Consider the following 72,089-nt stretch of genomic DNA (forward strand, 5'->3'; position numbering starts at 1 on the left):
GAGATAGGGCACAAGGTAAGAGCTCACATGGCCAGGTTGAGGGTTTACATCAAGTCAGTAGTGATGAAGCTCATATACAACACAGAGGAGGCAGTGCATGCAGCGAATAAGCGGCTGCTGACAGGGCGCGAGGTGAGCACAAGTGAAGGAGACTCACACGCAGCACCTCAGCACTAAAGGTCTGCATGAACCTAAAAGGCGATATTTTAAGTCAAGCCGCTACAGTCAAACTCAAGGCTCCACTCCTGTACATTTGTTGAAGGCCGCATGAGGTGTGATAGGAAGTTCTAGACCACAGTGATAAAAAGCCACACAGTGCCATTTAAATGTGCTGTCTGGAGATCCAATATATACCAAATTATGTTGGGTTCTTCTGAGCAGCAAAAACAGGAGGAGACATTGTGATGTAGCAGAAGAAGCTTTATTCCATAATATCCAAGACATCACGATGACAATCCCACCAGCAGCTCCAGGTGTCAGCTAGTAACTGACTCTCCTGGAACTCCCCGTCTAGAATGTCCTCACACACACATTCCAAAACAACATTCTGCCTGCATGAAACCCATAAAACACAAGGGGGCAGATTTATGAAGGCCTTGCGACGCCAGTGCGTCACTTTTTCCCATGTTAAAAATGACGCACCGGCGGCGCAAGACCTTCATAAATCTGCCCCAAGCTGTTTAGAACTGCTTTTCAAGCTCAGTTCTCAAAAGCCGACTTTAGTTTGCTTGTGAGTTTATTTCAGCCTCCTATCTCTGATTTGACCCGTTCTTACCAGGCTGACAGATGGTGAGAGTAGCCAGTCCACTATTGGACTGGCCATTGTGCCACTTAGGCATTTTTAAGGTGGTTGCAGGCTTGAACTTGATTTCAGAAGAGGGTGAGCTGCATAACCCCACCATGCCTGATAGCCCCACTTAAGTCTTGGCTGCCTGCATTGTGGAGATGTTTTGAGCATTTTGCCAGGACTTTGCAACCCCGAGCCAACCCTTTCCTCAATCCACTAACCAACGATCTACTGCCTTAAAGGCTTTGTTCAACTGAGGAATATGTTACACTATTTTCTGTTCTCAGTAATTTTGCTAGGAGTTATTGACTTTGGTGTAGTTAAAGTCAAGGTTCACTTGCACATTGCGAAAAAAGAATATAAACACTAAATAGACATTGCAAACTTTCGGTGCTTAAATGTCTTCAGCAGTGATGAGCCCCGTTGGTTATCATGTGTGGAGATGTAGATTCTGATGCCCCCAATATGAGTTGTGGTATTTCACCCAAACAATACTAAAAGTGAATGTCCACATCTCAAAATTGTGAAACTTTCCAAACCAGAAATTATGAAGTCTGCAAACTCCAGACCAGATAATTCTGGGCTCAGAATAACTGGACCTGCCTGTATCACTGCAGTTGTAGAGACTGTGGGCTGCATCAAAGCCCAACCCTGCCCCTGCTTGACAATGTTCCCCATGGACAAGCCCACTCTGCACCACTCCTTATACACCACCACATCACCTACCCAAATGGGGGTGGGGTCGCACACTACTCACACACCGGCATGCATCGCGAACACTTTACATTTATTTTGAAAAAGGAAACAGTAGTGAATTATATTAAATCAATAACCGAGGCCTAGGAGAACAACCTAATTAACAGGTAGAGCGACACATGATCATGATTATATAAAATTAAACACGACCAACTTGATATATATAGAAAAATATTTTTTATAGATTCTTTTATCTTTTTATCTTCATATTCATTCAGTTATTTTAAAAATTACAATACAAAATTTTTTTGGTCGGTGCAACACAATAAATCATTACAATACAGGGAAAATAAACACACCCAATTAATAGAAAAAATAAAATCAAAAACACAGGAATGAATCAATGATAATTAATGGGCAAATGAAGTAAGCAAAGCGGTAGATGTGAACTCAACGCGCGTTTCGGCTATTGCCTTCTTTAGGAGTCCGTCATTTGCAGTCAAGAAAAGGGAATTTGTTTATAATTTGATCACTAAAAAAACATAAAGAAATCAGTGTCACATTACAAGTATCAATAAATGTCTTGTGAGAATCTTTTACACATTGTACTGGCCTAGGCTAAGGTTAAGTTGACTGAAATTATTTTATTTTAAATTAAAATACATTGATACAATAACTGATGCAGCAGCTGGAATTCATGGATATATCTGAGTTTGCATAGTGGACACCTGTTATATTGTATACATTCTTATACATTTGATATTGTCACAGGCATTGAGGCATACATCTACAGCAAAAAGAGAATAATACTGATACAAAACATTGTATATATAGATGCACCATACATGGCAAAGTAAAAAAAGGGCGGGGGGGGTTTGGGAGAGAGGAGTCGATAATTACTAGAAAAAGAATGATCTGACAACATTAATGTAAATTTGAATGTCGCTTAAAAACAGAAAACTAATTAAGGTAATAGAATGGCTTCACTTCATGGCGAACAAATTTGTTTCACATATAGTACTAAATGGTGTTGAGTAATTTCTCAACAAGGAAACTTTAGATATATGTTTCCCTATTTTAACATTCAGAGTAATGGATAGCTATAAAACCGACACTTACATGGTACCTGACCACCGTTTTTTCTTAACTATGTTGTTGCATAATGGCAACTCTGTATTAAAAGCTAAAAAAAAAAAAAAAAAAAAAGGGGAACAACTAATCAAGAAGCTGACGATCTCAGCCGAATGTTACCTAATATATATATCTGTTTCAACATTAGATAGAGAAAAGTTACTAGGATTACCGTGAAAGTTGTGGTCACTGTCGTTAACGGGATGTAGAATGCAAATTAACACGGCGAGGACCAGGTACTGTTAAACAAATCCAAGTTGCAGATACCGAAAATATAAGCCAGCTGTCGAAAGATTTTAAGTATATATTTTATTAGTGAGACTGGTGCTCGGTAATTGCAAATATGCTTTACGATATATTTTTAGGTGTTGGTTGCATACCTTGAGGCTTCATGTTATATAGTCTTGGTGAGAATCACACGGTGGTGCTGCCATATAGGCTATTCTTTTTCCTGAGCAGTCCAACCCCAAAGTTCTAGTTACGTACGGGAAAAGCACATCTGATGCTCTAAAATTAGGGAAAGCGAAATAATTACATATCAACCAATAGCGAGGTTGGAATAAACGCTTAAGGGAGGCGTAAGAATTTATGTCGCCTGATGTCTTACCTGATATAACGCGAAGCTATTTCCGATAATGGGGGTCTCACACACCAAAGCCGCGAGCAGGATATTATTTGAATTCAGTGCGATTCTACATCTGTTTATATAAAGAACTAACCAGCTAGATTTAGTACAGGTGTGGTGTTCTATGACAGGATTCGGCGCATATGAAGGACGCGCCGGATAGAGCTCCTAGTTCAGATTAGAGAGCCAATCAAACCGCGAAAGCGAGATTGGTAAAAACAAATGCTGGGCGCATTTTAATGACGTCAGTCGGGACGATCGTGGTTATATACCTCGAAACAGAATTGAATGATTAACGATGCAAAACAAAAAACAAAATTGAGAATCAACTAAGTTGTATTTATATTATGCCCCAATTTAGTTACAAGTCTTAACTCTGTATAGCTACAAAGTGAGTAGCTTGAAAACGATTAAAGTTTGAACTACAATAGACATTAAAGTAGGACTATTTGGTCGCTGCCATTTTGGGTGTAGAGAATTACTGAACAGTCAAATGGCATGACACATATTTTCACTTTAGAATCATATGTGATACCGTAAATGTATTATTCCCACCTTAGGTTATTGCCTGTTCCCAAGGGATTTCAAGGTTCAATCCTTCAGTGACTGTATTAAGCAGGAAAATCCAATAAACCTCTCTTTTTTTACGGATTTTTTCGGGACATAGTCCAGGCCTAGTCACTATGTTTTCTATGATGAACCATTGTTAATCTTCAGGTGAATGTCCATACTCTATACAGTGCGATACCAATGGTGCATTTATTTTTTAGTGAGCACTGCAGATTTATGTTCAGCAACAACATAGTTAAGAAAAAACGGTGGTCAGGTACCATGTAAATGTCGGTTTTATAGCTATCCATTACTCTGAATGTTAAAATAGGGAAACATATATCTAAAGTTTCCTTGTTGAGAAATTACTCAACACCATTTAGTACTTGGGGGCCGATTAGGATGGCGGACGGACTTGCGTCCGTCCGCCACCCCTGAGTAGGAGGGACCGTCCGCATGGGCAGCGGCGGTCCCTCCATGGCAATTAGGATGTGACCGCCAGGGTGGCGGTCACATCCTCTATTTTTAACATTGCGGTGGGTGCAGCTTCAAGCTGCACCCGCCGCAATGTTAAAAATGCATGTGTTGCATTTACATGCACAAAGCGGCAGGCACCGCACGGTGCCTGCTGCTTTGTGTACGCAAATGCAGGGGGGTACCATAGGTACCCCCCATGTGCACCCCCCACCCCCCATTCACCCAGGGGGCCCGCAACGGGCCCCCAAAGTGAATGTCCGTATGCTTTTCCATGGCGGAAAAGCCGCCGTGGAAAAGCATATTTACACCAACATCATAATATGGCGGACGGTGTCTCATAGACACCGCCTGCCATGTTATAGCTTTTCCGCCGCGGTCGGAAGCCGACCGCGGCGGAAAAGCGGCGGACGGAATTCCAGACCCACCAGCCATCCTAATTTGGCGGTGGGTCTTTGGAGTCTCCGCCGCGGTTTTTCCGCATCCTCTAGGCCGGCGGACACTTCCGCTGGCCTGGAAGATGCGGAAAAACCGCCATCCTAATCTGCCCCTATATGTGAAACAAATTTGTTCGCCATGAAGTGAAGCCATTCTATTACCTTAATTAGTTTTCTGTTTTTAAGCGACATTCAAATTTACATTAATGTTGTCAGATCATTCTTTTTCTAGTAATTATCGACTCCTCTCTCCCAAACCCCCCCCCCCTTTTTTTACTTTGCCATGTATGGTGCATCTAATACAATGTTTTGTATCAGTATTATTCTCTTTTTGCTGTAGATGTATGCCTCAATGCCTGTGACAATATCAAATGTATAAGAATGTATACAATATAACAAGTGTCCACTATGCGAACTCAGATATATCCATGAATTCCAGCTGCTGCATCTGTTATTGTATCAATGTATTTTAATTTAAAATAAAATAATTTCAGTCAACTTAACCTTAGCCTAGGCCAGTACAATGTGTAAAAGATTCTCACAAGACATTTATTGATACTTGTAATGTGACACTGATTTCTTTATGTTATTTTAGTGATCAAATTATAAACAAATTCCCTTTTCTTGACTGCAAATGACGGACTCCTGAAGAAGGCAATAGCCGAAACGCGCGTTGAGTTCACATCTACCGCTTTGCTTACTTCATTTGCCCATTAATTATCATTGATTCATTCCTGTGTTTTTGATTTCATTTTTTATATTAATTGGGTGTGTTTATTTTCCCTGTATTGTAATGATTTATTGTGTTGCACCGACCAAAAAAATGTTGTATTGTAATTTTTAAAATAACTGAATGAATATGAAGATAAAAAGATAAAAGAATCTATAAAAAATATTTTTCTATATATATCAAGTTGGTCGTGTTTAATTTTATATAATCATGATCATGTGTCGCTCTACCTGTTAATTATGTTGTTCTCCTAGGCCTCGGTTATTGATTTAATATAATTCTCTACTGTTTCCTTTTTCAAAATAATTGTTGTTAGTCCCTACCAGTAGTGACCTTATTATTAGTAGGGGTCCCCTCTTTTTTCAAAATTTCGCGAACACTTTACTACATTGACCAGAGTCCTTAGGGGCGACACCGCCGGTGTGTGAGTAGTGTGCGACCCCACCCCCATTTGTAACTTTAAAGCTCCCTTGAGCAGCGGGCTGACGATCCTGGGATCCCGCACCTACGCGTCTGAGTGGTACTATACCTGGCGGATATTGGCAGCCATCGGCAACCCCCGTACACGGCCTATCCCTGCTGATGAGGGTAATACCCCGAAACACGTGTCCAGGGATGGCGAAGACAGCGAAGATAGCAGAAGATCGAAAGATGATGCATCGCGAACAATTTACTACATTGACCAGAGTCCTTAGGGGCGACACCGCCGGTGTGTGAGTAGTGTGCGACCCCACCCCCATTTGTAACATTAAAGCTCCCTTGAGCAGCGGGCTGACGAGCCTGGGATCCCGCACCTACGCGCCTGAGTGGTACTATACCTGGTGGATATTGGCAGCCATCGGCAGCCCCAGTACACGGCCTATCCCTGCTGATGAGGGGTAATACCCCGAAACACGTGTCCAGGGATGGCGAAGACAGCGAAGATAGCAGAAGATCGAAAGATGATGCATCGCGAACACTTTACTACATTGACCAGAGTCCTTAGGGGCGACACCGCCGGTGTGTGAGTAGTGTGCGACCCCACCCCCATTCGTAACTTTAAAGCTCCCTTGAGCAGCGGGCTGACGAGCCTGGGATCCCGCACCTACGCGCCTTGAGGGGTACTATACCTGGCGGATATTGGCAGCCATCGGCAACCCCAGTACACGGCCAATCCCTGCTGATGAGGGGTAATACCCCGAAACACGTGTCCAGGGATGGCGAAGACAGCGAAGATAGCAGAAGATCGAATGATGATGCATCGCGAACACTTTACTACATTGACCAGAGTCCTTAGGGGCGACACCGCCGGTGTGTGAGTAGTGTGCGACCCCACCCCCATTTGTAACTTTAAAGCTCCCTTGAGCAGCGGGCTGACGAGCCTGGGATCCCGCACCTACGCGCCTGAGTGATACTATACCTGGCGGATATTGGCAGCCATCGGCAACCCCAGTACACGGCCTATCCCTGCTGATGAGGGGTAATACCCCGAAACACGTGTCCAGGGATGGCGAAGACAGCGAAGATAGCAGAAGATCGAAAGATGATGCATCGCGAACACTTTACTACATTGACCAGAGTCTTTAGGGGCGACACCGCCGGTGTGTGAGTAGTGTGCGACCCCACCCCCATTTGTAACTTTAAAGCTCCCTTGAGCAGCGGGCTGACGAGCCTGGGATCCCGCACCTACGCGCCTGAGAGGTACTATACCTGACGGATATTGGCAGCCATCGGCAACCCAGTACACAGCCTATCCCTGCTGATGAGGGGTAATACCCCGAAACACGTGTCCAGGGATGGCGAAGACAGCGAAGATAGCAGAAGATCGAAAGATGAGGCATCGCAAACACTTTACTACATTGACCAGAGTCCTTAGGGGCGACACCGCCGGTGTGTGAGTAGTGTGCGACCCCACCCCCATTTGTAACTTTAAAGCTCCCTTGAGCAGCGGGCTGACGAGCCTGGGATCCCGCACCTACGCGCCTTAGTGGTACTATACCTGGCGGATATTGGCAGCCATCGGCAACCCCAGTACACGGCCTATCCCTGCTGATGAGGGGTAATACCCCGAAACACGTGTCCAGGGATGGCGAAGACAGCGAAGATAGCAGAAGATCGAAAGATGATGCATCGCGAACACTTTACTACATTGACCAGAGTCCTTAGGGGCGACACCGCCGGTGTGTGAGTAGTGTGCGACCCCACCCCCATTTGTAACTTTAAAGCTCCCTTGAGCAGCGGGCTGACGAGCCTGGGATCCCGCAACTACGCGCCTGAGTGGTACTATACCTGGCGGATATTGGCAGCCATCGGCAACCCCAGTACACGGCCTATCCCTGCTGATGAGGGGTAATACCCCGAAACACTTGTCCAGGGATGGCGAAGACAGCGAAGATAGCAGAAGATCGAAAGATGATGCATCGCGAACACTTTACTACATTGACCAGAGTCCTTAGGGGCGACACCGCCGGTGTGTGAGTAGTGTGCGACCCCACCCCCATTTGTAACTTTAAAGCTCCCTTGAGCAGCGGGCTGACGAGCCTGGGATCCCGCACCTACGCGCCTTGAGTGGTACTATACCTGGCGGATATTGGCAGCCATCGGCAACCCCAGTACACAGCCAATCCCTGCTGATGAGGGGTAATACCCCGAAACACGTGTCCAGGGATGGAGAAGACAGCGAAGATAGCAGAAGATCGAAAGATGATGCATCGCGAACACTTTAATACATTGACCAGAGTCCTTAGGGGCGACACCGCCGGTGTGTGAGTAGTGTGCGACCTCACCCCCATTTGTAACATCACCTACCCACATCGGCCCACTCGGGGACACTTTCTTTCTGAAGTGAGGCAACAAAATGCATCCTGTGTCCAGAGCAATAATGTTTTTGAAAGAAATGTGACTGTGTGTATTTTTCAGCCCGAGCAAATAACATAAGGACATCAAATATTATATGCTTCTTACTAAAGGGGATGAGGAGTCATGTGTAGTCAAGCATCTTTATGTGATAATGACATCAATCCTCCAGAATGCCCATTTTTTTTAGTACACTATAGAGGAGGTGAACAATGAGACCTGAGTCTCTTAGCTCTGATTTTACCAGTCCTCTCCTGGTTGACAGATTGTGAGCGCAGCCTAGCCACTGCCGGACTGGTCATTTTGCTACACTGACATACACTGAGGTTAGAGTTGTACCAAATTAGGGAGGTTCTGTAAATTAATAAAGCATGATTATAATGGTTTCAATCTTTGGAAAATCCACAAAGTTTCATAAGAATTAATGAATACAAAATATCGTTAAACATGTCAAATAAATGCATGTTTTAGCACAGAAAACCTGAGAAGTCCTTTCAGGGACCCTAATTATGAGTTGCCTTGAGCAGCATTCCCAGGGATACCACTCTGGGTGACCACTAGTTTTCCAGTATCTCTTGAGCTAGAATATAGAGGTCCCTAAACTCCAGAATCAATAATTCAGTGCCCAGAGCCAGAGGACCCAGAGGCTTAAAAGAAGCTAGTTGGCTCCCTCTTGATCTCATACTTTAGCTGATGGGAGCAGGAAAAAATCCTACCCAGCTGAAGTGAAAAAATCTCTAACCTCCCACTGCTCCTGCTCCCAGACCACCCGATCAGATAAGGAACAAATCCATCCATCCTTTAACATTGGTTCAAAGCAGGTGGTAAATAATTGTGGATTTACACCCAGTATTTCACCCTGGAAGGGGGAAAACATGCCAAAGTGGACCTGGTATTACCCAGCCCACATGTTATTCACTTGTAATCTCTCTTAATAGACTAGGAGATACTCATCTGTATTGTTAAATGGCACCTGTTTCTTTCAACAGAGACAATGTAGAATTTAGAAAAAGGCCCATAGTGGTGGAATTATTGCTGAAAATACTATTTTCCAGTTAAAGTCTTATCCACATATTTGTTTTGCTGGAATTGTTAACCAAATGGTGGTTTTGCACAACTGAGAAAGTAAATTAACCATGGCAGGTGACATTTAAATTTTGTTGAACCCTGCAAAAAGTCAACTTGTAAAAAATAACTGTCCTCCCACTATAAATCCCTTCAAAAGCCCTCATTACAAGTGTGGTGCTTCTTTACAATATCTTCACAAAATGTTTGTGCAGTGATTAGAACCACAATTGTTTTGGTTATCGCTGCATCCCTACATCCCTGGCCAGGCCACTTGTACAAGGGCCAATGCTTTTTCAGTTTACTTGGGACAATCATCAGAAACAGAAGCCTCATCCTGTCTGTCGTGTCCCGTGTTTACGCTTATGGGGACTCCAGAGTTCATTGGTAGACCCCTCACAAGTTTGACATAATCTGATGTGTGTGGCTGGCTGTGGTTAATTAAGTTTGTGATGCAGTGTGTTCACCTAGCCGTTGCTTGCTGGAGAATAAAGACACGCAAACAAGAGCTCCATAGGTGATAATTATCCAAAAGAAACAACGGCAGACCTCCTATGCCACACCTCGTTACAGTTCCTATATGTGAGTTCACTGTGAAAACTACACCTACGCCAGCCGTTGAATGACGGCACTGTGCTCCAGATCAGAAAATATTATGACAAATGGGGGTGCGCAGCTCAAGAAGTCCAATAGGCCAAGATTGATAGAAAAACAACTTCTTTATTCCCAATTTATTTTTTTAAGATCATCTTGTCGGGTAGCATATATGCACCGAATACTGAACAGGACAGGTTCTGGGAATCCCTTACAGGAATTTTAGCCCAATTTGCATTTCTTCCATGGGTCTTAGGGGGCGACTATAACTGCGCGCTCAATATTGCACTGGATAGATCTCACCCCCCACGGCCACACTCTCCCGCCCTAAAACAGACGGAACGCTTCCAACGTTTGGTCAGTCACTGGGGATTATTTGATGCGTGGAGAGCGCATCACCCTCTAACAAGGCTCTGCTCGTTCCACTCCATGCCCCATAATTTGCGGATCTGACTGGACAGGTTTTTATGCTCCCTATCACCGATTCCCCAAGTCCAACACACGGATTACTTAGGCCATGTAGTTTCCGACCACAACGCACATACCTTGAGCATCCGATGGAGACCCCCTCATCCCACAGTGCCCACGTGGTGCCTCCCACAGGACTGTCTGATGGACCAAGTGTTCAAACACGACCATAAGCAAAGCATTCAAGACTACTCTACTCACAACGCGGGGACTGCCACCTCCAGACTAGTGGAATGGTATGCATTCAAAATAGTGGCCCGGGAAGCATGCATCAAACAAATAGTGATTGTGAAATGAACACTAGAGCAAACACTCAGCGCCACTGAACGGAAGCTAGCAACAATCATGATACAGGAAGATGCTAATGCTGCAACAGCAGCTCAAGTAGCAGAGGCCAAAACACAGTTCTCCACTGCCATTGCAGATTTGCGTAAATATAACATTCGGGCCTACGACACTCGGATGCACAAGGAAAGGGATAAAATGGACACACTCCTAGCATGGCTAGCAAAACAGGACACAGACAGAAAACCCATTACTGAGATCATAGGTACCTCAGGTAATCTGGTGCACTCCCAAATGGACATTCTAAGCGCTTTTCAGCAAAACTATACCATGATTTATCGCACCCCGACACATCTCAGACAGGAGGCGATAAGCCACTTTCTAGACCCTCTGCCGATCCCACACATCCTGGAAGCAGCAAAAACCACACTAGATGCCAAAATATCATCAACAGACATCACCTGCACGATCCATGCACTCGCTAGAAATAAGGCACCGGCCGGTTTGCCTCTTGAATATTACAGCACCTTTTCCACCCTGTTGGACCCTCGTCTAGCGGAAATGCTGGCAAGTGTGCTCCAAAAGAGGGAGCTGCCAAGCTCTCTTTGTGAGTCGGTCATTGCGATGTTTCTCAAACCACATCGAGATCCACAAATATCGTCCTACTGCCCCATCACACTTCTATCTGCCGACTGTAAAATATTGGGGAAAATTCTGGCAGATAGGTATGAATAAATTCTATGACCCCTAGTCCATCCGGATCAGTGTGGGTTTGTCCCCGGCAGGAATACGTCCCAAAACATACGGCGGTTGTTTCACTTTCAAGATCAGGTCAGAAACGCGCACCCTAAAGTGGCTTGTCTATTTCTAGATCTTGAAAAGACCTTTGATACTCTCACGTGGCCATACCTTTTTGCGGTCCAGCGATGGGCAGGAATAGGTCCAACTCTCTTACAGTACACACTGCTCCTCTACACCAAACTCACATCTCGTATCAGAATAGGCCGATACATCTCGTCCCCATTCAAGGTGGAGAGGGGTACGAGGCAGGGATGCCCCCTATCACCCCTGATCTTTGCCCTTAAGTAGAACCCCATGCGATATGATTCCATCAGGAGGGGACTGCATGGGACATTCACATAGCAGACACCGTCCACTGCATCTCCCTGTATGCGGATGACCTCCTCCTGTACATGCAAGACATTACCGCGGACCTCACACCCATCTGGATAACGTTGATGGAGTTTGCGGAGGTGTTCGTGCTCAGGGTAAACTTGGACAAATCCACAATTTACCCGTTACACCCATCCCCGGAACCACGGGATGTGCGAGTGGGTGCACATAACTTTCCCTGGAGCATGAGCGCCCCCGATACCTCGGTGTCCGCCTGTACCACTCCCCTGCTGACATTTATGAGGGCAATCATCGCAAAGTGTTGGCGGGCATAAGATCATTGGTAGGATTCTGGAAGGGCCTCCCGTTGACCCCGATAGGCCGGGTAGCTATACCCAAGATGATCATTGTTCTCCGGCTGTTATACTACTTCACGAATTTGCCAGTAATTCCACCCAAGGCTTTCTTTCGGGACCTAGACTCGATCCTCCTCTCACTTATCTGGGGAGCTAGCCGACACCGGATAGCTCTCACTAAACTGCAATTGCCCACCACGCAGGGGGTCTCAGTGCCCCTGCCTTCGAATCGTATTTCCTGGCGGCGCAGCTCCAGTGGCTGTTGTACTGGACAGTGGGTAGGCATTCCAGTGAAACATATACGGCACAGGGCCCGGTCCCCACCCCAGAACTCTGTCGTCTGCTGCTACCAGGTACCAAACCATGGCGGACGTATCAGCTGCAAGTGTCGGTGGCCCGAAGGTGGATGCAAAGAGTGCACCGCATGTCGGCAGGGACCCCATTCTACTCACCCCAGCTGCTGCTGGTCGGCTGGCCCAAACGGGAGACATGCTTCATATCCTTCACGCTCCGTGCATGGACGGAATGTGAGATTACCGAGGTGGAGGCACTGTTCACAGATGGGCAGCTCCATCCCTACGAGTGGCTCAATGAGGAATATGATCTCCCCCGGGGCAGTTTTTAACCCACCGATAGCTCATAGAAAATTACCGCCCACACTCTGACCTTGCTACTGGTGAGCCGACAACACACTTGTCATTCACACCATCCTGTAAATGGGTATAGGCCGACACCTGGTTACATGGCTGTATAAGTCCATTAGAAAACTAGCTAAACACACAAAGTGCAAGTCCGCTTCCCGGCACTAGCCACGCTCTTAGCCAAAAGATGCATCTCCATGAACTGGCGAGCCGCAATGGGCCCCCCGATTGAGGCATGGGTGGGAGCGGTGCAGAAATGGGCAAAAGCAAAGGAGGAGACCCTGAGGGAGGAGGAAGCAAAGGGTCTGTGAAAACACCCCATATAATTGGAGTGGGCCATGTTTTCCCACCAGTTTAAACAATCGCACACGCACGCAGATCCAGATGCCTCTCACTACGACCCTACCAACCTAGCAGCACAAACCTCGCAACTGAGCACGCATAACACAGCCCCCATACCCCTACCGTCACGCGATGTATGAGTATTCCGCTACACACCGTCTACTGCACCTAGCGACGTTGTCCAACTGATAACCAACTGATAACCCTTAAATAATACTATGCTACACCTACAGACTATAGCTGACAGGACCCAGACGCCCTTCATGATGCCTACTCCCAGATTCCCCCCCTGCAATACATCCCCAGTTCATTCTCCCTGGTTCCCTTTGATATCACGTTACAGAACAGACAAGCAGACTACAACTTCCGGTATCCCTGCCATAGGTAGGGTATATGTCCGTTGGTTGAAAAACAGCATCACTGTCGCCAATTTTGTGCATAACATAATGTAATGTGCTTTTCTTGCAAAAATATTAATGAAAATATATAAAACCAAAAAAAAATAGCAGAGCTCCATATGTAGCCTGGACAGTTGCATGCTTTCGGGCTGGGGAAGATGCTACACTGTCAACTGGCAATGCTTAAAGGATCAATATGGTGAAAATTAATGTGTTTGCTACAATTTCATAAGCAGCTCAAGAAGAAGCAGTACAGCATTCTGAGGTACTTCCTATTCTGCAGTAAAATAACTCATAAGAGTGGCGCATAGTCCAATAAATGCTTTTCAATGTTATTATACTCGTGAGCTTCGATTGTCAATAACAATGAATGAAATCAAATGAAAAATGAATTAATAAAGTATATTAAACCCTAGTGTTTCTAAGTGATATTCCTTGAAAATAAGAGCTCCTAAGCACAGAAAATCCAGAGAGCCTATAATGAGAAAAGCCATGTTTTAACGATTTCTTGAATAAGGCAAAGGAGTCAAGTCTAGAATGTGGGTGGGCAGGGAATTCCATAATTTGGCAGCAGCCCCATGATGGACCGACCACCCCATCTCACTTTCTAGAACCTGGAAAAGAAGACTTTTGGAGCTAAAGAGGAACTGAGTGATCTGCCAGGAGTGTATCGGTTGAAGAGGGAGGAGAGAAGATTGTAACATTTGTGATGGAGAGCGAGTAAGACTTGGCAAATAGCCTTAAAAACAATGTCCTCACTGGAATCAAATGCAGAGCTCTATTGCCATCTCTGACAGACACTAATTTAGGAGTGTTAAGAATAAGGCACACAGCAGCATTTTGCACCACTCTTAGCTTGTTAAGTGAGGAGGCATTATTATTCTGATACAGCGCATTGCAGTAACCAAGTCTGATGGAGGCTAAAGCAATAGTCAGCGAGTGGTGCAAATCAACTGAAATAAAAGGAAAGACCTTCATAAGAATCCCGATTAATCACATCAGAAGATCAAGTACTTCTGATGCGATTGACCTGTGAGTTACCGTTCAGGGAAGCATCAAAGATAACTCCAAGATTTTTGGCCAGTTTGACTGGCATACGTAATTGGCCACATTCCTTATGCCACCAACAGCAGGACTAGATGGATTCTTCTGCACCAAACACCAGCACATTAGTTTTTTTCATTTTAAATTTAATAAAGTTTTCTTCCACCCAGATGTTAATCTTGGTAATGCACCAATGAAACTTGTTAGCTACTGAAGGTAAGTTGTCAAAGATGGATACAATAATCTGCGTGTCACGGGCTTGTGGGAGTGCTTGAATAATGCATGAACAACTTAGTTCAGTGAGAGGAGCGATGTACTAATGAAAAAGAGTGGAGCTCAATGAAGACCCCTGAGGGACCCAGCAGGGAAGACTAAACCTCTTAGGTTTAAAGCCCCTAAAACTGACAACCTGCACCCTATTGGTGGGAAAGAATAGCAAATATTGAGGGCTCCCCCTCTGACACCTGCCTGATCAAAGTGTTAAACCAGGCACATGGGTGAGACAGTGTTAAAGGATGCTGACAAAGCAAGCAGCCACAATATAGTATACCTACCCTTCATTCACCTGCAGTTTCAATGCTCTGACTACTTCTGAAGCCATTTTGTGAAGGGTCCAGTATGTCGCATGTCTCAATGAGCTTTAATAATTCCTGAATAAGGTATTTATCCAGGATTTGGGTAGGTGCAGGCAGAAGAGAGATAGAACGAAAGTTCTTCATATCATCAGGACCAATGTTTTTTTTTGTCCTCATGTCAGCACCTCTTGTTGTTATTTATGATATAGGCTCAGCCTTGCTGATTAGAGCCAGCCCCATTTTGTTCTTACCTCATGTCAGCATGGCATCTTACAGGTCAAGGACCATTTCCTGGCGCCCTTATGTTGTATGGACCCTTGCCTTTTCTCAGCCAGACCCTTAAAGGAGGTTCTTTCATCCTGAAGGATAGACATCTCCCCCAAATTCTGCTGTAAAGATAGGACTCTGGAAAAAAAGAAGAGAAAGCATCTCAGCTAACTTAACCAGTCTACAAAAAATTCCACAAGTCCCTTGTTCATGGTTCATTTCTATCTGTTGCTGTTTTGCACGTACACCGGGGCGCTGCCAACCATGCATTGGGTTGTGGTGGTGCCACATCTGTCCAGTGTTTACAGATCCTTCATCTGGTCAGCAGTAACAGGTAGAAAAGCAACCCCATAGATTTACTATCTAACGTTTCCAAATCATGATTCACCCCGAAGAGCACAAGAGCCGCTGTCAATGTTAGTGGTGCCTTCAAGATGTCACAGATAGTTGATTTAACCACTTTCCAATATTGCTCTATTTCGGCGCATGTAAACAAATATATGTATATAATTAGCTTTTGGTGTTTTACATCTGTTATAGCTAGGGCTCGGTTAAAATACAAACTTGTCTATTTTCTGTGGTGTCCAGTACAGACTATTTATTGTAAAAAAGTGGTGCCATTTGAAATTTGTTGGTGTAACTAAAGAGTATAGCATTTTTTGAGAGGTATTCCAAATTATTTGCAGATCTTCTTCCTGAAGTGCATTCTGCCAGATGGAATATGGGGGGTCTAATTTTCTTTCTTCCGCTTCCATCAGTTGCATGTACCACTTGGAGACTTCTATATTCTTTGCCCTTGTGTCTTGGATATCATTCTCGAAGTCCCATTGTAACCCTATCTCTCGAGGTATTGTAGAGAGCCAGGAAGTTAACTGAATACATTTAAATTTTGATAATCTATTTTCGGTTTTGGCTTTCAGTACTTCCCAGGGGACCAGTTTGCCTTCAAATATGATTTCAGCCTACTTAGTCATCCCGGCTTGCTTCAATGGTAATGCTAAGCCATTTTTAGGCATTCCAATGTACCCGGAGATTCCCAGATAGGGGCAAATTCCGAGTAGTATCATATATTTAGCATCTTCCTCATTGTAAACCATAAATGTAAGGATGCTGTTAGAACATTTAATCTTACTTTCTTAAAAAACTTCTGAGCCCCAAACGTATACAAAAATGCTGTCCTGAACTAATTTGTCATTTCCGGCAATATTAAGCCCCAGGTGGTTGAGTCGGGCCCCCTACAAGCATTCAAAAGTTTTAAAATTGGAATTCCATACAGTATATCTTGAGATCAAGCGGAGCTAAACCTCCCCCACTGAGCCGTCTTCTTAGCTTCTTCCATGAGAGACGTATTCCTCGAGAGGCCCAGATAAAGCCTCAATTTTTGGGAGGAAGGACATTTTTAATAAGTTCACCCTCCCATGGCTAGTAAGTGGGAGGTTTTTCCAACTAGCAAGGGTTCTGTTTATTTCTTTTCCCGCTCTAATTAAATTCCTGGCCGGGATTTCACTGATCTATTTAACTATATCAATCTCTAAATATTTCACCTCCACGCACCCTCTATCTTTGGACCCATCTAAGTTCCAAGCCATCACCTCGGTTTTGGTAGTGTTTACTAAATAACCAGAGATTTCCCCAAATTCCTTAGTTAATTGCTCCATTGTTGGTATCGTTCTATCTGAGTTGGAAGTATCGTTTATAAGATCATCTGCAAATAGGGCTATTTTGCTATTGAAGCATAGCAAATGAATAACAATATTCTGCTCATCCTTCCGCAGGAGCTGGGCTAGGGGTTCAATATAAATATCAAAGAGGAGGGGTACAATGGACAGCCCTGCCTCGTACCTCTAATGATCTTAAAAAGCTCAGTCAAGGCTCCATTTACCAAAATCTTGGCTGTAGGTCCTTGATATAGATTTTTTAAAGCCTTAACATAGCCCTTACTAATGCCCATTGATTCCAAAACCTCCCACAAAAATACCCAACACACACGATCAAATGCCTTGGCGGCATCTATTGTAATTACCACAAAGGGAAACGATCGCGTGGTTGCTAAATCGATAATCCCAATCAAGGACAAGGTCAGTTCCTGGATTTGTCTCTTGGGAACAAATCCCTTCTGGTCTGCATGGATTAGGTGGGGAGCTACCTAGGCACATCTCCCCACCATAATACCGGCATAGATTTTATAGTCGACATTTAGCAGGGAGATTGGCCTTGACAAAGCCGCACTCTTCAGATCTTTTGTAGGCTTGAGAATCAGCGTGATTATGGCTTTCTTCTATGAAGCTGGGATTTCTTCCTCCCCCTTATAAATCGAGTTGAACAGTACTACCATATATGGAGATATTTAATCTACAATTATCTTATACAGTTTACCTGGCAATGGGTCGGGCCTCCTGCTTTTCCACTTTTTAGGTATTTAATTTGTTCTCTAATTTCGCCTCTGGGATATTATCTCCCTGCCATCGCCTGAGAGGACTGGAAGGTCCAATTTATCCAGCCAATTTTTAATGTCCCCTCTTCTGGCCTAATTTCTTCAGATTGTAATTCCGAGAAAAGGGAGACCAGGCGAGCCTTGATCTTGTCTTCCTTATTTGAAATATCCCCCTTGGCATTAATAATTAGCTCTCGAATATGATTACGGTACCTATCAGCCCTAGACTTCCAGGCTAGCAGTGTGCTGGCTTTCTCCCCATACTCAAATAATTCCATATTACCAGTCACCCACTTCTCACGGCACTTGGTCTCAAGGGTAATCCTATAATTTAGTCTTGCCTCTTCCAATTGTTTGATTAAGGGCTCCATGTTTTGGGAGGTTTGAGAGATTGCACCTTTAATTCCAACTCCCCAACTCTCCCTTCCCGACACTTCAGTTCAGCTTTATCACATTTATTTAAATATGCTGCTTAATTGCATATTTAAATTTTTATATTTAAATATGCTGCTTGAGGCATATGCCCCTCGCATATATGCTTTAAAGGCGTCCCATATTATATTTAAAGGAGCGGACCTGGGATTCTCAAAAAAGAACTCCTTAGTCCTTTCCCTCACAATAGCGGCCACCTCTGCCTTTAATAGAATTGATCTTTTTAAGGTCCATCTTGTGCTAAAGCCTACTCTTACTCCGACTAGTGTAACACTTACTGGGGCATGATCTTAGACATGAGATGGTGAAATATGTATATCTTTTAGTTTCCCTGCCCACAATCGGTCTACTAATAGGTAATCTAGTATGGACAAATGGGAGTATGTTTTTTACTATGGAAGGTGTATCCACGTTTTTGTCCTTTTAGCTGCCTCCATAAGTCCATCACCCCATTTTGTAAATCATATGCTTCAGGTCCGGCCTTGTCTTAGGTGCCCGAGCCTGCGCTCTAGCCCTGTAGGTGGATCTATCTAGTAATATATCTAATAGGGTGTTAAAATCTCCCCCGATAATAATGGGAGTGGTGACTCCAGCTAATGGCAGGTATAATTTGATTATATATTGAGGCTCATCATAGGCCACCCATGTAAATTCTGTAAGAGCACACCTTAGAGTCGCTATAACCCACCGTTCTAAACTGTGGTTTTAGAGGCAATTAAATCACATCCGGAGCCCCCTGATCAATATCGCCATCCCCTTACAATACTCTATTTGATCTGAGACGGCATAGCCCTCTATCCACTTTATCTATGCATAAACTTCCCTACTTTTGCTTGCAGGTAAATGGGTTTCTTGAGCATAATGACTTGTGCTTTAGACTCCTCCAAATATTCCAGTACTAACCTCCGCCTAGGCTTGGATCTGAGACCATTTATATTCCAAGTTAACACCTGGAGAGTGCTCTCACACCCGCTCATCTCTGTATGGATTTTGGGATATGTCCTTGTTTAAATTTAGAAAAACTGTCATGAGGATCTAATTTTTAGTTTTTTCCCGCTGCTCCCCACCCTGTGCCTCCCAATACCCCCCCCCCCTTTCCTACCCTTGGGAACCCTCCTTTGCTCTTCAGGAATACAAATGCCTACTTGAACCCCCGGAGTGAGGAATTTGGTCCAAATACGGGGTGTGGCAATAATACGGGGAAAGAGAAAAAGAAAAATCAAAAGAAAATAAAAATGCCCCTCTTTATCCCCGCCCTATCTTTTTTTCCCTTTTTTTTCAATCCCAAACAATGTGAGGTGTTCTTCAACTTATACAGTCCTCTATGCAATTCATATAGTTGGCACAGAGTTTAGTCAATTATGCAAAATATCCTGCCTTACTTCCATAGATTTTCAGAGAGTGCCCCACTTCTTTATAGTGGCTTGGGTCATCTGCCTTACTTTCAGGGATTTTCAGAAAGTGCCCCGCTTCTTTATAGTGGCTATTAGGTCATCTGCCTCTCCCACTGACCTCACATTTGATTGTCCCGCATTACTCAAAGCTTTGCTGGGAACTTTAATTGTGCCTTAGCCCCAAGCTTATTTAGTAAGTCTATCCTTTTGCCAAGTTCCCATTGTTTCAAATCCGTGGCTCGACAAACGTCTGACCTGATACTAAAAAGAAAAATATTGAAATGAATATGCATCACTTCAAAGGGCTGCCGACAGTATTAGTTCTTTAACAGAGTAAGAAAGACAATTTATAAGAATTTTCCTTGGCTTCTGCCTCTGAGGATTCTGTCTGAAGGGGTCAAGATGAACAGGTTGCACTTCGCAATCTAGATCGATCTCTGGCCTATATTTTAGGGCCGTTTCGCAGAGTATTTTAATTACAAACGCCTTAATATCTGTCCCTTCTTCCGCTTCAGGGGATGTTTAAAAGCTTCAGGTTGTTCCTTCGGGTGTGATTCTCTATTCTCTCCAAATCTGCCCTGAGTCCCATGTTTCCCTGACTAGCTCTCCTACCCCCCATAGTTTTAGCAATGTTGTGTCTCCAGATCTCTACCTCCTCCTCCAGCGCTTTGGTGCCTACTACAACTTCATCCAGTTTCTGTGCCAAAGAAGTACAGGAAGCTTGTATATCGGCTTGGTTTGCTTCAGACTTTTTAAAATCGGGAGCTAATCTCTTCATTTAATGCTAGTAGTGTGGTCGTCAAGTGGGTCTCACTGTGTAGGTTTAAATCCCCAGACCCAGCTTCAATCCAAGGCTCAGTGACTGGTGCAACTGGTGCTACTTCAGTATAGCCCTCTTGGGTAGGGCTCTCTCCATCTACATCCACATTTCCATCTTCAACTTTAACTTCCCCCCAATTTCGAGGGCAGTAAACCTATTCTGAGATAACAGCTGGAAGGTACCTCCAACAGGCCCCTCAGGGACATTTCTTGCCTCTACACCACCTCTGTCTACTGGTGCTGAGATCGGCTTTTCACCAAAACTGACTTGCAAATGGCTGGGTCAAAACTGGGGTGTTGTGGTGAGCAAAAGAATGATGGATTAAACCCAGATCCTTGTGACAGGGGGTGAATATTTGCATTGTCCAGCATTCCATCCATCAATTATTTCTTTTGCTTATGTCACCCTAAGTGGGAAGGGTATGCCCAGATGTGGGTCCCGTGCTCATTACACCACTGAATTCAAACTAGCCTGGCTGATGAAGGATGATGCCCTGAAGCCGGTCCCAGTATGATTGTTTCCGATCCAGGGAGGACCTGGCTTGGCCATTCGGGCTGGACTGTTCCCACAAGGAACAGGGTCAAGACTGATTTGTATATGGCTGGGTCCAAACTGGGGTGTTGTGGTGATCAAAAGAATGATGGATTAAACCAAAATCCTTGTGACTGGGGGAGAATGTTTGCATTGTTCAGCATTCCATCCATCAATTGTTTCTTTTGCATATGTCGCCCTAAGTGGGAGAGTATGCCCTGACTAAACATAAATTCCGATATAAAACTTTCGCATTCACATTTTTTATTTTAAGTATCAATATCTTGAATTATTGTATTCCAGATGTAGCTTGAGGGGAATATTGAGTACACTACATTGCAATTTACAAGGAAGTTGAATAACGTTCCTGATTAAGGAATATATTTAAAATATTGTATTTGATAGAAAAGAGTCTCAGACAATGTTCGAAAATGTAAATTATGAAATTCAGAAATCTCCGTCTGTGTAGACAGAGATTTCTGAATCTCGATTTCCGGGAGAAACGTAAAACGACCTTGGATACATAAATATTCACATATACCGATATGTGGCAGTAAAACTGACCCCATCTTAACAAGAAATAGGAGCCTGCGAATATATTATTAAGGTGTGATATTGTTTATTTCTAGAACACCACCGGTGGTTGACTGATGAACGTGCCTTCTGACTGCCATTTTGGAGGTTTTTCCACGCATGATTTAAGAATCATAGGAAGGTTGAATAACATACAGTGACATCATATGTATTGTCTCTACAATTGATCATTATAGAGCGGACACTTGTCCCCTCTACACTCTTAAAAGCTATATCAATTTGAAAAACAGCGTCAGGAGAAGAAAATATTTTCCTCTGGAGAAAGCCTAGCTGTCCCAAATATGAAAAAATTGCTGGGAGCGAATAGTAGTAAAGCCTGAAGAAGGAGATACCTCCGGACAAGTCGCCTCTTGGTCTACTTGTAACAAATATGTTTGTGTATTATATGTACCACTGTTGACCAGTCGAAGTGGATTAAATTAAATGGTGAACTGCTGTTCATGATTGTTTTTTTAATTTTGCATCTATTGTGTTTTTTACCCATATACATGTTTTTAGATTGTGAATCCAGTTGGATAGGTTTTGAAAACAAATATTTTTTATTAGAACATAAACAACAAAGAAGATAGTTTTTAATCAAATAAATAAAGATCTTCATATTGGATTTTTGGGATACTGTGACATTAACCCGGTGATAGTTGAGTGTACTGTGTGGTGTGATATTGTAATGGTATGCAACTAAATTATCCCAAAGGGAATTTATTTTAGACTTGTAGTCTCTCTAAGAGCCAATGGTGTCAGACTGATCATATATTTAGACAATATTCTCTTTTTGTTTTTTATTTAGCTCAATCCATAACATGATTACAAACAAAAGTTTCATTAAGAAGAGCCAATCACAAAATGCATCCATTATTAAATGCTACATATTATTCAAATCATGCAAAAAAGCAAGAGACAGAGATGTAAGGGTGCCTAATAAATAGGAAATGCTTAAGATGAAATGGGGGTATGTTACCAAAATGTAAATTCTAATTTATTGTGTGCTCAATCATTGGACCCCAAATCTGTAAGTTTCTGTGGCCCTTTAAGAGAATAAAGACTGAATGTGAGGTTAAAAATAGCATAAAATATTGCTCTCCACATTTCAAACATGGGGGGCTCTTTCTAAAGCCACGCAGAAGCTATACATAAGCAAGCCACTGCTGTGGCCATGATTATGAGATAACGATATTTATGAGCAGCATATCCATATGTTAGCCCATCCCCTATGCTTAATACCATTATTATCGGCGTAATGTTAAAATCCACCCCAGCAATCTTTGACAAAAAGTTTTCCATTAGCTCTATTAAATAAGTTAGATGAGGGCTCGTGCAGAAAATGTGCAAAATATTTATCCTGCTCCCCCCCACAACTAAAGCATTTCCCATCATTCGTCCCACCCCATTTGAGCATTTTTGCTGGAGTATAATAAAGATCAAATATAATCTTAAAGCCAAGTCCTCCCTTGACGGGAAACAAGCATCCTGGGGCCGATTTTAGACTAGCAGAAATCAAAATCTTCTCTGCTATCGCAATAGAATCCTCCAACAGAACCCCCTCCATCCCCAGACAAGTCTTCCATTTATGATTTTGAGCATATAGGTCATCCTGCTGAGAATCCAACAAACAATTATGTAGGTAGACAATCCGATCTTTACATCTAATGGCCTCAAACAGGGGGTTTTGTTTAATCATACTCTGTCTCTGGCTCCTACATAAAAAATCCCAAACCTACAGAAATAAACAAAAATCTGTTTCTGGTAAAGAAAAATTTTCAGCCAGTTTTGCAAATATAAGAATGCCATCACCATTATAAAAATCACCAATCTGCTTTATCCCTTTATATCTCCATTTGGACTTTGTCACGTCCAAAAAACTAGCAGGCAGGAATGTTGAGGCGGCCGTGGGCATATAATAACAAAGCCCTTCAATCTGAAAACACCACTGTGCCGCTTTCCAAAGTTTGAAAACAGCTAGCAAAACCTTTAAACAAGTTTTCTTGTAATAACTGGGCTCCAGCACCTTAAATAAGCAATTCTCAAGCCTCTGAGCCAAGCAGCATCTGCTAAAAAGTAAAGTGTAAATTTAGGCACTGCCCACCCAACTCGGTTACGGGATAGCGTCATGAAATTTATAGCTCTGCGTGGTTTCCCATTACCCGATAGAGAAATCAACCAAATAGTGATTGTAGGATCTGAAGCTGTCTACAGGTAAATTCAAGTGGTATTGATCTAAAATAATAAAGAACTTTAGGTATGATATTTATTTTGAGCACACTATACACCTACACACCAATGAGAGGTAGAGGCATTCGATCCCATCCAATTGTTTTTTAATTACCGTTAACATAGAAACCCAGTTAGCATCAACCCATTTTCCCCAGCATGCCCTAATCTTAACCACTTGGATGCTATGACATGATCAGATATTTAATGTAATTTCCATTGAAATGAATGGGCACTCCATGACGAGTTGAGCTCGTCATCAGCGTGGAAGGGGTTTATTGAGGTATCTGACCTCATCTGTAATTTTAGAGTCACCCTTACAAACTTGATTTGAGCAGATGACCTGTGTTTTGGATGTGTTGAGTTTGTAGCTAGATACCATCGCAAAGGTTTGCACCAGTTGTACAATCTCAAGGATAGCTGTCGCCGGGTTGGATATTCCAACCGCTATGTCATCTGCATAAGCAAGCACCCAAAGGTATTCATGTCCACATATCATGGATTTTGATCGTCTTACATCCTACCAGCATAGTTAATAATGGGTTAATATATATAGCAAATAAAAGTGGGGAGCAAGGACATCCCTGCCTAGTGCCTATGGAGATAAAAAACAGATCTTTTTTTTGGATGGGGTTATTTTTTTATTGAACAAGGCAGTAGGAAGACATTGGTACAGAATTAGTACTAAAAAAAAAAAACATTAAATTCTTCATCATTAGACAACATTTCTAAACAATATACAAGAGACAAACCTAGAATATACAATACCGCAGCGAAAGTGCAAAAACTGCAATAGCATTCGACTGTGCGTACCGATATTAAAGTGCTAGTGCAAGATAGTGCAAAAAAAACACCTGATATAAAACATCAAAATTACTATTACGATACATACAAAAACAGCCGATATAAAGCAGCGAGGATATCATTGCCATTCTTGAAGTGCTAGTGCTGTAACGTGCAAAGTTGGATAATATAAAAAACAGCTGATACATAGCATCAAGATTACTATTATGAATCCTATAGCACTAGTACAATAAAGTGCAGCTGATATAAAGCAGTGAGGATATTGTTGCAATTCTTGAAGTGCTAGTGCAGTAACGTGCAAAGTTGGCTAATATAATAAAACGCTGATATAAAACAGCAAGACACCTATTACAGTTCATAAGGTGCTAATACGATAAAGTGCAAAAACAGCCGATATAAAACAGCAAATATATACTTGCAATTCTTAAAGTGCCAATGCAGTATCGGGCAAAGTTGACTAAAATAAAGCAATAGTAAAGCATCAACTTCCTTTTATCCATTCCAGATTCTCAAAATATTTCCAGTTCCTTTCAAATCTTGCAATCGCTCCCACCCTACCTGCATAAGCTCTCTCAAAATGACATGTTCTTCTCATTTTATTAACCCATTTTAATTGACATGGAATCACCACGGATTTCCAATCTAGTAAAATCAAGGACCGTGCTACAACACTAGAAATAAAAATAAATACTTCTGGTTTATTAAACCTATTCCTTTCTTTACAAATACCAAAAAGGGCCACCTCTGCTTCTGGTAATAGTATTTTCCCAATTGCCAGCTCCATATCTGCGAAAATCCCCTTCCAAAAAGATTCTAACTTTGGGCAGGAAAAAAAAATGTGATACCAGCCACCCTGACCCCTAGTTTTGCATCTAAAACATTTATTCTCACATTCAGGGAACATTCTCTGCATGGCCTCCGGGGTATAATACGCCAGCCAGCGAGTAAGAAAGGACATACGCTTATAATTAGCTGCCCGGAGTGCTTTGTTTCCTAAATGACATACTACCTCCCAGTCTTTATCTGTAAAAACGCACTGTGACGTGAGGCTTATTTTTTCTAGATGACTAACAATTACAGGAGAAGATCCAGAAACGGATAACTTTTTATACCAAAATCTGATACCCTTATGTTTCTCCCCATATAGAGCTGTTAACAACACATTGGGGGAGGTATCTAAACCCCCTATCTCTTTTCTAATAAAATAGACCAGCTGTAGGTATTCAAAAAACATAAGCCGCCTAGGATACGCTCTGTCTATAACAGTTTGCCAGCTAATTACTTTGTTTTGAACAAGTAGGTGTCTTATTTCGCAAAATCCGGTGGATTCCCATTCTATCAGATGATTCAAGGATATCTTGAGACCCATTTTAACACATTCTAGCAATTTCAAATAAATAGAACCATCTGAACCATGGTTTTTATATAAAAGCTGTAATCTTGATGAGTACCCTATCAATGTCTTATATCTTGCTTTCTTAGGAAGCTTTGCAGTTTTTAAAAAGAAAAACATTTGAGAGCCTGATTCCTCTAGCATTCTATCTAAAAAAAAATTGTCTCTTGTCTGTCTAATCCTTAGTAATCCTGCCACTATGTCGAAAAATTCTGCCTAATAGTATGTCTTAAAATGGGGAAGAGCCAGCCCACCTTGATTCACGGAAAGTTGTACCACCGAGAGCTTGACTCTTGAGGCCTTTTTATTCCAAATAAATCTTCTCATCATGGATTCAAGTTCATTAAAAAAAACATATTAACTTTAATTGGGATATTACTAAAAAAGAATAAAAGCAGAGGCAATACGTTAATCTTTATCAATGCCACTCTACCAATCAATGACAAGGGAAATATGTCCCATTGTTCAAGCAGGCTCTTTATTTTGTTCTTCATTTTTATATAATTCAAACGAAAAAGTTCTTGATACTCTCTGGTCACGTAAATCCATAAGTATCTAATTGGATCCCGTTTTTCTGCTTGAGACTGAAGATCTAACGGAAGAAAATCTGGATTAGAATTTAAAATAAGAACTTCCGTTTTTTTTTCATTGATCTTATACCCCCCAATCTTCTCATATTCCTTAAGCTCCTTCATGAGATGTAAAATATTTTCTTTTTCGGGAGCCAGATACAGGACAATATCGTCGGCAAACAATTTTAACTTTGACATCCCAGCAATGGGGGGTAGTATTGCGTCATTGTTCCTTATTCTTATAACCAAAGGTTCGATAAAAAAAGGTAAAAAGCAAGGGAGATAAGGGGCAGCCTTGCCTAGTAGCGCGATTTATTTTAATCTTCCCTGCTTGCCTAGCATTGACTATTACCTGGGCCGATGCCCCTTCATAAATATTCTGTAGCATACGAATAATTGGGGCAGGGAATCCAAAATAACCCAAGGAAAAAAATAACGCTGACCAGTTAACTAAATCAAAAGCTTTTTATGCATCAATCACTAAAATGCATGCAGAAATTGAATTAATATTAATAATCTAACGCCTGTATCAAATATTCTGTATTAGCTGCCATATACCGACCGGCTATAAAACCCGTCTGGTCTTGATGGATTACTTCCTGAGCCGCAAACACAAATCTTTGAGCCCAAATTTTCATAAGAATCTTATAATCTGAGTTCAATAGACTAATCGGTCTGTAGGAATTCACATCCTCCGGATTCTTATCTTTCTTGACAAAGCTAATAATTGTGGATTCTTTAAACTCAGAAGGGACCTTACCGCCTACTCTAATATAATTAAATACATTTTTCAAGGGATCTTCTAGTTCCTTCAAAAACACAATATAAAATTCAATCGGGAACCCGTCCTGACCTGAAGCTTTTGCTCCCGCTGTTGCTTTTATGCTATTTTGAATTTCCAGGGACCTTATTTTGCAACCTATTTGATTGCTCCGAGAAACGGAGATTTTGGGAATATCCAGATTATCAAAATATTCCTTAATCAATATTCCCTCCACTTGAAAATCTGTGGAGTAAATTCTTTCATAATGATCCAGGAATATTTTTGCAATTCCATCGCTCCGAGTATCTATTCCACCTAGAGGATCTTGAATTTTCAAAATGATGGAAGACTCTTGTTTTTTTCTAATTGAATTAGCCATAAAGCTTCCCCATCAGTTGACTATCTTCGTAGAGCCTTTGCTGAAAGGCCTTCGAACTGTTTATCTCTTCCAAAGTGAAAAAATCCCTGAGCGATACTTTAGCTTGTTCCCATTTATTAGGCAGTTGATTGAGTTTTAAAGCATACTCCTTCTCAGCAGCACACTGGAGGGCAGATATTTTTACCTTGCGAACATTTGCCTTATTAATGGAAAATACAATAATCTGCCCCCGGGCTGCTGCTTTAAATGCGCCCCATACAGCAAAAGGCTCTGCTGAATCCTTATTTACTAAAAAAAAATTCCTTCATCCACTCTTCGAAGCCCTCTACCCAAACCATATTCTGCAAAAGGGTGCGATCCATCTGCCTCCTAGGACGCTCCCCTTTGATGCCTTCTAGCATCAGTTCCACTACAACCCTCCCATTATCTGAGATGGGGTTACAACCTATCAGTGCGCTGGAAATTTGAAGTGATCTAGAAGATAAAAAAAATCTATTCTAGAGGCTGTATGAAACCTGTTAGAATAACATGTGTAGGACTCCGTATTGGGATTCAGGGAGCGCCAAGAGTCCCGCAGATGTTATTCTGTCATAAAAGCTTCCAGCACACCTTTCGTCTTTGGTTTTAGGTGCCTCTTATTCTTGTTAGATGTATCCCTCCTTAAATCCTAAATATAATTAAAATCACCTCCTACTATGATTTGCCCTGGAGTGCCCCTCAAGATTTCACTAATTTCCGTCAAGGCCGAGGTGTCATCAAAAATTGGGCCATAGAAATTCACGAAATTAAATACCTTTCCCAACAATTTTAGTACAACCCAAAGCCATCTACCTTGAGAATCTCTTCGCACGTGCACAATTTCCCAGGGTAGATTCCTTGAGAAATAAATAGCGACTCCCCTCTGAGCAACCCCAGCTGAGGAAAAATGCCCATGAGAGAAATACCTTGGCAAAAACAACTTTGGATAATTTGTCTTCAGGTGTGTCTCCTGAAGGAAGACCACCTGGGGATTAAGGGCAATTGCCCATTTCAAAAGGGCTCCGTACTTCTGTTTGTTGAGCAACCCATTCGCATTAATGGACAGGACGCTACAAATCTCATATACAAATCTGTAAAATCTTATACATATTCCATACCAACCAATATTGAAAATCAAAATGACAGACCTACTGTACTTGTACTTTTTTACTGCCTTTACCCCCCCATCCTGAAACCCCCAAGAATGCGGGACCTCCCTCCCCGTCCACACAACCCACATTCCTCCCTCTACTTTCTTCTTCGGGTGTCCTCTTGTTACACCCTAATGTGACCCATTAACCCAGGAGCACCCACCTCATTAAGTTATTCCTATTTGCTAGAGAAAGGAAAAGAAAAACCATACATAGCACATCACTTTCAAACTATAAATCCAGATTCCTTTCTCTTTTTCTCCTTCAAGCCTGAGCCCTTGCGGATATCTCATTGAGAAGAGATTGAGCCTCCTCTATATCAGTGAACAGAAAAAAACTTTCCTTTAACAAGAACCTTCAGCTTTGATTGCTGCGCAATCGAAGCCTGGGCACCATTAGCTTTAAACAGCTGCAACAATTTTACAAATTCTTTTCTTCTTTTGGCCGCTGCCGCAGTCATATCTGTAAAGATCCTACATTTTGCAGTTTCAGAAACAGCGAACTGACGTTGTTGATATGCTCTAGAGAGAATCCGTTCCTTAATCCTGAAGTCAGCAAAGTTCAATAGGATAGTTCTTGGGAAAGGAGAATTCACAAAACGCTGCGCTGGTACTCTATGGGCCCTTGTTATCGTCAAGTCCCCCTCGAACTCTGGTAGGACTACTTTCTAGATGAAGGAGTTAACCCACTGTACTGTGTCGAAGCCTTCTGTTCCTTCCTGGACCCCCACAATCCTCAGATTAGATCTATGAGAGTGGTTTTCCAACTCCTCGAGTTTATTTTCCATGGAGATCCTCTTCTTTGTAGCCTCCTTAGCTGCCGCTGATACCAGATTCATTTGATCTTCCAAGACTGAGATCTTAGACTCAGCATCCAATACCCTATTAGTGAGTGCCAATGTTAACTCCTCCAATTTATCCATTCTGGCGCGAAGGGCCGCTAGCTCCGCTTGCTGGTTGTTTTTAATTTCGCGGATCTCGTCGAGAATTAGATTAAGCATTTCACGAATGTCCAACTGATATCTCGCTTCAGATCCCAATAGACTAGAGTCAGCTCCTGCTACCCCTTCATTCCCGGGAATTACATCTTGCAAGATTCCCCCATCGCTTGCTACCTCATTTGCTGTAAGAAGTGGAGTTTGAGGTAAAGTTACTGTCATGCCAGGGTCTTTAGATGAAACACTATCGGCCGATGTATCTAAAGTGATAGAGACTGAAGGAGGCTGTGAAGGATGAGGGGGGAGAGATTTCGGAGTTGTTCTTTTTGCGAAAAGTGGAAAGTCTTTCAATTCCTTGCCTCCGGCACCACTCTTTCTCTTCTCCTCCTCTGCCTGAGCTGCTACCATGACCAATACCAGAGAAGGATTAGGAGTTTGAGGTTGAACTTCCACCTCAGATTGAGGTAAAGAATCTACGATATTGATATTGTCCAAATTGTTCCCCTCTATTACTACCTTTTGCTGTTCTTCGTGCTGCAGGGAGGTAGAGGGGGGGAGCGGTTCATCATCTGAAGATTCCGGTGTAGTATCTTCGACTGCAGAGTTCTCCTCCCTGTTACCATCTTTATTTTTGTCTTTGGCTGTCTTACGTGCAGCTTTTCTAGCTAAGGCAAGATGAGTCCTAGCCTTCTGTCGGGCAGCCTATCCACTTTGCTGAACATCTGAGGAAATAAAAAGGGCTAGCTCATTGTGGATTTTCTGTAGCGTTGCAGGATTTAGAAGAAACAGACTGGTCCTCAACCTGCCAAAACACTGCCACATCTCCCAGCACCTGCGCACACTCCACTGGCTCCCCGTCAAGGCAAGAATCACCTTTAAGATGCTCACCCATGCACACAAGGCCCTCCACGGCAACGGACCAGCATACCTGAACAGTCGACTCAAATTCCACGCACCCCAATGGACCCTACGATCAGCCGTGGTCCCCCGCACCAGAAAGACCAGATCGGGAGGCCGCTCCTTCTCCTTCCTCGCCGCCAAAGCATGGAACGCCCTTCCGCTCCACCTCAGACAGACAACATCGCTCCCCATCTTCGCAAGAAACCTCAAAACCTGGCTCTTCGACAGACCCCCTCCTTGATGGAATGGAACCTGCACCCCCCCCACCCCTAGTGCCTTGAGACCCTTACGGGTGAGTAGTCGCACTTTAACAAACCCCTGATTGATTGATTGATTGTACCTATTCCCTGGAATAGGGAAATAAGCTGCCGGAGCTGCCAACGTTTTCAACCATCTGGTGGCAAAAATCGGGCCTAACAAAAAGCTCACTGCCCTTGCCTAGCCTCTTCATATCTGGTCATGTCAATTTATACACCGTCTGGTGACTCAGGAAATTATTTAGACATATCAAAATTACCCTGGGTCTAGGAGTGGTAGTTTGCCCCACTCCTTTTGTTATTGTGAAAAGGGGAAACAATGCACCCTATCTATTTCTAAATTCCAATTCCACATCGACAATTCAGGGAAAGCTTAAGCAAAGAGTTCAGCAATGAACTTTCGAGCGTCCTGTCCTTACATGCCCTCTTGGATACCTAAGACTCTAAGGTTGTTTTGTCGCAGATGGTTTTCAAGATCAGATAGTTTCCATTGTGTGTCATCTTTTTGTTAGCGTGTTGCCTCATTTATAGATTTCTGAGCCAGAAGTTCATCCTCCAAAGTTGAAATCCGGTCCACGGCTTCGTTCATCCTTTCTACAAACTCCGAACAAGATTTGGCGATACGCCTTACAGAGTTCTGGAATTTAAACATGATCCATGCATTCTTTGACTTTCTGTGCGTGTCTCCTCTCTGTGCCCATTATACTTTGATAGATCACAGCCAAAGTTATCTCCTCATGTTTTTCTACCAAGGCCTCCCCAATATGTTTAGGTGTGGGCCCCCCATCAGCCCCAAGACCCGTCAAAAATGAGTAATCCCAAAGGAGTGTACCTGAATCAACAGACTGTGCGGCGCCCTCAAACGACTCTTGCCTCTTACGTACTGTCAGCGAGACAGGTTCCAACTTGCCTATAGCTTCTTCCTCAGGATGCACACTACTTTCTTCACTCCAGCAACTACCAGGTAACTCTTCTCCAGTGCATATTGCCTGAGGATAGATGATGTCTCATCTCCTGATGAGACAGAGGGGTCCAACAAGGAAAATACGTTTTCACCAGAATCAATGTCTTTGCACAGTCCAGATTGTTGCTAATGTCCACTACCCCCTGTCCATCAGGCACCGGAATGTTGTCCACCTTTGGTTTCCTTGTGGCAGATTTACGTAGTGTTGTACTATTAACCCAGCTAGACTCATTTTGAGCATTGGGGATCGGGGTCGAGAGAGGTACTGAGGCATGTCCATCAGTCCCCCAACCGCCCTATCAGTAGTGAAGCCAACCCCTACTTTTTCGGGCATATCACATTTGCCTTCCAGCTCATTGAGTTGATGGGCAGCATCAGCACTCGAGTGAGACTGACCAGCCCCTACAGTCAACTGCGCCTGTCCTCCTGGCTCACCTTCATGGAGTATTGCAGCTTTGCCAGGCTCAGCACCTTCACTTTGGGATAGCTGAAGCTTCTTATTATTCCCTGCCAAAAATAATAAAGGTATTGTTTTCTTACCCCCAGGCACACCTCCATCGATTTTGTCCAGTTTCTCCGCCACACCTTCAGAGGTGCCAACACCGCACTGTAATCCACATCCACCCGTAGCCGTCTAGGAAGCATCAGCAGACACACAAGTTTTTCCGCTTCTAGTAGCCTTTAGAGGCATAGCAGCTTAGATTATGTCTGCAACAGCACTGCCATCAAGAATAGCGCTGTGGCAGAGGCGCTGGTCCAGAGGTAGGCAGTGGGAGAAGCATAAGGCTGAAGGGGAGTGTAGCCAAAGGACACCGCAGGTGATCCAAATCAATTCAGCGATGAAGCTCCCTAAAACATGTAGAATTAAAGACGTATAATTGAAGCCTGGTCAGCACCATCCACTCTGTTTACATTTACAAATGAGAGGGGGGTCTGAGAGCTGCTGCTTACACACCCAACACAGCGGGCGCCATATTGCCTCGGAGCTGATAGGTTCAATGAGCTTAAGGCACACTTGCTTGGTGACAGATAAAGCTAAACGATATTCTCTGGATGAGCCAAAGCCTTCTCTACTTACAGACTCAAGAGCATCTAACTTGCTCCCTTTTGTCAGACCTGGGTTTTCTGATCAATCTAGATAAGTCTTTGCTAACACCAACAAAACATAGAATAATAAACTCCACTGTCACCCTCCTGCTGAAAACAATAAAATCTGAGATTTGTCAGACTCTTTTGAGTCTGGCAATCTCCCTCAGAACAATAGCAAGAACTGTAGGTTTCCTTTCTTCTTCCATACAGGCCATCTTTCCAGTCCCTTTTCATTACTAGGCCCTTCAAAGGTAAAAAATTCATGATTTTCAAAGAGGCCTCGCTTAGTCCTATACTATCTCCCTAGATTAAGAGTCTCAGCTGGAGCTTCAGTGGTGGATAGACTATTTAGAAGCCTAGAATGGCTAGACCATGTTTGCATCAGCCCCGAATCTTGTGTTAGAGTCCAATGCAAGTGGAATGGGTTGGATCAATCTCGACTGAGGCAACATGGTCTTTAGAGGAGTCCAGATTAAATAACAACTGTTGAGAGATGCTTTCAGTCTCCTTTGCAATCAAAAGCCTATCCTACAGCGGGGTTTGTTGCTACTTTCTTCTTCAGATGGACAACATTTCAGCTGTTTGTTGCGTCAGTTATCCAGAAGGTACCAAATCAAAACCCGTGGCAGAACTGGCAAAGAAATTTGGGGAATTTTGCCTCCTAAACATAATTTCTGTACATGCAGAATACTTGACAGGAAATCTCAACACTGTAGCAGATTGGCATTCCTGTTGTCTTTAAGATTCCAGCAATTGGAAACTTCATCTTGCAGTGTTTGATTCTTTACGTCTCAAATGGGGTCCCATTCAAATAGACCTATTCACTTCTCATCTGCATTGCCAACTTCCTCAATTCTTCAGTTGGCCCCCAGATCCTTTGGCCTTAGCTTCAGATGCTTTTCTTCAAGACTGGTCTGTTTTGACCAATTGCACTTTTCCACCTTTCCTCATGATAAACAGGGTCATAGCCCAAGTCAGACATCAGCAGGCAGCTCACGTTTTTCTAGCTCCCTTCTGGCAATCAGAGATGTGGTTCCCCCCCTTCTGGAATTCGTGGTAGATCTTCCAGGTCTTCTCCCGTTCTTTCCCGATCTCCTCTTAGACCCTTCAGGTATTCCACACAACCTTGTCATAGACAACTCCCTCACTCTTTCAGCCGGGAGGATGACAGGATCACCCAATTTTCCCTTTCATCTCGACATAAGCTTCAAAGTACATTAATAAAACAGGGGCATCAGGAACTACAAAATCTTACCAATCAGCTTAGTCTTTAAAGGCAAGCTGGGACGTGGGAAAGAAATATCAATCCCTCTTCAGCAGATATAACTTAGAGTGTTAACTTCTTGGCAGCAGAAACCACAGTTGATAAACTTACTGTACTATCAACTTGCACAGATCCTCTACTAATTATCCATATGTCAACAGAAATCAAGTGGGAAATCATCTGCTCATTTGTCGACTTTTAAAGTTAGTAAAATTGTGCATCCTGTTACTAAGTACAGTATGTTGTGGAATGTGAATGTGGTTTTGAATTTGTTTTTTTCTTGACCTAATGATGCTTTTATTTCACTAAAAATGTTATCAGCTAAATTTACCATGTTATTATGTCTTATTTCCATCAAATGTTTGGCTGATGGTAAACTATTAGATATTTTCTCTTGTCAATTCACACTCACTGGTTTTCTGTTTACAAGTAGTAGACACACTGCGACAAATGTAACCCCTGTATTTTATCCTTACTTTCCTGATCAACCTAAACTATGTGTTGGACAATGCTTGAAAATATATGAGCAAAATACAATTGATCTCAGAACCTCATTGGATATTCAACTCCTCATTTCCTTAACACCTTCGCTGCGGTGGCAATTCTGCCGCAGCGCTAGGGGGGAGGGGGGGCTGCGCGGCGCTCTCATGCTCGTGACAGAACCGCTACGTCAAGAGACTTGGGCGCGCTGTGCTTGTGACGGAGCGGTTCCGTCACGACCCCGCACGCTTAATAGAACGCGCCGCGCAGGCCCGAAATCAGCGCCGAGCGGGCCGTGACGGAACCGCTCCATCACCAGCACAGCGCGACTGAGGCTGGTGACGGAGCGGTTCCGTCACCAGCATGGGAGGGGTTAAGGAAACCCAACAAACCGGTTTCTTCCCCTACGCTTGCCCGTTGGGTGACGTGGGTTATGTCTTTGGTGGGTATTGATACTTTTGCTTTTGGTGCCCATTCTTCCAGAGGAGGCATGGCTTCCCAAGCTTTTGCGGCTGGCTCTTGTCTCGAGAACATTCGGAGATCAGCTGATTGGACAAATGACAATGTATTCAGAACGTTCTTTTGTTACACACAGCTTCTCCTGTTGTTGTTAATATACTTTAAAGAAGTATGATAGGAACCTCTAGTCTTGGAATAAAATGTGGATTTTCGTAGTAATTTATGAAGGAAACTCTTAATTGTATGAAAGACACAGAGGCAAGTGTTAGGTTTCTTTCCATTCCTGACAGTATTTTCAGCACTTCTGCCTTCTTCCTCGTAAGGCTCTCACATCTCATCCTAGTGCACCCTGCAGACTTCTTCAACTCCGAACCTCCATAGTGTTACTGTATCTTCTGTGTTACCTTCTGTGTACATGGGACCTGGCTTGATGAACTTTTGCCCTTTTTCTTCCCTATGTCACTAGCTAGTTGGTTTTCTCTTATTTCGTTATTCAATGCTTATTAACTTCTCATATATGAAAAGAGAGCAGTTCGCAGTTGAGCTAAGAATTATAGGTGTTTCTTGATTGCCATTGGCTGTTAATATGTACTATGTTTTTTCCTTTTGGTTGTGTTTCCAAAGCCTTATGGGGTTTGTACTTTTTTTCTGGTATATCTTCACTGCTACTCTTAAATATACAGGTAGAATTTAAAGCATAATACTCGCCTCTGTGTCTTTAATAAATTTAAAACTTTCCTTCATAAATTACCAGAAAAATCTACATTTTGTGGATCTAAATCAGGTGCATACTTTTTTTGCTATTTGTAACTCCAAACAGTGGATTGATAAAGCAGGTCACCTTCATATGGAAAATTATCATGCACTGTACAAGTGCCCTAGGAAACAAGCATTTGCAGTGTAATCGGTCTCACCTTTGAGACTTTATATGTATTTAGCTGTGCACCACATTAGCGTGGGTGCTGAAACATCTACTGTTCTTTAACATGGATGGAAAGTAAGCACTAAACTGCATGACACGCCAGGTATGGTAACACATGGAGAGAAATATTGCCTTTCAGTGGGAAATGGTATAGTCTAAAGCTCTGTTTTTAATATAAAATAAGGGCCTTCAGTGGGCATATCACGGAAAATACAAGATTTGAAAAAAATATTATTGTCTACGGGTGCTCATGGAAGACAATTTCTATGGACTGGAATCTAGAGAATGCTAAAGTGATTCTGGTATTCTACTGACCTCTGCTGATCGTTTACTATCAAGAAAGTTAAATAGAGGAAGTTGAACAGAAAAAAAAATCCCTAAGCTGAAACAGACAAGTCCTAAGGCTGATCTCCAGAATCCACAAAGTACATACACATATAAGTATATACTAACGTATATAAGTTTATACTAAAGAATATACAAGAGGTCTCGAATGCTCGACCCAAATATGGCTATTTAAAGACGCTTTCAATTTGTCTCATTAGAATGCCTGCACTAGTGGATTGGCCTTGTTTTCCATTAGTGAGAACCTAGAGACGAAACTGGTGATGGTGTTCTGTATAGGTTTTAAAATTCAGAGCGCAAGCTGCCAATTGTGAGATTATTGCTGGAAATACAGTGATAATCCCACAAGGTTTGGCGATACCTTGCTGACAGGGAAGACATACTTAGCCATGATCTCCAACTTACTTAGGATATCATGGCTAAGTCAGAAAAATACCAGACGTAAAAAAGTAGCGTTAAGCGCAGTTAGCGCTGCTTTTTTATCGCTAATATCCTTGATAATAGGAGAAATGTCGTTTAGCGACATTTCTTCTATTATTTTACTCTGGAACGCCCCCTTTGCATCTCATTAGAGATGCAAGGAGAAGCGTAGAGTAAAAGGGTGCTAGCATGCGAATTTGAGTGTTAGCATCCTGTTGCTGATAGGGCGCTAGTTTTATTTCTGCTTTTTTGGCTTTTAAAGCCAAAAAGGCAGAGATAAAGCCCTTGTTAATATGCCCCCAAATGCTTCATAGTATATGTATATTTGTTGTTAATTAAGAATGTTTTATTACATCCATATTTTGCTTGCTATAATAAAGTGATTTAAGTACGATCTGACAAGTCTGGTGGCATCACAGTGTGCCAAGTTTTAAAAGTGTCTCATCTTTCCAAATGACAACTCGTGCACACTTTCAAACGTCATATTCATTTGCATCCTCTCCATGTGCATTCAACTGATCTGAGCATTGGGCGAGGAAGACACGACCAGAAATTCACAATAATTTAAGGAAATGGACAACATTTGAAAAATGCGGGTAGGAAGATTGAGGAGAAAGTAGTAAAGATTTAACAAGGAATACAAGGAAAGTGAATGAGTAAAGATTTGAGTAGGATTAAAGATTGTTCGTGAAATATAGAACATAGCAAGCAAGAACAGTGCGAAATCGGCTTAGGCAAAAGAAACTATCATGGTATACGAGTGCCCTCTACTGGCCTTAAGTAGTCTTTCATTTCTTTAGTCTGCCGCAGCCGGTTGACATGGAACAAGAAAGTGGAAAAAGATAAATTATGTAAATCTCGTGTTTGCCCAATTTCCTTCTCAATTCCTCTAGTTGAATTTGGAAAGCATCTGGGAATGCAAAAATAACGCGAGGTATGCTGTCCGATCACTTGCTCTGGAAATATTGGAAAGGCACATATTTATTGTTATTGTTATTGTTAATTGTTATTTATTAAGCGCGTTATCACCAACAGGTCTCTAAGCGCTGATTTACAGCATTCACGAATGCCATAGTGTATTTCAGAGGAGCTGTTTAAAGAACTGTACTGCAGTTATATTTTAAACTAGATAACCTATTTCAGGGATTCCTTTTTCAGTATTCCTAATAATTGTAGGATCTGTTCTGTGAGAAAATCTGGAATTTGTTTTTTCTATAGTGATTCACTGTTATAAATAGGGTTTAAACCCTGCTTGTATTGTAAACTAATCTTCTTCACCAGGGAGATATACAGCCCTTTAAAATGTCACTTCCTTTTGTCTTCATTTTACCAGGAGCTGTAAAAATGGAAAAAAGAACTGACAAAGAGAATCGAGCTGCTTTTGAGTGGTACTGGAACTATTGGTAAGGGTTGGGAGAATTTTCCTGTTTTGATCCCACTTGTGTAGGAAAGAAAATCCCATAATAAAGAACCTTCCTGGGCTGTAACAATATGGAATCAGGGAGTTGAACCCCTTTGGTAAGCAGACACATCAGCAAGGATAAACTGTTATCTATAAGAAGACTGTTATGAAAATAAACCTAGAAGATGATGGTTGCTTTGGAAGTGGTGCTCTTAAAATGCATACATAGCAAAACAGTTGTAAACCCAAAATCATGTAATCATGAAGGAAAAGTAAAATATATGAATGTGCGTGGGCAATTAGGGAATAGCATGCTGTTTAATGAATAAGGCATTAAAAGAGCAAGCACTTCCTTCACCAGAAAATACATTCATCAGCAATTAAAAGTTTCCGGCCACCAAGGTAAATACATCATATATAACACATACAGCAATCAGCCTAAAATATGACTACCTGATGCCCCATCATTGACTTCTTGATGACCCATCCTCAAAACCTAATGGGAAACCAAATGATAACATTTGACCCCAAGGAATTCAGTGGCTCATGCAAGCAAAGGTAAGCCATGAAGAACAAATTAAAGAAATGACTAAATGGTGGGAAGGGAGGGAAAAGAAGGACAGCTCACACATAATTAATGATTGAATCGGGCCGACCCTATTCTCACATTCTCTCTGTATGTCTCATTGTACTTGATGAATTGATGACCTGATACCCTCCAGACAGATAAAGGGGCAGATTAACAAGCCCCTCATGCCACCAGAGCTAAGCCTCTTTGTGTTGCTTAAACCAGCCTTTTAAATATGGCCCTCTACAACACAGTTTTCTACAGCAAAGGGGCATGCAATGGGTGTTGGTATGGGTGTTCCCAGCAACACCCATGGCTTTTTGACACTAATCGAGATATACAACGATCTGTAAATCTGAGGCAGTGCCAAAAAGTAACGCCTTTCACAAGGAGGCGCTAATGTGGTGCAACTACTTTTATTTCTCTTTGTTTTTTGTTCTTTCTATGTGTGCTGCATTTTGCAGCACACACAGAAGGAGTAAAACGTCATTAATGATTGTTTTTGTGCTGGAAGGTGTACCTACCTCAAAAATACAATCACCCCTGATTGCATGGTACAAGGGTGCCTGTATTAGCGCTTGGCAGGTTTTTTAGCACTGGTACAGGGTTGAGTACATCCTGCAATTTGAAAATGACCCAGCTCGGTGCAGCAAAAGTTGCTTACAGCACCACTCTGCACAATTTTCATATAAATATGCCCCAAAGTGTCAGTAGGTAGGCTTAGAAATTAGGCTGAAAGCAGACTGGATTAGATATTTAAATACACCACAACAGAACAGAGGAAGATTATTCTATGTCTTAGAATCAAGGAAGTTGGTGCTCCTGAAACAAAACAATGACAAACATTTTGCAATGTGTATAGGAGAAAATGAATGCTGCAGAGTAGGCGTTCCCTTGTAAAAAACAGCGACAACACCACACCTCAACACTCACAATGACCAAACAGATCAGTGATAAGAACACAAAACACGCGATAAGGCGCGTTAGCAGCAGGAAATTTACACCTGCTCTGACCTGGTGTAAAGTCGGACGACAGCCTGCACCACAATAGAGAGCCCTGCCCAGGGCGTCATCGGAAGGGCAACAGATACCATGCAGCAACTAATTATGGCCACTGGACAACCGAGAGGGCCACAACACCCACCGCCACCACACCCAGGAACCCCCGGGTCCCCCTCGGCAAAAACATGCCACATTAGCTAAACATGATGAAAAGGAGTGTCCTGCGCACATCAAAGGACAGAGGGAGAGCGAAGGAGAGAGAGAGAAGAAGAGCGGGGGAGAGAGAGAGAGAGAAGATGAGATGGGGAGAGAGAGAGAGTAGAAGAGAGGGGGAGCGAGAGAGAGCTGACCCTGTGCACCCAGCTCACACTGTTGACCTGCTGCCACCGGTGTGTCTCCAACCACTTGCCGGTACGTAGAGCAGCACACCAGGTCCCACATCTAAGACACAGCCAGCATCTGAAACAGAGTCCAGAGACATGACTGGCACTGTACACACACTTGCACAAGACAACATCGCCCGCCCGCTTGTGCACACCCAGTCAGAGGCATCCCAGCCCCTCCCACCACCCATCTGAGCATGCCCGCCCATGCACACCCTCGCCACACTGCTCATCTTCCGCCACTGGCGTGTAGACTGCAGGCCCCACCACATGCCGCTACAAGCCACAAGCCCGGGGCCCGCGGACATGGCACCCTCCACACCATGCAGCCATGCTGGTTGGATCTTGATTATTCCATGGCATAGGACATGCCAGGGCACCCGGCACCATTGCAGGCTGAAAACCCGCTCAGCCCAATGGGTGCCACTAACTCTGTGATCCCAGAAGTGAGGCCATGTGGCAGTAGGCCCGTGCAGCCCGCTGGCTCAGCCTACACTGCAGTCCAGCAAGGTACACAAATCCTGAGCAGTCCGGACCGCCGGAATGGGGCATCATCACAGGCTGTACACCAGCTCAGCAACTAAAGGAGCCAATGACTCAGTGAACCCAAAGTCACCGTCCCTTGGCAGGGTGCCTGTGCTGGCTGCAATGCAGTGTGTGCCACAAACCCTATTCAACCCCAGTCAGCATCCCGTGGAATGGTGACTGTGCCAGCCGCAATGCACAGTGTGCCACAAACCCTGTTCAACCCCAGTCAGCGCCACATGGTGGTAGGCCCATGTCGGCCTCAAAGCCTCGGGTCCATCATCCAGTCACCACCGGCATAGGGGTATGTGACGTTGTCCCCCCCTTATATTTGCGAGGTCAAATGGCCTGTGACGCCTGTGCCGGATGGGTGTGGTGTGTGTGCAAACCTGCCCTCAGGGAGTGGCCGTGACATGCTGACAACTAGACCAGTGACCTGCACAACACCAGTGAGTACGCCTGCGATCGGTAGAAATGAGGCCCCTCTCTCGGAGTGTTAGCAGAGTGGTCTGGCCTGCCATACGTCAGAACAGTGCAGGGCTTGCAAAAATGACTCATGTGCACTAGGCGTGGTTCAATCCATGTCCAGACAAGGAAGTGGCTCATGTGTGTGCCCCTGTTGTGGTGTTCATGGGACCCATAACACAAATTGCTATGTACCACCCTCTGACTGGCATTCCACAGGATGAGCATCATTGACGCAAGGGAAATCACTGTCCCTACATTCATCCACACATACATACATAGATGATGAAAGACATGACACAGCAGTGTGTCACTGGATGTTCATGGCACATCCGCTGCAGTTCTGCAGCTGGAGCGGTAGAGGGCAATGCCAAGCACACTAAACAATATTGGCCCATGGAGGCCCAGCCAGAGTCCATCCGGGGATGACAAGTACTGCGGAAGAGGAAGGGTACAGTCCACACACTGGTCGCCGTGACATTGGTCATCAAACAGGATTTGGCAGTCCATGTCGTTGTCCAAGGTGAGTACATCTGAGTGAATTGGGGGTCAGTGGAAGGTCATGAGGCCATGTGCGGGACCAAGCAGAAACAGGCCAGGTGGCAGAAATGAATGCTACTGAGTCCTTCTGATCACAGGCACATCCACGTCCTCGGCCCCGGATGAGTGCTCGGCCCCTGCTGTGAGTGTTGCTGTACCGGCTGCGGCACTGCGTGCCACAGATACATCGGTGGCCGGAGGTGGATTGTCGGCCCCACGGTGTCCCACTGACGCATCAGGTGCCGGAGAGGTTAGGCCTGCTGCACTGGGAGGCAGAGGCACACCAGGAGGCGAATATGTGGATGGTGTGGGAGCAGCTGCATTCACCATTGCCACGCATTGTGGCAGCAAAGCCATGATGAGGATCTGCAGGGCATGGTAGATCCCAGCTACATTCCGCTGATGTACAGCGGTGACTGCCATTGTTTCTGCCTCCATCCGCACCATGTCCTTCATGAGCCTCCGCATTTGTGCCAGCTCACAGCTGGTATCGCTGGAGCCACTCTGAGCAGACAGGTGTTTTTCTCTCCATGTCATGACTCCAGCGATATCAGTCAGGGCTCATTGGAGACCAAAGAGCGGGCCTACACACCCAAGGCTGGCATCAAGTTTAGTTGCCTTGATGCCGAAGCTCAACAGCACCTTCTCTGTGATCTCCCTCTGACACTCCAGCACACGGCGTTGGGAGGCCATGTGTTGTTCCTGGGAGTCTTGGGGGAGTGCCGTGGCTGTGGGGGCCTCCTGCTGGGTGCTTTGGGTAGTGGGTGGGGTCTCCTCGATGTAGCTGGGCTGCCCTGATCCTGGAGGTGAGTGGCGGGTGAGGTCAATGATGTTTTGGATTGTTAGGGTGTTGATGTTGCTGTTGTCCTCCTCGTCATCAGTGAAGCATGGTTGGGACTGCTCTGCAGGAGGTGATGACAGTGGCCCTGCCATGTGACGGGAAGATGGTGTATTACAATGTGTCCACTTGTATGTAGCTGCATGGTACATGTTGACATTCAGACGACATGGCATTGTACATTGTGACAGTCTGTAGATCTGGGCGAAGGCCCAGAGTCATTGTGGGCGTGCACTGTGCACTGCTTCTTTGTGGTTGTTTGCCATTGTGCCCATTTCCACCCATCCCCCAGTGCCTGGTGGTCACTCACCCTGTTGCCGTTGTGTTGTGTCCTGTCAAGCAGTGTCCGATCCCCCGACTCCGGCCACAGTAGCCACACTGATGACTGTCGACACCAGCTCCTCCATGTCATCCAGCTCGAGCTGTGGCACTGGGCCCTCACCTCCACTCTGCATTGCTGCCTTCTGGTTGGCAGAGAGTTTCTCCTTGGTCTTCCGCTCGATGTCATTCCATCGCCTCTTGACCTCGTACATTGTCCTCTTGTGCTCTTCGACGGTATTCACCTTGTCCACGATGTCCCGCCATACTTCATTTTTGTTGCCCAATGACATGTTGGAGGTGATGAACAGTTGTTGATGGAGTTCCACCACCTACGTGACTATGATCCTGTTAACCTGCGGACTGAACTTTGTCTTCCTCTTCTTCTTGTCCTTGCCCTTCCCTGTCCCCTAAGTCCCGGGCTAGTCATCCGGGGTGATTGTGGGGTTGCGCTCATCCTCTGCGCCTGCTAGGGCTGCCTCCATGGTGCTTGGGTGTTGGTCAGTTTGTTTTGGGGTGTTTTTTCTACTTTTATGGTGATTTTTCCTGCCTGTCCGGTGCGTGTTGTAGGCCTGTCGCTGCTTATCGCTTGTTTCCTCATTGCGCTTGGGCCCATCGCAGCATTTTTGGTGTTGTGGTTTGTGTTTTTGTCTCCATCGAGGTGGTTGTATCGCAGACATTGTCCACGGTTTCGGCAGACTATCGTATGTTACCCCAGTGTTGTGAATTCAATGTTGACACTGGTTATTTTCCCACGATGGTCAGCGATGTTGAAAGTTGCATTACGCTAATCTTGCAGTAGTTATCACACCTTCTTGTGAATATACCCCAAAGTGTGCAGAATAACTGCAATGTTTTCAGGACCACTCATGAATTCATGAAGAAAAAAAACTTTTTACACAGAATAGACTCCTCATCTATTCCTGAATTCATGATTACATGTAGTGGAAGGTTTGTGTTGTGGAAGGAAAAACTCCATAAATTCTAAGAGGGATCATTCAGCCATGTCTACGTAAGAAAACGGGGCACATTTACTAGAAATTGTCAGACCCCACCAACGAACACCAATGTGGGAAATCGGGTTGTTGGGTGAGTGAGGGGTAACCACGTTCCAACATCAGCCACAATCTCTGTCAGGCTGAACCACAAAAGTCACTAAATTAATATGTGCTTAAACCTTGGTAACTTAGCACAGAAAGCAGTTAGGCTTAAATTAGAGGTAATTTGTAATGTATTTATGCAGCACACAAACATTAGTGAACACATAACACAAGAAAAATCCCACACCAATTTAGAAAATGTTTAGAAAAAGTATGCAATTTTAAGTAATAATTTGATGCCAAAATGAAACAAATCCATTCAGTAGAACCGGCGATAGGAAATTTTAAATTGAAACCTAGCACCTAAAAGATCATCGTGCCAGTCACAGATGGGAAACATCCTTTACCACGCGGATTTTACTCCGCGCGGCCTTTACAACGCGTCCCTTACAACGCAAGTCGTTACCACGACTTGCGCTGGAGGGCGCTAAAGGATTAAAAATAGTAAATTTACTATCCCAACACCTTCCCTAGTGTCCACGGGGACTGGTGTTAGAATAGTAAATTATACTATTCAAAATCCGCACCCCCAACGCAAGTCATGGTAACGACTTGCGTTGTAAGGGATGCGGTGTAAAGGGATGCGTTGTGATGGTACGCGTCGTACCGTCATACATCCGTCACAGATATCTAATCACGGGTACCTGGGACAAATTTCTGCTAAAGTCGAAAAATATGCCTACCACAGTGGAACACAGTTTGGATACAAGAACTGGATTGGGTCGGGTCAGTGCTTATCTTTGAGGTTAGAAGAGATTCTTCACAAAAAAAAACTCTGTGCAGGTAAAAATCAGCAGGGCAAGGCTGCAGTCAGTGTTTGAGGGGGAGTCATTGTTGTTGAGAAGCCGTTGGATGAAGTCTCTTTTATGAAGTAAAAAATCTTCAAAGAGGCAAAGCTAGAGGTTGTAGCCGGCAACAGTTCCCGAAGGCTTTTTACCTCTTTGTAGAGGGGCCACTGAACAGGATTTGCAGACGCAGAGAAGAAGTATTGAATCGGCCACAGATTTAGGCCAAATGTAAGGCACGTTTGGGCTAATTGACAAGCAGGATGGTCCTGGGCTCCTTTCAAATCTAATAGCAGTTTTCAGTTAAAAAACACAAGTTTTGTTTTTTGGATATCTACACCCAGTCATGCGACCTAGGACAGACTGCAAACTCCAAATGACCAGGGCAGAAAAATGCCAACTTTCTCCGAGTGGTACAAAAGGGGTGGTGATGGACGGAGCATCTGAACCAATCAAACACTCACACCCAGTCAACAGATCTGGGTTTAATCCATCATTGTTCTTTAGCCCACTCTGCCACCCCAGTTCAGACATGGCCATATGCAAATCAGTCTGACCTAGTGCCTCATGGGAATAGTCCAGCCCGAACTGCCAAGCCATGCCTTCCCTGGACCGGAAACAAGCTTCCTAGGACCGGTTTCTGGCATTTCAGCCGTCTTCAGCCAGGCTTGCTTGAATGCAGTGGCAAAGTGAGCAAGGGACTCACGTCTGAGCATACCCTGCCAACTTATGGCGAACAAAGCGGAACAAAAGGGGGTGGTGATGGACGGAGCATCTGAACCAATCAAACACTCACACCCAGTCAAAAGATCTGGGTTTAATACATCACCGTTCTTTAGCCCACTCTGCCCACTTAGCCAACCACCACCAAGGTATATACCTATTGTTCGCACAGCTTGCAAGTGCTATTTCTATACCACAGTCATATCATAGTGATCAGAAAGTTGTTTGATACTTTTTTGCAGGGCATATACTAAGTTTCTTTTAGTTTCCAGACTGTGGTTAAATGTGGTCCTGTTTCGGTGTTTTGACTTACAGCATGAATAGAAATATCTGAATGCCTAGATGCCGCTGAATTGTATCGTTTTTTTGTGGGCTTGGAAAGCTACATAGCTAACAAATATGTCTCCATATTGGAGAGAACCTTAAATCCATTGTTTTAACAATTTGAAGTAGAATGAATCGCAACTTAAAGATCTCTGAGCACCTACACATCATGCAACCCGTGTCAGTAAACTGCCTTGAGTGTCTACAAGTGTCCCAGCTCCAAAAGGACAGTCTCGCTGAGAGGTACTTTCTTAATGGCTCATCCATCTGGCCCACATTCAAATTAAACAAAGGATATCATTAGTCAGAGTTGAAAGTATTGATTCTCTACATTGCTACTTCATCACTTACATGGGCCTGCTCAGAAATAAGCAGTTTAGGATGGATGAGCGACTCATACATTACTTTGAAACTATTGCACTCTAAGTAGTTCATACGTATGCTTTACAACCCACTTTGTGCACAGACTCACATTGCTGTTTGAGAATCACCCTCGCCAACTTGGTATTATGCTTGTCTTGCAGAGCTAGTAATGTAGTGTGTAATTTAATCATGTGTCACTACTGTGCTTTCTTAGAAACATGCCTTTGCAATGTTGTTTATGGAAATGTAAAGTGGTATGCTAACATTAATTTAATGCAGTTTATTCACCAGGGATTATTGATAATGATTCACATGTGTGTTCAATGTTTTCTGCATAAATTGTGACCAGTTGTCATTTCTCGTAAATAATATATGTATGTGCTTATTCTGACACATATAAGAGTACAGTAACATTTTGTGGATTATATGTAGGTTGTAGAATGTATATGCATTTAAAGAAAACTGTTGTTAGAATGATAGTGGGCCTTAAGCTTTCAGTCGAGGCATTGAGCACTAAGGTGAAAGTTGTTTTTCTGTGTTTTCTCCACTGCGAGTGCAGATCAAAGGCATTGGTTAATGAAAAGAACATTGCATTTCATTCTTAAGCCGCACTACTGGAGATGTTTATTTTGAGAAGGTTATTAACCTAAAACAGTTCCTTTTGAAACTGTCGAAGAGGCTGACTTATGAGGAGTGACCTGCATACACCATCTTTAAACAGAAATGTAATGCAATATGGCTGTCTACAATACCTCACATTTTGGAGTCAACATTATTTTTATTGAAAGCACTTCTCTAGATTTTCAGACAAAGTTGTTTTTAGACTGTTTACATTTGGTAGCTGTACGTGCTCCATACTAGTATTCTGCCAAGGATAACCACATTCCTAGAACGCCTTTTGCAATTTTGTGATGGAAAATAAAAACATCCTGCGAGAGTGAGAAAGCTTCTGTATGTGTATCATTGCATATTTGGTTAATGTAGTTTGCAAATGATCCTGGGAACATTCACACTTCAACTTGTGCTAAAATACAAATGTCCATAGCCTAGCAAATCTTGGCTGTGAAGCGAAAGCGAAAAGAAAGCTAGAAACAAGTGCACTTGCTTGTACTTTTCTGTTATCTTATGTTTTAAATATAATGGAGCAGATATACAAGAAAGTGCCGCAGCATGACACCGCAAGACTTATGTATGCCCCACGCTGCTGCACTTTCAGAGCACAGGAATGCAAACATTTATAATATGTTGCATTCCTGTGCTCCCCCTGCGCTGGCGCACAAACAGGTGCCATGTGCCGGCACAGGCAGGCTTGCACCATGGTGCAAGGATGCCTGTGTCATGGGGAGATTGGTTTTGTGTAGGAAGGGGCACCTTCTAGCATGAAAACAATCACTACTGGCATTTTCCTCTTTCAATACGTGCTGTAGAATTCAGAATTCAGTCATTCAGACCATAAATTTAGTTGCAGTTCAATATGCGTGTAATGGGAGGAGTTTTAATGGGCTCCTGTGCACTTCTGCAATTGTGTCCAAATTCTATTAATAATAACTCGTTTTGAAGATTGGTCCCCTGTAGGATCTTTTAACTGGCACTCTTATCCTCCCAAATCTGAACCTGGCACTGATGAATGAACTTTACAAGAGCAGACTATAACCCCTCCTAATTTAGCCCCTGGGCAATTTGTCTGCTTTACTTTCATAGCAGCAATTTGTAGAGGGTAAGGAGAGGTGAATGTCTTATGAGTAATTACCCTAATGATGTAAATACCACTTTTTAACTTACTTTTTTATTTAATTTCTTTTATAGCACTATTTCTCCTATTGTAGGGTGTCAGAACGCTTTATATCACACAAACTTGTTCTACAGAAACAATGAATCATACAAGTGTGTAAATCAATGTATGTAGGGTTTGTACATAAGGCAATTAGTGGTTCGAGGTATAGGAGCCACATATCATCCATTACTGGCAGGCATTATATGTGACGAGGTCCTGGTCTGGAGAAATAAAGTTGGGATCTAAAACATAAAGCAGTGGTTGCCTGTGCTAATACGTTTTGCTACCCAGCGGAAGCATTTTTAGCAACCTTGGAGAAATGAAAGCTTGAAATAAAAAAGGCTCTAATTCTATGCCTTGCAGTTTACATGAAGCTCTGTGATGCCAGTTCATAGCTTACTGAGCTATATCTGAAGGAATGTACCTTATTAACGTTAAGTAACATCAGTTTCTCTTTGAGAAAAGCAGAAACCCACTTAAGCAATCAACATAAAATACAAATCTGCATGTAACAAGCAGGGTTGCCGCCTGGCCTGATATTTAATGACATGGCCAGTATTTTAAGGTTGCAGCTGGTACACAATCATTAAACCCAGAAAGTTTTGCCCGATCCGTACATACTTTATACAGTAAATATTGCAAGGAATCAATGCAAAATGTGTTGTAGACAAGCTTTAATGACATTGTGACTGATACTTAGTATATAAAAGGTCAGAAAAGCCTAACCTGAATGAGTACAGGGGATTTAATATAAAGTTCTACTTAAGTGTCACAATTGGGCCCTGAAAAATCTTAAAAAGTGGAAATGTCCATGGTAAAAGTGACAACCCTACAAGTTGTGTTTTATGGCAGCCACATTAACCCTCTATGCTACTTAATGGCAGGTAAAACTGACTAGAGAAAACATTGATCTTTCTAGCAAGATAATTACCTATCAGAGTTATCTTGCTGCTGTTATTGTCCCCTTGAAATTACTGGGCACACACAGGCTCGCAGGCTCAGCAGGGGAGCAACAAGATTCTGGACAGGCCAACATGCTGAGCTAGGCTCTCAAACACCCAATCATACCCTGGTGCCCTTAACTGCCCCAGTACTCGCCTTTCTTTCTGGACTTATCCAGACTGTCCAGCCCTGCCAAGTATCATAAATCAGGCATAAGACAAAAGCATTTTAGTGTGGTAGTCTACATCACCACACAAACTTGCATTAATCAAGCAATTTTAGTGCCTTGACAGGACCTACGCACTGTGAGACTGCGACCATTGTAGCTGCACTTACAGCACAGTGGCGAGTGCTGTGGAGATGGTGCTTCAAGACTTGTACTGGCTGCTCAATCAAGTCTGTGTGTTAATAAATTGACTGACCCACTGATTAATACAATTGACTTTAACAGCCTACAGCTCAGAACTTCTATCACATTGGGTGCTGTGCTGCGGCGGGTTAGGCCCAGTGTAGTAGTCTCTAGTTTCTCTATAGCTCTGGTTGTATCTCTCGATGATGCCACTATCATGGTGATGGAATGTGCATGTTTGAATACCAGGAGCAGTTATGTTGTTCCCTGGTAGCTATGGAGATGAACAGTCATTAAACATAGTGTTTCCACACTTACCTGCAGCAGTGTGATCACTACAACATTGGTGATGAGTTGGACTGTTCCTCTCTCCACCCACATGTCCAGCATCAATGTATGCTTTAAGAATCGGCCTGGACTCTGTGGCAACATTTAGTTGTCTGAAGTAACGCAACATCATCACGTCGTGTAGAGAAAACCACCTTAGCAAATCATTGGAGTTCACAAGACTCATCAGCCTGATCTCCCTGGCATTGTTTTAATTATCAGAAGCAACGCTACTTCGTCATGTCCTCAAGCGAAAACGACTTCAGCGACACATTGGAGTTTACTAGACGCTTCATTTTGGTGGTTCGGCATTTTAAGCACTCATGCTTATTTTAGTAGTAACCTTGTTTTCAGGGGCGCAAGTGGCATGTTTTTGCTCCTATTTCTTTGGCGTAACAACATTTGAGCAGCAAGAGGTTCTTGTTCACAAGGTACTGGCTTTGGATAATCCTTTCTTTTTATCCATACATTTCTGAAGTCTCAGAGGAACAAAAGAAGGATCTTATCTCCTAAGCAAAGTCACTGTGGAAAAGTTGTTTTTATGTTCTATTCGTGATTATTACTCTGTGGTTTTTCTCTGGTAATGTGTGCATTTTAACTTGTTTTTTTTCACAGGTAGAAGTTTGCTGTTTTTTGTTTTTTACATTTCTTTTCTACATTGTTTAGATATTTTCTTTGTGAAATGCAACATGTTCAACCTCCTCCTCCTTTCTTACAACTTTGAGGTGATCCACTAGTCAGGTGGAAGGTGTGGTATAGGGCATTTATTAAATATTTAGGTGCCATGGGTGGGGACAAGGTTCAGTCCTAAACGTAAACGATTTAGGGGCATATCAGCAAGAACTTGCGATATTTATCGCAAAATGCGCTTAGTGCGCTTATTTTATTGCTGCCTTTCGCTGGATATTTTAGCAGAGAAAACATACTATTAGCAATGCTTATCTCCACTAGGATAAAATATCCAGCGATAGTGGCAAAATGCCTGAATATTGCTGGAAATCCAGCGATATTCACGCATTAACGCCATGGTGGACTTAGCCTGAAAATCCACCTCCCATTGAGGAATACAGGTAAGTCAGATTTTCAGCAGGTGTTAAATACTAGAGATAATCGCGCTTAGCGTGACTTTTTTTTATCACTTTGCCTGCATTGGTAATAGGGGGAAGTAGTGTTAGCGACTGTTTTCAGTCTCTTCTAGTTGGGAACGCCTACCTTGCATGTCATTAGCGATAATCATCGCGGGCATGCAAGGCGATAGGAAAACCGTCTGCTATCGCCAGAAAGCTGTCGCTAACGCCTGTTAGCGACAGCTTTCTGATAGGGCGATGAAAAAATCACCGCTTTAGCGTTAAAAAGTGCCGCTAAAGCGGTGATGAAGCCCTTGCTAATATGTCCCTAATTTTTTAGCACAATCTAGGTTTTGAGGGTCAGGCTGTTCTTGAGCATTTGCCTCTTCTTGATCTGGTTGAGGGAGAAGAGAAGTTAAAAGAATTTGATCAAGCGGTAAAAATATTGGAGAAACAGTTTGATGTTGAAGGTAGCCTGGTTGTAGCTAGACATACGTTTTTCACAAGAGAACAAGACACATACAAGAGTATTGCGTCATATGTTGCAGCCTTGCATATTTTAGCCTCAGATTGTGAATTTGAACATTTTTTTGCTTCTCGGTTAATCAGAGATCAAATTGTGGTTCACTGTAGAGATGAAAACGTTCAAGAGAAACTGTTAACTCTAAAAACCCGTCTTTACGTTATTATTATTGTAAAAAGTATTGCGCTTTCGCAGAAGGCCTGAAAAGAACTCAAACCTGAAAAAAATGTGGCGGTGCTGTTAATGAGCGTAAAGATCAAGGTGCTAAAAGTCAGGGGAAAAAGACAAGCTACATTTTGAACCTAAAGGAAGTAGTCACCCTTCTGTCAGACATGATGAGAAAGTTCTTTTCAATAAGAATGTCTGAGGTAAATGTGGGTTTCCCTCCCATTTTCCCAATTCTCTGATTTGTCCGGCTGGAAATGCTTCATGCCAGAAGTGCGATAAACAAGGGAATTTTGCTAAAATGTGTGGTATCCGAGGGAATGTTCATGTTGTTTATTCTGAAAAAGAAAAGAGTGATTCGGAGAGTGAAGTTGTGAGCTCATTGACAGATGTTGTTATGGTAGTCAAAGATGACTCTGAGGATTGTGTTGATCCCGTTGTGGATCTGATTGTTGATGGTAAGTGTGTACAATTGTTGGTGGACTCTGGAGCAAGCATGACGATGATCACTGAAGAGTTATTTCAGAGTAACTGGGTGAACAAACCTCTTCAGCCACCACTTTTTACGAAGGCAGGAAGATTGAGTTGAGAGGGTTTTTTGAGACTACTCGTATATTCAAGGATAGATCCATTCAAGGAAATGACTATGTCGCAATAAAAGGTCTCAATATTTTGGGAAGGTACCACCAGGGTCTGTTTGGCATGACTCTTCGGCCTCGGACGACTGTGCAGGTGTCGGTGGTGGGTGATCCTGTTCAAGGTGAAAGTTTCTTCACTTGGTCCAACAAATTTGAGAATGCGTTTGCTGATAATTTGGGATGCATCAAAGGGTTCAACCATTTAATCAAGGTGAAGGAACATGCTGTGCCTGTTAAGCACAAGCTTCGGAATGTGCTGTTCAGTATCAGGGAGGATTCTTCTGAAGAGCTGATGCCCATGTGTGAATTAGGTGTTATTGAACCTATTAAGTCGTCTCTTTGGTTGTCTCCATTGGTGGTTGGCCGCAAGAAGAATAGGAGTTTGAGAGAGTGCATTGACTTGCGCTGTCTGAGGAAATAAATCTGGGTTGACTCTCACCTCCTTCCCCGGATTTTTTCTAAAATAGATCAGGTGGAGTTGGAACCTATGTGTAAACAACTAATGGCTTTTGTTTCTCCTGTTGGTACCTTTCAATTTAGAATGATGCCTATTGAGTTGGCTTCGGCAGCCTCCGTTTTTCAAGGTGTAATTGAAAAAGTGTTGGAAGGGGTGAAAGACATGGTAGTTTTTCAAGACAAATTTATTTTTCGGATAAATGCAAACTGTTGCATGACAAAAATCTTAGTGAGGTTTTAAACAGATTGCAAGAGAAAGGGATTGTTGCCAACAAACTTAAGTTTGTTTTAGGAGTTGAATCCATTGAGTATTTGGAGCATTGTATTTCTGGGGAAGGAATTGAACAAGAGATGGGCTCATTAAGGCTATTGTGAATGCTCCATGCCCCACTACCAAGGAAAATGTTTCTTCGTTTTTGGGAGTGTATGAGTTCTACACTAAATTTATTTATAATTTTTGCTGGCAAAACTGCACATTAAAGGGGTTTACTCAAGAGGAAAGTTACTTTTGTTTGGGATCAATTGTGCCAAGATGAATTTATTTGCATTAAACAAGAACTAGGTTCTTGTAAGATTCTTACTCCTTTTGATCCTCATAATCAGCGTGTGGCCTTATTTTACCCACAGGCCAATGATTTCATTGAACGCACTAACCAAATTCTTGTTGAGTGTGTTCAGTGGGCGGTTTCTTCCAAGACTAAGCTAAAGGAAGCTATTCAAAACATGTTGTGGGCACATCGTACTTCTAATCCGTTGATGGGTTCTACTCCTTTTGAGCTGCTTTATGGGAGTTTAGCTACTTTTCACATGTGTCCTGCTTGGATGAAGAAATTGGGTTTACAGTCTAAGATTGAAGCTTGTCAAACTGATGTGGGTGACACTTAGCAAGTCTTTTTTCTCTGATGTGGTTGGGTTTGATTCCGGTGTCAAAGTGGGAGATTGGGTCTGAATAAAGTCACCCCACAATGTGGCTAATGGTCTTTCTAAATTTGGTCCTCCTGTTTGAGTGGATGCCACTTCACGCTTTGCAGTGGGGGTCAATGGGAGGAGTTTGTGGAATCTTTCAAGGATCTACAAAGTTCCCAGAAGAGTGGTGCTACAGTTGGGACTTGAGTCTGAAGATGATGCTCTCCAACAATCTCATGGTGGTTGTTCTCAGAAGTCTCAGAAAAGATGCACTCCAACGTCTTCTCAGTCTCCTTACTTGTTTCTTGAATATGTTTCTCTACGCAGGAGTGGCTGGAGAATTGTACCACCCAAAAGATTAGATCTTCAATCATTCTGTTATGCATACTTAACCATTCTGAAAGGGATTGCTTCCTTCTGTTCGATGCTTGGATTGTTTTGTTTTTCTTTGTTGCTGCTTATTTTTTATTGTTTCAGTTTTTCTATTAATTATGCCTTTTCTTTGCATGTGTTATGCTTTTGTTCCTTTTGTAGAGAGAAATGTGATGTTGTATTAGTCTCTCTCTAGTTTCTCTATAGCTCTGGTTATATCTCTCTATGATATCACTGTCATGGTGATGGAATTTGCATGTTTGAGTACCAGGAGCAGTTATGTTGTTCCCTGGAAGCTGTGGATATGAACAGTCATGAAACATACAGCCTGATTCATGAAAAACGGCATTTGCGAGTCTCAAATAGCGATAAAATGCGAATCGCTATTGAGAACTCGCAAATCAGAATTCATGTACATTACGGGAAAAAAAAAGCGACTCGCACGCGGGCGCTAAATCCGTTAGCGACTAACTATAATCGCAGAATAATCGCTATTTCCGGCTACCTGCGTCGGGAATGCGAGTCGCAATCTCGTGCGATCGGGAATGCGAGTCGCAATCTCGTGCGATCGGGAATGCGAGTCGCAATCTCGCGCGATCGGGAAAACGGGAAGTCGCTTTTCGAGCACAGTGATGACATCACAACCAGGAAGCAGCCAGTTCCCACCCCCAAACACCACAGTGAGGCAAACCTCGAGGGAGCAAGTCGGAAAGCAGCAGCTAAACTAGTGATAGCGACTTTACTACCAAACTGCTGCCATGTCTGAGGAACCTGTTCCTGGCCCCAGCAACAGCGCAGGGCGTAAGAGGAAGCTGAAGTTCTCAGAGCAGGAGCTCGAGAACCTGATAGAAGGGGTGGTGGCCAACCACGACAGACTCTTCGGGATCAACTCCAGGAAGGTCCCAGAGCAAGACAAACGGAGGATCTGGCTGGGAATAGCCTCCAGTGTGAACTCCGTGGGTGTGGCCGATAGGTCATTGGAGGAGCTCAAGAAGCGATGGTATGAGCTCCGAGGTCGTGCCAAGGAGAGGGTGGCGGAGCGCCTTGGAGAGGCATCGGGCACTGGAGGTGGCGGACCTACAGTCCCTCCCAACACACCCTTGGAGGACCAGGTCGAGAACACCCTTGAGAGGGAGGCGTGCGTTGGCGTCACACCTCTGGACTCCTCCCGCCCCACCCAAGACACCCAAGGTAAGTGGCATGCGACTGCGACCCTGTCCCCTATGACCGTCCCTGACCAAATAGGCTCACATAATGGCCCTTAGTCATGCCTTTGTTGCGCATCAGGAAATGCCCTGAAGCATTGTGGGAGATGTAGTATGTCCACAATGTAGTAGTACCACAATGGAGCCAGACAGGTTCCAAAGTACGCAAATCCACAGCCATCCAGGGAATGTCACCCAGCATGCATGTAACATCAGCACGTCTGACAGTCACATGCAACTAATGAGTATCCACTTACCCTCACAGGTGGCGCAGAAAGCAGTGACAGCGAGAGGCTGCAGATAGATGAGGAGGCCCAGGAGGAGGATTCTCAACCGGAAACCCAGGCACCAGCCCCTGCCGCTGCAACAACACCAGCAGCCAGGCCCCCCACCGTTGTGGCCCCTGCATCTGCCGTCCCACCCGCAGCCAAAGCCAGGCCCCCCACCGTTGTGGCCCCTGCATCTGCCGTCCCACCCGCAGCCAAAGCCAGGCCCCCCACCGTTGTGGCCCCTGCATCTGCCGTCCCACCCGCAGCCAGAGCCAGGCACCCCACTAATGTGCCTCCAGTCCCTGCCGCACCAGCAACGCCTGCTGTGACACCACCTGCAGCTGGTGCTACGACATCTGGGCCTGCGACAGTGGCAACACAGCGGCCAGCCACTGTGACAGGCCAGCAGAGCAGGCGTGGGAGTTCTCGCCGTCACACCACAGCTCCAATCAGCAGGAGGGGCAATGGACAGCGCCATGCCTGTTTGAGCGTAGAGAGACGCATGCTCAGGATCCATCAGCGTCCAGTCACAGCAGCAAGGTGCCATACAGCTCCAGCTGCACAAAATTGGGCGCAATGTGGCGGGAGTGGGAGACCGCATGGACCGCATGACGGCGGCCATGGGCCGCATGACTGCAGCCATGGAGGCAAACACTGCTGCGATGATCAAGCAGCGCAGTGCAGCAAGCCGGCGCCACCACCAGCTCATGAGCCGGCTGTCCTCCTACAGCAGGTCTAATTATGTGGCTGCAAATGCCACCTCACAGTTGTCGCGCCGGTCACTCACACAGCAGCACCAACTAGTTCAGTGCTGTGAGGACATCACCAGGGTCCTGGAGCACCTAACCACCGCGGTAACGGCACTACACCCTCCTGCTCTACCTGCCACTGTAGGGGGTGACGATGGCAGTGAGGGGGCTTCCAGCGTCAGCAGCCAATCTGCCACACTAGTCCCGCCACTTAGGCGCAGCACCAGGGCAACGCCTGGTACAGGTGCCCCGGAAGAGGATGAGCCTCAGAGGCGCCTGGGCATAACGCGCAGGAGGCGCACTTGACTCTGTCAGAAAAACACTGGCACAGGCTGACTATAAGCCTGCCATGTACTTTCACAATGCAGTATGAAGGAATACTGTTAGTTGTAAATAGTTGTACTGATTACCTTTTTCTTGTGAATGAAACAAATATATTTATTTTGCAGCACACATTAGCCTTGTGTAATCATTACATTTTGCATGCAATTGTGATATGTGGGGTGGGGGAAGAGGGTGGGCTAGAAATTGTTCTGTGTGATGTGGTTGCGACGTCTGTGGCCTTCAGCTGGGTTCTCCCCGCGTGCATGGTGCGCATGTGCTGGTGGCTGGTCGTCCCCTTCTGATTCACTGCCTGAGATCTCAACAGGTATCCGGCGCTTGGTTGCAATGTTATGAAGCATTGCACAGACAGCCACAATGCGGCAGCAGGCAGCAGGACTGTAATACATGGCCCCACCTGTCTTGTGCAGTATACGGAACCTGCTCTTGAGCAGGCCAAATGTCCTTTCTATACAGTTCCTTGTCCGGATGTGCGCAACATTGTAGCGCCGTTGCTGAGGTGTGGCAGGGTTGAGGTAAGGGGTCAGGAGGTATTCCCGTAGGGCGTAGCCACTGTCACCTGAATGAGAGGAGCAGATGTTGATTGCCTGTGCAGCGCAGTGACTTCATTGCAATGTGACATTGTCGACAAAGTGTACTTACCAAGTAGGTGTCCTTCCCCAAACTCTCCCCTGAGCAGTCGTGTGTGGAGTCTGCTGTGCCTGAAGATAAAGGAGTCATGGGTACTCCCTGGGTACTGGGCGACAATGTCAGTGATGATGGTCTTGGCATTGCAGACCATCTGTATGTTGAGGGAGTGGTAGGACTTCCTGTTGCGGTACATATACTCCGTGGCAGCTGGTGGGCAGATGGCGACGTGGGTACAGTCTATGCAGCCGAGGACATGGGGAAAATGGGCTACATTGTAAAATTGAAGTTTTGTCAGGTCCAATTCCTGCATGGAAGTCATGAGCATGGCGTCAACGAAAGTGTGGAGGCAGCGTGACATGGTGGGCTGGGATATCCCCCCAGCAGCCGCTACTATGCCCTGGAAACTGCCGGAGGCCAGGAGGTGCAGGCTGCACAATACCTGCACATGTGTAGGCACCGAATTGCTTCGCCTTGTTGGGTGCTGCATGAGGGGGTCAAGTTCATGTATCAGCCAGATGATCATTTCCCCATTCAGCCTGTATTTAGCATATATCTGTTCTCTGGTTTGGCCCAGCAAGGTGACCCGCTGCCGGTAAATCCTTTCCTGCCTCATGCGTCTCCTCCGTGCTGCTCGCTGTAGCCTTCGCCGCCTCACCACCATGTACATTCCTGGCATTGTGGAACGCCTAATGCTGCTGCTGAATGTCCTTATGTGTGATTGGTCAGGCCTGGACCTGTTGGTGATTGGCCAACTGTTTTTCAAATTTTACTTAATCATGGCTTTTAAGGTTACCACCTGCTTTGAGTTGTCCTTAATTTGCGCCGCGCAAAAGTGCGATTTTGGGGTTTTTCGCTATTGTATATTTTTCATGAATGCCGATAGAGAATATATTGCGTTTCGCTATTCATTTCGCAGATTCCGTGGTTGGTCGCTATTTCCGTATCGCTAATGCTCGACTACCGGGAATCTGCGACTATTATAGCGTAATCGCTATTATAATCGCTATTCTGTGTTTGCGAATTCGCTATTTTGTTCTTGAATGCCAATTCCGTATTTTGCACCCGCAATTGCATTTTCGCAGCCATTGCGGGCGCTATTTCGCTTCATGAATCAGGCTGATAGTGTTTCCACACTTACCTCCCTCAGTGTGATCACTAAACCCAGCTGACTGTATTGTAAACAGATGAAACTCTGCCACAGCTGCCGCAGAGGCGGTACAATTTTCACGAGGCTTGTGGTTCCTTCCATCCTGTTTTCAGGCTGTGACTTACCTCTGTCAGAGGACCTCTTCATCGCCCTTGGAAAGAATGTACTTAAAGAACAGAAGCCCCTGGCGGGAGGTGAGGGAAATTGCCTCCCAGCAGGACCCCATTAGCAATATATATATTTTTTTTTAAGAGTTTTATATAGCGAGCGAACTAGAACCAAAGATATTGGGTATCAGAGAGCTTTACATAGCACCAGTTTTGTTACTTGAGGACACGTTAATTTTTGTTAGGCACGGGGAGATTAACAGCCTGATTCATCAAGCGAAATGCGCTCGCAAAAGGGCCAGATTCTGAGAATCTGGCCCTTTGCGAGTGCAATTTTTGCATTTGGGATTCATCATCCCAAATGCAAAAATCGCTAATAAAGAATTCGCTAAATTGCGAGGATTAGCATTTAAGGAATCTCTATTAGAGATTCCTTAAATGCTATTCATGAAACATTTAAAAATAGCGAATTCGCTATATTTGGCCGCTATTTACCACGAAGTCTGACTTCGTGGTAAATAGCGAAAAAATAGATTAAAGCACTTTAGTGCATTTTTTTCTTTTGCATGTTACACACACACACATGTCCTTTGGACATGTGTGTGCGCAACACCTGTGTAATGTTGCATTTTAGGGGTGCTACAGGGTGTCCTTTGGACACCCCTGGCACCCTTGAAATCGCATCCTTATTTGCAATTAGCAAATTGCTAATCGCAAATAAGGAATGTGTAGGAATCGCATTTCTTTATGCAATTTCTACATGAATCCCATTTTGCAAGTCCTTAATAGCGATTCCTTATGAATCGCTATTAGGGGCTCGCAAAACGGGAGATTGATGAATCAGGCTGTAAGTGATTTTGCCCAGAAGCACAGGATGTTGAGCGTTGTTGCAGCGATTAGAACCTGGTTCCCCAGCTTCCACATCGACCGTTCTAGCCGTAAGGCTACATCCTCTCTCCTTTCTTTGTTTATATGGTTTATTAGAAGATGGACTAAAGAGTTATGAACTGTCACAACATAGCTGTTTTAACAAAACTGACCCAACAAATGTAGAAAGCGCGGTGCTGAACCCTTGCGCTCCAAGACAGGCCTGAGTGTTGCTTCATGTTTTAGAGATACCCTGATCTTGCTTTGTAGTACTCCTAACCAACTGCACACAATGGAATAAATACTTATTTTATTCGCACCTGTTGAACACACAATGTCTTTGTTCACCAAGTGCAGTGAGTAGTACAGTAAATGGGGGGGTCCATGAAATAATCTTAGTGCACTGTAAGCTTAACGAAGGTTCCTGGATTGTCAATATTGGAAAGCAATACCTCCTCTCCATTAATTAACACACTGAAGACCTCAGACACATTATTGGCCAGCAAATGCAGACACTATGCAACAAATGATGCATCTCTCTTCCCACACAAATCCTCCCTTGGACTGACTGACAAGAGTACATCTTGCTGTCAGGGTAGTACTTTACACTGTGTGGATGAAAGTGCATTGAGAAATGCATTGAAATGATTCCCTTGTCCATAGAGGTGGTGTTTCGATCATGATACCAACCAGCAGTTAGCAAATCAGGTCTATAAGGGAATCTCAAACAATACTGAGTCAGACTCAGCGTTACATAGCACTTTTTATTCTGCACCAATTGATAGCAACATAGTGAGCACTGAAGGGATCATCTTTAGTCCTGATGAAGAAGCCTTGATGCTTCGAAACATGTTGACTTGACCAGGAGTATCCGCACATTAAAACACAGGATATCTCTGAATTACCATTTTAACAATACCAGCCTATGACCTATTAAATTCTTTAAGTCTATAAGGCCAGGTACCTTTTAACCCACTCACCTCATCCACTCCTGACCCTTTCTCTCACTACCCATACATCACACATAACACTAAAAAAAACAGTGCTCCATCGTAGTCGCCAGTCGTAGCACGCCCCGTCCCGCAGTGGGGCAGGAAGACCCCTATGATGAAGCATGACACCAAGGGCCCTTTTGGTGCGTGAAGGGTATTTAAGCAAACTCCGTGTATGCCTTACCAAGTTTGGGAACACTTTCCTTTGAACCTCTTTGAGGTGGATCCTTTTTTTTTTTAATTAACCTAGTTGAGGAGGACGTATCAACCCCAGTGCTCATGAGTGGCACAACCTCTTCACTCTCTAATCCGTTTTTTTGTAGTATTATATATATCCACTGCGGTCACCCCTAGTGGCACCAGGTGTGGCCAAAGCTCTGATGAAGATTATGATCAATATGATGATTGCAGTGAATTAGCAAAGCTATTTCATAGTAAAGCATTGTGAGAACAATGGCAGCTGCAGCATTTTCCCCACTTTGGAAGTGTTTCTTCCAAGGTTATTGGTTGCAAGTACATCTGTGCGCATGCCTGTATTTGTAATTAGAGCACAGGCCCTGCGGCACCTCCAAAATAATCTTGCTGGAGTTCAAAAGAATAAAGATGCCTTTACATTTTGTTTATATCTGGTCACATTTTCTCAACGTTCAAAGACAGAGGTAACAAGTAAAGCTATGACTTATGACAAACCTCTGCTTATTTTCTCAAAAAGACAGTTTCCCGTTTATTTTTCTTTCTTAAACTGAAAAGTTGAAGGATATTCTTAGATGAACTCTAAAATAGTCTTTCTTGGTACAAGTGGGAAAGGAAAGCTGTAAAATGCAGTTTTTCTATAACTCACATCAACATTTAAATATATGTAAATTAACACTATAATTATATTAAAAAAATTGAAAAGCACAAGTGAAGCTCGGATTTTTAAAATAATTTTGGTAGTGTGATGGAAACACACATTTTAGTTAGATCAAAAGACCACAAATAAAATATTCAGTGAAACCAGATTTACACACACTATTGTTTGCACACTGCATAGGTTTAAATGAAATCTGTTTTTGCAAATTAACTGGCCTACCACACTGTGCTTAAGTAATATTTATGCACATTTACATCATTTCTAGGTTTTACAGGTGCAAAAAAGCCACTCTAAGTGTCAAACAAGATCATGGATCCTTAATAAATGTGGAGCAACATGCCACTCACATTTTCCCTCAATAATAGCTCGCCCTGAGGTATGGATCATTCTATACATGCCTCTGCTGGAAATCTGCTCGTATATAATCTGGCATGGATTTTTCGCCCCGGGCCAGCAGAAGTCCGATCTTACTTCCCATGCAGAGTAAGCATACCTCACGGCCCCATGCAGACCGGGGCCGGGCCAATCCTAAAAACAAAATTTGAATAACGCCCTTTTTGCTTGGATGTTTTGTTTTGCATGTTTCGTTAACCTCTGTTTTATTCCTTGCAGGTTTTGTTCCTTGGAGTAATTCCCCTTTGATTGTATTGCTCAGCAGTTCTGGTTCCTTCTCGCTTCCTCTTTGATGTCGGGATACGTAATTCTCCCATGTGGCCTCATCTCCACCCTCCTTTACATGTGTCTTACATTTTTTTGTAAGTATGTTATTTGTGTTTTCTTCATTGGCTCTTACCTTATTTCTTTATTTACCTTGTTTTGCTTCTACCCTCCTTTTTTTCTTTTCTCATTATCATATCTATTGTCATATCCACTATTTTCTTAGTGGTATTCCTCTTTTTATTCCTCCTTTCCTTAACTTTTTTTTCATGTACTTACATTTGCTCTTCTATACTCATCTTTTATACTTTTCATATCTTTATCATCTCTACTATTCTCTTCAATTGCTCTTTGTAAACTCACCTCCTCCGTTTCCCCTTCTTTTCTCTTCCTTTATCACTTTTTTAAGTTTCAAGTTTTACTTGCATCTATTTGCATCTTATTTGTATTTTTATGGTACTTGCATTAAGGCTGGTCCATTGTACTATTTATTCAGCTCCCTTGATTTATAGTTTTACACATAGTTACAGGGAATGTTAAAGGTTTACACTCCCCTATTAAGAGACAACAAGTAATATCTTATTTATCTAAACTGGATGCTAAAATTGTTTTGTTGCAAGAAACCCATTTTACTCAGTCTGAATCTTTAAAGCTTAAGAAAAATTGGGTTGGTGTACTCTTCTACTCACCTGGGGATGGCAAACGAATTGGTGTTATCACTATAATTCACAAATCATTGAGAATCTTCTCTTATTTCGCAAAAGAGAGATGAGGAAGGTTGAAGGCTATATACCAAGCTGGAGATTGATGGTGTCTCTCTCTCTCTCTCTCTCTCTCTCTCTCTCTCTCTCTCTCTCTCTCTCTCTCTGTAATGTTTATGCCCCTACTTCAGGGGACGCTCTTTTCCGGTCCCATTTGAATCAATTGATATCTCAGCATTTTTCTAGTACTGTAATTTTAGCTGGAGACTGCAATCAAGTTTTTGACCCTTTTTTAGATCGGAAATCCACAGCCCATTGCACTCCTTCAAAAGCACATAAAACTTTCATGCAAACTATAAAACAATTGCATTTTTCTGATGCTTGGAGACTATGTAATCCGTCCTTGCAAGAATATACTTTTTATTCACCACCTCATCAGACCCCAATCAAGAATTGATTATCTCTTCACATCACACTATGTCTACCAATCTCTCATTTCTGCAGATATAGGTCCCATACTCATTTCCGACCATGCCCCTGTTTCCATCCTGTGAGACCTATTACCTCATTCTGATCATCCCAGGAGATTGTGATTTAACAGCTCCCTGCTTCTAGACCCTCACTTCAACACTTCCTTTATTTCTTTCTTCAATGAATATTTCCTTCTAAATAACGCAGATAATGAGCCTTTTTATATAATTTGGGACTACTTTAAAGTTTCTGCTCGTGACTTCATCATTCGCTACACTTCCGCTAAACAGAAAACAGTTTGGGCTTTAAATAAGGGACTCTTTTTTGAAAATAAAGAATTTGGAACATAATACAATACTTCCACATTGAAAAATTGCTTAACTGATCTCATTAATGCCAAGATTCAATATAATAAAGACACGACTGATGCTCCCTCTTTGTTTCTTTTAAAGACTAGTGCTAAATTCTTTAGTCGACAGAATAAATCTGGCAAATTGTTAGCCAATTATTTGAAAACCAAATACAATAGGCTTCATATTGAATCCATAATATCAGACACAAACACTTCTAGACACAAAGACACTGATATCCTATAACGTGTTCGATTTTATGAACAACTCCATAGTTCTGAGTCGTATCCTACTGCTGAGGATATTTCCCTTTATCTCTCCTCAATCCACAAACCCCCATTACCGCCTTTACACCTTGACCTCCTTCAAACTGATTTGACTCAGACTGATTTTCTTAATGCTCTTAAATCCCTTAAGAAAGATAAGGCCCCTGGCCCTGACGGTTTTACTGTTGAACTCTTTTTACATTTTGCCCAAATAAATGTACCTACGCTGCATACTTTACTTTCCTCTTTTCTCTCTACTGGCAATTCCTCTGGTGCTTTTCTGGATGCCTTAATTAGTCTTATTCCAAAGGAGGGGAAGGATCTAGGCTATTGCAAAAATTACCGGCCCATTTCCCTAGTTAACATAGACTATAAAAAAATCAAAGTCATTAGCTCTTCGATTGGAATCTTTTTTGCCCCATCTCTTAGGTAAGGAACAATCGGGCTTTGTCAAAGGACATCATTTCCAAATTGCTAAGTCTCTCAGAACCCCTTGCTGCCATTGCTCTAGTTGCAGAGAAGGCGTTTGATAGAGTATATTTGCCTTTTATTTTCCAGACACTGGAATGGTTTGGTTTTGGCCCAAAAATCCTTTCCTTGATTTTCCTGATTTATTCGAGTCCTAGAGCCGCCATTTTTGCCAACGGTCTTGCTTCTTCCTACTTTTCTCTCCATCGAGGAGTAAGACAAGGCTGTCCCCTATCTCCTTTCATTTTTAATTTAGCTTTAGAGCCCTTCATGTCTAAATTAAGACAGAACCCTTCCATTGCGGGTTACACCTCTAATTCTTTACAGATCAAATTAGCTTCGTATGCTGATGACGGTCTTTTATTCCTTTCCCAACATCAAAATCCCATGCCGGTCTTCTTGAAGGAAGTCAATTCATATTCTTTAGTTTCCGGACGCAGATTAAATAATGACAAATGGGAAATCTTACCTTTATCCAAATACACTTTTAAAGAAGATTTTGTTCTTTTCAATTTCACTTGGAACCCCCTACACATAAAATATCTTGGTATATGGTTTACTCCCTACATTAAATTATCAATATCTCTAAATTTCAATAAATACATTGAGAAGCTTAGCTCCCTGACAACCTAATGGCATGCTTTATATCTATCATGGTGGAGACGGCTTGACACCATTAAAATGATGTTGACACCTATTATCCTCTAGCTTCTTTCTAATATTCCAGTTTCCATTTCTGCGAGATGGTTTCACAAAATTAATTCCATCCTTATTTCCTGTCTTTGGCTGAACAAAAAACCTAGAATGTCCATATTAAAATTGTTGCATCCGAAATACGAAGGTGTCTGTTTCTCTGACTTCCCCAAATATCATAAAGCCTTTTTATTAAACCATGTATCCAGTGGTTGTCTATTTCTTCTCCTGATCAGCCTCTATGGATTGATCTAGAAAATTCCTTCCTTTCCCCGTTTTCTTTTCAAGAATATTTATCTTTTACGAGAAAACCGCAAAACCTACATACACCTATTTGCATTAAGGGAAAACCGGTTTATTGAAGAACTTGGAGAGATAGAGGCATTTTATCGGTACATCAATTATTTTAAAACGGCACTTTTCTAACTTTTTCAAAAGCACATTCTCTTTTTCACTTACCTTCATCATTTTCACATACATTTTTAATCCTACGCTTTGCCATAGTGGATTCTTTCTCATATTTTTAATCCTTACCTTGCACCCCCTTACTAATTGATCATATCTGGACAAATGTTCTATGCAAATTGCCTAATGTCTCCACCCTTTACACCTGTTTATTATCCCCACTCTTACCAAGAGCTAAAACAAAGATTGAAATTACCTGGGAGATGGATTGAGGTATACATTGGCCCATATCTCTTTGGGATAAAATCTGGGTGAAAATTAGAAAGTCTTCCAGAGCAGCTAGTGCCACACAAACTCTTTTCTTTATTTACATTAGAGTACTGTTAACACCAGCTTCCCTACATAAAATGCATTTCGCACTGCAAACACTTGTTGGTCTTGCTCATTTCCATAGGCAGATCTTCATCAATTACTTTTTTCAAGTTCACAAGTTATGCAATTTTGGGAATCAGTTTGGACCCATATTAAATGCTATTTTTGAGACTAGTACCCCCCTTACATTTGTAAATATTTTTCTAGGCAGTGTCTCTAATAGCTGGAACAAACCAAAAACTCACACACAAATTTTTGATCTATTAATAGCCTCTGCTTTACAGCAGATAACGAAAAATTGGAAAGTTGACTCCAAATTCTCATATTTAGCTTGGTGATACTCCGACTTGACACAACTTTTGTATGTTCCATGTCTCAGAAGCATGAAAGATGACTTCTATGGTCTCCTGTTACAGTGTTTTTGGATGATAGTGCTAAAAGATTTTTTGCTGCAGTACCATGAGTTGCTCAACCTCCTTGATTTCATTTTTTTTGTCGATGTTTCTAATTTTTACTTGATCGAATGTCATTTTTATTCTAATTGTATAATTAGTAAGTTTTGTACCTGTTTTCCTTTATTCATACTCTGTTTATCCTATCCATGAATCCTCTCCTCCTATGTGATTATTTGCTTATTTGCCATTGATGATATGCTATGTAATGTTTATTTTTGATGCTCTGTTGCTTGATATTGTGTTCTTTCCTTTTTGTCATACTTTTAATAAACCTTTTGAAGCTTAAAAAAAAACTATGAATAACTCCCCGCCCCTCATGACCACATTCGTCTAGACACTCTGGGGTCACGCAAGCAGCATGAAGCATAAATGGGCAAATTAAACCCAAATGTGTGCAACCCGCCAGGAGAGGGATTTCCCGCACAAATGGGAAAGATATCGCCCATGTGTGTGGGAAATAACCCAATCGGGCAACACTGCCCTCGGTCACTCTCCTGAGCGGTACAGCAGGGTCGCAAGGCATAATCTGACACATGCATCAATCTTCCCGTTTGCGATTTCTTAATTGCGAAAATTAAGGAATCGCAATTAAGAAATCGCAAACGGCTATGCATCAAAAAATCGCAATTTATTTTGCGATTTCTTATTTTTCCTTAATTGCGATTCACAATTTGCGAATCGCAATTAAGGAATCCCTTTCCATTGATTCCTATGGGCCTAGAGGCCCATAGGAATGAATGTGAAAGCATTCTCATTTTGCAATTCGCAATTAAGGAATCGCAAAATGAGAATGCAATTTCAAGGGTGCAGGGGGGGGTCCAAAGGACCCCCGCACCCCTGTAATGTACCTTTAAGTGCATTTTCCACACACACATGCCCCAAGGGCATGTGTGTGTGTGTAAAATGAAACTTTCAAAAATGCACTTTTGTGCATTTTTGAAAGTTTTCACAAATTACCATGAAGGTTGACTTCATGGTATCTTTCCACTTCCTATTTGCGATTTCGCAATTTAAAAACAATCATGCATTGCATTTAAGAAATCTCAAAATTGCGATTTCTTAAATGCAATTGCAATTTAAGAAATCGCAAATAAATTGCGATTTCGTAAATTGCGAAAAAAGCAAAAACCTTAATGCATCCCAAAAAAGGGATTTGCATTCGTAAACGGCCGAATTTTGCGATTTGCACCGTTTGTGAATGCAATAACCCTTGATGCATGTGCCTGTAAGCTCCATAACTTCATGTGCAGCTCTGCCTGCATAATCTTTCTACTGGCGTTGTGACTTACGGTGTTCAATCCTGACAACAAGAGGATCTTCCTTGCAGCAATTTGATGAGCGTGGTAATGTTTGTGTGCGCCTTCATGTTATGTTTTTTGTTTGAGATGTTGCCATATTTGTTTGAGTTTGCAGGTCAGGGCGATCTGTACCTGCAACAGTGAATTGGAATTATGCTGCTATTTCACAGTATTTCAAGACATCAGAGAATTCTGCAAAAGTCTGTGGAAGCATTGTGGTAAAGAAGAAGCACTACGGTGAAGACTACATAAGGTAAAAAAGGAATGTGGCGACTTTTGCATAAGTTTGGATTTTTTCATATTGAGATCTTCAGTGGACTAGTTCCTTTGCTTTCAGGTGGTGAAGAAAGTGCACTGCTTTTGTTTAATCACTAAAATATTGGTACCTGTAGTACTTCTAGTTAACAATGAGTTTGCAAAGTTTTACATTATCACCCCACCAACATTTCTGACCAGCTGAGGGAACCCTTGTATGAATTGAGAATAATGGAAAGCTTATTTAATAAATTATATGGAAACTATTGATGTGGAGGGTAAAATATCTTCAGAGCGGAAGACAAACATATTGTTACACTTAATTGGACCAGAAGATTTAAAAGTTCATGATTGTATTACTAAGGTTGTGGGAGCTGGTGACATAAATGTGTTTGAAAAAAAACTATTAAGGTCTTTGATGGGTATTTTGTACCTAATGTGGGTATTGGAATTGTGACAAATACGTTTTTTTAGATGAAGCAAGAAATGAACATTACTGTTTATGAATATGTCGCCTTATTTAAAAAGTAGTGCATGGATTGTAGATTTGAAAGTTTGGAGAAAGAGTTAATTACGCATGAAGTAGTCATGCATTCTAGAAACTCAACAATTCAGGAGACATTGTGGGTCAATGGAGATGTTGATTTGAAAGATATTATAACAATTGTAAGAAAGGCAGGTATTGAAATGAACCATAGTGCTAAAGCCCTAGAGTTGAGTCTCAAGACAGAGTACTTAAGGATGAGGTGGTCGGCAGAATAAAAAGCAAAGGTTCTGCTAATACTCAAAGTAGCAATTCTAAAAGTAAAAATAGTAAAAAAAAACTATCCAGGGAAGGTTGGAGATGCTACAGATGTGACAGAAGGTCACATTTAGCTCATAGCAAGTCATATCCTACCATTAAACAAACATGTACATCATACAGAATGATTGGACACTTTGTGAAAGGATGTTGGAGGAAGAAGGGAAACAAAGTCAAATGTGTTGGGGATGGAGCTTCCAGTGAGGATGAGTGTTGCGCTAGGGAGGAATGAAAAGCACACAATGTCAATGATTCTAAGCAACCTTTTGATTTACACATTAATGAAGGCAAGGGGAGGAAAAGGGCAAAAACGGTTTGTGAAATGTGCATTTGGGGATTTATTGTGAAAATGTATGCTGACTCTGGTGCCCTAATGCACTATTAAAGAGTATTGGAGAGCAGTTATCAAACCGGACATACAACCAGAAGGCTTCTCAGGTAAAATAACTGTTTGCTAGGTTATAGACGATCATTATTTTTGATTTAGGAATATGGAAACCTATGGCAAGTTGTACAATGCAAAAAGGAAGCCCCCTATTCTGGTTTGGCAAGTTCAGGGAAATCTCAATTTGTTATTAAACCCTAAAAGCCCAGAGCCAGTTATGATTGTGGATGAGAGAGGAGATTTAGGAATGTTTTGCTTACCAAGTTTGCAGAAGTGTTTAGTGGGAAGATTGGCAATCTTTCAGATTTTGTCAAACTTTCTTTATTAAGTTTTAGCTTACCACAAATCCGAGACAGTCTAGTCATCAATGGACACCAATAAAATACATCTGTATTGCTAGATTGACAAATAGTTTCCCCTTTGACAAGTCATCCCCAAATGAAATAATGCAGTTGTATAGAATATCATTGTCAAACATATCTAAAAATAGAACAACGATTTTACCCAAAATACACCAACCAAACAAGAGCCATGAACAGAACTACATGAGTGTTGTGAGGACAGTGGTATATAACAAAGCATGAGACAATGGAGTAAGGAGCAATACTAAAGTGCAGGGCAGGGAACGAAGTGTCTCCGTGGGGAATGGTGATGGTTGGCAGTGCTAGACTTGAAAGAGGTGGTGTGCCCTTGTGCAGGTGGGACACGCAGACAACAATAGGCCTCTTGAAAGGAATTCTACCAAGGGGACCCAGGGATATTTGAAATTTTTGTAAGTATCCAAGAGAATGTCAGCCATTCTCTCTATTGTGATGGCCTGCCATAACCTGGCCTGCCACTTAGACATCAATGGCAATTCCTTTTTCTTCCATACGGTTGCCAGAACGATCTTAGCCACCCCAAGGCACAATCAGAGTATTGCTCGATCACCAGGTGTATGTTGGAATCGGGTATCCCAGGATGTCTTTAATTTGGGCCACAATTCTAGTCCAGAAAAGGGGGATGAAAATGCAGTCCAACCATATATGTGGGAAATCCCCAAGCAACCCATAACCCCTCCAGCAGAGATCAGACGTGGCCATAGAGATTTGTTTCGGTTTGGTAGGGTAAAGCTACCAGGCATAAAGTGTTTTGTAGTGCAACTTTTGCATACCTAAAGAATGGTTGAATTTCGACATATCTCTATATAGAGTTTGTGCCATTTCACCTCCGGGATAGTCTCTTCGAGTGTCTGCTCCCAAAAGGCGATGTGGCGGGACTGTAGGGTGATAGTAATAGTCAGTAGCAGGTAGTAGAGAAAGAGGATGCACCCTATTGAACCCCCCACCTGTCTATCAAATTGTTCAATAGGGTTAAGGTCTCCGGTGGCTGCTGTCCTAATGCTTGGGTGGAGTACCCAGTGTTTCAGCTGGCAATTTTTTCCCATGTGAGGATGTCCCAACTGTGAAAGAAGTCAGAAATGGTGAGGCAACACCCCTTGTTCCATAAGTCAAAGTGACCTGGTTAAAGCATGAGCGTGAAGGCTGGGTTATAATGAATTGGGGTGAAAGGGGAGGGAAAAATGGTCCACTCAGCATTCCAATTTATCTCTTCTCACACTTTAAAAGTCATTTTAGTAGGAGTAATAAGATAAGCATTGGGAGGGCGATTTTTCTTTGTCTTCCATAGTGCATTCCATATATACTTGCTTACCACAGCTCTATCCATGTGCAGCCAATATTTATATGATTTTTGTACGGACCAATCAGAAAACTCCCTAAATTGTGACGCTTTATAATATAGGTGAAAATCAGGTAGGGACAAACGTCTCGAGTCTTTTGGTAGCCTCAACATTTTGTTCGGCAGACGAGCTCTGCAGTTTTTCCAGCAGCTTACTAAGGAGGGAAGGGCAGGCACAAATTCATGATCTAACTTGATGGGGAGCCCATGAAAGAGATATTATAGTTGTGGTAAGAAAGTCATTTTGATCATGTTAATGTGACCAAGCCATGAGATATTCATGGGTGTCCATCTCTTAAATATTCCTTTTAGTTGCTGTATAAGAGTGGGGGATAGTTTGCCCGATATCGGACTGTTCTCTTGGGGTGATTTTGATGCCTAGGGAAGTGATGCCTTTTTTGGCCCTTTAGAAAGGCATGGAACTCATTAGAACTTTCATTTAATGAACATGCAGGGTCAGGTTTGTGAGAAGTTGGCCTCCTGGTATATGATGCTCACTAGTTCTAGTGATCACCTTGTACCATGCCAAGCAACCCTTATGATGATTGGTTGTAAGTCAACCTTATAGACCAGCTATCCTAGTAGCGTGGACAAAGCAGTCTTAGGCTAAACTCTGTAAAGGCATGTGAAGCAAGCTGTTTTACCATGCACAATCCCCTTGAATACCAAATGAAAGGACACCACACAGATATATATTGAAAATATATATATATTTATTTACTACAAATATCCCCTATACTCTTTATGAGCACAGAAGCAAATGCGTTAAAACAAAACACAGTTTAAATACACAAAAGTAGCACAATATGGATGAGCCCTAGGGGCCACTTAAACCATATACTAAAATAGTGGTATAAGAACCACCAATCTGAAAGGAAATAGGCCTAGGGCCTGGGGAATCGCTGGAGCTGTTCGGGACTAACAGTGAAGAAGTCGGGAAAGGCCCGCGGGACTCGGGTGCAGTGCTTAAAGTGCACGCATGCACCATTGCAAAGTCAATGGTGCGTAAAAGTTACAAAGTTACTGCAAAAGGAGTCTTCCGACTGGACTAGGACTACCAAACTTTAGAGTTAGGCACTATAGGTGTGTACCAGTGTAAGAACACCGGCAATAGTAAGTTACCTCACCCACAGGAAGCGGGTGCATAGGTGCCAAAGTGTGTTGGGTTCCGTCACGCAGTCTGATGGTGCCTGAGGATGAAGATGTTGCAGGCGTCCAGGCGAGAAGTGTCCGGTGTGATCCAAGGGTGGATCGAAGATGTGAAGACCTGAAAGCAGAGGGGACAATGTTCAGAAGTCACTAGCCAGTGACTGGCGAGGAACCAGGATGGAACAAGGCAATGTTGGGTGCAAACAGGCGATGAGGTGCAGCTTGTCTCCAAAGCCACGTGGACACGAAGAGGTCTAGGACTTCGAGGAGTCGATCACAAGCTGTCCCACGAAGGCTCTAGCTGATGGCGGTGTCCGCAACTTGATTGGAGCAAACAGGCCTTGGCTAATGCAAGCCATGCAGGAAGTGAATAAAGCTTAACTCTCGGACCAGCAAGGTCAGAGGTGCTGCTCCTTTTTACAGGAGCGAGGGCCAGTCTGGAGCAACCAGACCCGCGGCTTAGATTGTAGATTTCCTTGCCAAGATGGCCACTAGCCGTGTGGCAAATGACCGGGATGACGCATTGAGTGGCAAAGTGCAAAAGGGCCCCACGCAGATCATGGAGATGGTGGGGGGCTGATCTTCAGTGCAAATGCTGCTCGGTAGTGGGGCTTCTCAAACCCCAAAGCACAGCATCGAGGGAGCCTTGGGTGCTGCACAGTCAGCTTCTCGGGGGTCTTTCAAG

The sequence above is a fragment of the Lissotriton helveticus genome, chromosome 8 (assembly GCF_964261635.1).
Source record: "Lissotriton helveticus chromosome 8, aLisHel1.1, whole genome shotgun sequence".
In the NCBI taxonomy this organism is placed as follows: domain Eukaryota; kingdom Metazoa; phylum Chordata; class Amphibia; order Caudata; family Salamandridae; genus Lissotriton; species Lissotriton helveticus.